The sequence below is a fragment of the Populus trichocarpa genome, chromosome 13, assembly GCF_000002775.5.
Source record: "Populus trichocarpa isolate Nisqually-1 chromosome 13, P.trichocarpa_v4.1, whole genome shotgun sequence".
Lineage (NCBI taxonomy): Eukaryota > Viridiplantae > Streptophyta > Magnoliopsida > Malpighiales > Salicaceae > Populus > Populus trichocarpa.
The window spans coordinates 7960878-8032966 of NC_037297.2; the positions used below are offsets into that span (position 1 = coordinate 7960878).

Below are 72089 nucleotides of genomic sequence, written 5' to 3' on the forward strand. Positions count from 1 at the left end.
CTTTGAGGAAGGCTATGCAAAAAAAAAATGGAAAGGAAAAGGAATGCTTATCAATTTTAAAAGAGCAAAAAAAAAGGTTTCAATTGAAGAAAGACACAACAAATGCCAAAAAAAAATCAAGCTTCATGTCTTTAGGTGTGTCTATGATAAAGCCTTTAGTGTCTTCAGAAAGATTAGATTGATTATTCATCAAAGAAAAAGTTGGATTTGCATTATAACCTATGTTAAGAGAATTCTGATATTTGAGATTAACAAGGTTATATGTTACTTTCTCTATAATGACAACAAGAGAAAGAGAGTTGATGAATAGTTGATGTTGATCCTATGTCTTTGAAACCCTCAAACACCTTTTGAGATTCCTTTCTTTTATAGCCATGAACCATAGCCTGCATTACGTGCTTTAAAAAGTCCTTTTTAATCAAGTAAGCAATCTAAACCGATCAATGACGATCTCAAAACTTAAAGAGTTGTTCCATAAGGGTCGTGACTTCATGAATCAAGCTACTAATTATTATGCATGCTAATAAAATTGGTGCTAAAAAAAACAATCTTTCTTGATGAATCCTCAAGTTTTGACTTGAGCCTTTTGTTTCTTGAAATTCACTAAAGGTCACCTCATTGCAAACCATCAAAAGATATACTCAAGATCAAAGATTAAAACCGACATAAAGAACCATGAAAAAAGTCATTTTAATCTTACAACGGGTCATTTCTGTTTTTCAAAATACGACAATCAAAGGACTACATTGAATAGCGTGTGTTGGGTCTTTGACCAAAAAAGCTTGAATTTCAAAAATACTTTAAAATTTTTTGACATCTCTCTGATTTCATTTCAATAATTAGACATGAATAGACATGATCTTTGAAATATAAGATTTGATTCCAAAGCAAGAAATGTTGTCAAACAAAAACATCGATTGAATTTGCAAAATCCCTGACAGAAATGACATCAACACTTCTCGAGACTCCTTGAAAAGTTGACCACCTAGGGGCAATGCAGTGGATCCTAAGAAGGAAAACAAGCAGTATTTAGATCAGCTGGGGGCAAAGAAAGAATTAGATGATGAGTCGTCAGAGTCCATCAAAGTTATGTTTAGCATCTAGGAATGACAAAGAAAAAACTCTTTGATTATAGACAGATGAATAAGCAAACTCAAATCATATTGAGGGAATGTTATTTAAAGACAATCCCAGTATTGTCATATCTTCATCAAAGGATATCTTCATATCTTCATCTTGGTTTATCATCTCCAACATGGCTATGACTTTTGAACGATGTTATCGCATAGTTGCATTTGAATGAATGTTGGAAGGATACACCCACCAAGACTGACTATGGGGCCATTTGTTTTGAAGCCTAAAATGCAATTCACCGCATGAGTATGGGTGATAAAAGCAACATCATTGATGATGCCGAGACATTTCTTTTCACAATCTAATTAGAAGAGCTGAGGGGAGTCTATAGAGAGCAACACTGAACATACAACCATGAGCCTTTGTACTGCAAGCTATGAGATGCATGTCTGGATGATTGGATAGTTTCCAAGAAGGATGATGTTAACATACTTGAAGGGTATGTTTCAACTGGAGGCAAGTTCATGACTGATTGACCATTTTGATGGGTGTTGGCATGATGCACACAACCAATCAGAGGATAATTCTCAGAAGAAATCAGGAGAGAAAATCCTTCATGATGAATCAAACAACACCACACTTGGAGGCAAAGTCAAGCTTGAAAAACAATGAGAGCAGTAACCGTCGAAGACAACCTAAGATAGGCACTGCATTTACAACTGAGTGATGGCTAGTACATGAATGAGCCAATGCATCGAAAGAACAAAGAAGGCTTTGGAATGCAAACAAAGGCACCCTATGGCGATGGAACATCAAAGAGGGGGGACCTATATTTCAAATCAGGTAAGGATGCATGCATGTCATCTAACCTCAGAGCATTGCACATTTGTGATTTGTTACAGGAAAATCCTCAATGAAGTCCAGCAAGATTGTGGACAGAAAGAATCATTGAGTCGATAATAATAAAGAATCATCGGTTTAGATCCTGGAATGAGAAAAGAATGAGATGAACCCTGCCAGTAGAAAAATCTCAAAGAAATGAGGAGATCAACCCTATCATCAAGAGGAGTCTTCAAGTCAACCATGCAATCAGGAAGCACCGTTTGTCAGCCTTTTCCTGTCAAGACTTCGCCAGCCAAGTCTTTGTGCCAGGTAAGTCACTTTCCACTCTTTCATTTGGGTAGGTCACCCATAACAATGAGACCACTTCATATTTTGTTCATCTTCTATTTGGGTAGGTCACCCATCATAATGAGACCACCACCTTTCATATGGATAGGTCACCCATAACAATAAGACCAATTTCCACTCTTCATCTGGGTAGGTCACCCATTACAATGAGACCACTTCACATTTTTATCTGGGTAGGTCACCTATCATAATAAGACCATCATCTTTTTTTGGTAGGTCACCCATCATAATGAGACCATCATTCCTTCTGGGTAGGTCACCTATCACAATGAGACCATCTTCCATTAGTTTTTTGGGTAGGTCACCCATCATAATGAGACCATCATCTTCCTTTTGGATAGGTCACCCATCACAATGAGACCATCATTTTTTCCACTTGAGTAGGTCACCCATCACAATGAGACCATCATTTTTTCTAGGTAGGTCACCAATTACAATGAGACCACACACACATCTTTGTATCGGTTCTGGTTAAAGGAGATCGCCAGATGGGATCTCAGGTTTACCCAACCACACACATAGTTTAGCTTTGGTTAAAAGGGAATCGCCAGATGGGATTTCAGGTTGACCGAGCTACACCCCAATTTTGGTTCTGGTTAAAGGAGATCGGCAGATGGGATCTCAGGTTAACCCAATCAAAAGGGCAGGTCACCCGCGAAAATAGACCACAATGAGTATGTTTGGGCAGGTCGCCCCTGAAAATAGGCCACAATGAGTATGTTTGGGCAGGTCACCTTGAAAATAGACCAGTGTGAGTATGTGTGGGCAGGTCGCTCGTGAAAATAGACTAGTGTGAGAATATGTGGGCAGGTCGCCCTTGAAAATAGACCACAATAAGTATGCGTGGGCAGGTCGCCCTTGAAAATATACCACAATAAGTATGCGTGGGCAGGTCGCCTGTGAAAATAGACTAGTGTGAGTATGTGTGGGACCCTGAAAATAGACCAGTATAAGTATGTGGGCAGGTCATCTTTGAACATAGACCACTTTTCTTAAAAAAAAGCAGGTCACCTAAGATAATGAAACCATTTTCTTTTAAAAAGTGAAGTTCTTGGCTGAGTGGATCACTCAGTAAGCCAGGAAGACATTTTGTTTTCTTTACAAGCTTACTATGCAAAACATTGAGGAATTTTTGCTTCGTAAGCATTGTAAAGAGGGGGCATTTGTTGCTACCTAATTTTTTACCCATGTTTTTGATAAATTTTCAGAAAAAACCAAAAATAGCAGAAAAACATTGAAAACCCCAAAAAAATGCATTTTTGATATATTTGCATCATTTTTAGCATTTTCAATGTCATCTCAGAAGAATTTAAATTTTCGAAGGTATTTTGAACACGTTCAACTTTTAACGCGTTAATTTTACAATTATTGATTTTTCTTATTGAGTCGACATTGATATTGCTCGCTTTCAAAAATACAAAAAAATAAGAAAAATCAAAATTTACAAAAAAAGAAAGAAAAGAAAAGGAAAGGAAAAGTTGAGGGACTAGTTTGAAAACCTAGCAACACTTCTCCTATAAATACCATGCTACAGTGAAAAAACGGAGACACAGGGGAGGAATTAAAAAAAATAAAGGAGGGTAAAAAAGAGAAAACCGTAAACCTAAAACCCTTTCTCCTGCAGCTGCCACCTTTTGAAACCAAAACGGCCGCCCCTCCCTTTGAAAAAACCAAAGCTTCCTTCTCCCTTTGCTCGACCAAGACTCCCCTGCTCAACTATTCTCCTTTTTCCAAAGCATCGCCCGACCCTTAACCAAAGCCAATCGGCCAGCTCCCTCTTTTGGTTGAGTCCCCCATCTCCCCGTCATCAGACTCTTGCAACCAGACCAACCTCCCCTGCACGCCGGCCTCCACGATCTCCCTCTCTCGGCTCTCCCAGAACTAAAGGCCAACCGTGGCCCCCTTGCCCTCTGTCAAAAACAAGCCAGCCGGCCACCGCTCCTTTCATCTCTAGACTGAATACAGCGGCAGCCTCCGCTGTCCTTCAGTTGCTCCCGTCTCCGCCTCAACCACGGTCTCCCTCTTCGGGCCAACCACAGCCCCCCAGCCCTCACAGGTCTCCACCAACAGACCCCACCACAGCAGCAGCTGATCTCCTTCAGCGCCAGTCGGCCAGCTCGCCAAGACCGAATCGGAGCCTCCAGTAGCAGCCCGACACTGGGTAAGCTAGCTCTTAGAAGGTGTCTTTGGCAACATTATAGTGTATATAACATGGCAAGGAATTGATTTTGAATAAGGATAAGTTAAATTGGTAATGTGTGAATGTTGCGGAATTTGTCGATGAAACTGGACAGTTTTGACTCTTGGTCTTCCAAAGGGAATTCAAGTATGAAAATAAGGGAATTTGGACTAGGTCTGTTTAAAGACATTGTAGCCTTGGATATTAGCTATCCAAGAAAGTTTACCTCGCTTAATTTGGAGTTTCAAAACTCTTGTTATGGGCTAATAACCGATAAGGGGTTGAGACAAACCCTACTGGACAATTGGTCATCTTCTCGATAACGGGTAATTTTGAGGGATTTAGGAGTAGAATTGGGTTCTTCTCCCTTTAGTGGACTTATAGCCCTGTGTCTTAGTGTTTTGAGGGATTAATCCAAGCCTCAAACTTAACTATATAATGTTAGTATGGATGAAACACAAACCAGTGTTCAAATGAGGAATTAAGCTGATTGTGATGTGGGTTTGCATTCTTATTTAAGAACCTAAGGAAAAGGATTTAATGGGAACATGAGATGTAAATTTAATAAAAATGGATAATAATGAATGAGATGATTAAAGAGAAATTTGTATATATTTTGGATTTAGAAGAAATAAACGCTCATGAGTAATGACGTGGTATGCTTGTTGATGCAGAGAAAATTATAGGACCTAGACAATAGCCCAGGACTACCAATCAAGCTTTTATAGCAGATAATTACCCAACACCTATGCTTTCTATTTTTCTACTATTTTAAATTGTTTGGCATGTTAGTGCTTTGAACTTAGTAGTCTATGTATATGATGTTAATAAGAAAAATAAAAGGTGATCGATACGAATGGTAGGTTGAGATGACATTGATTAGCTATCCGGGTTTGGATAGCTCATGGTATCAATGGGGTTCCATTGGTGCCAACGTTCCTTAAATTTATTAGTCGATCCCGGGTAATTGGGTGACTAATGATGTTAGTAAAGATTACTAACATTGGCATGGTTACTCCCAGTTAAGGGAAAAGATAAGTGGATTAACTATTCCAGGTTGGGAATAGTTAACTATATCAATGGATTGCATGAGTATCGACAACCATTTCTAGTGTGATTAGCTACTCCGGGTAAGGAGGCTAATGATGTCAAGGGTTCTTGACATGGGCAACTTTGATGGTCAACCAGATGTTGATAAGAATTGATTAACTATTACGGGGTAGGAATAGTTAATGATATCAATCGATTGTATTGATATCGGCACTTGAATGGAATTGATTAGTCTAACCCAGTATTGGGAGACTAATGATATTAATGAGATTCATTAGTATCGGCAATTACTTTTTGAAAAATGAAAGAGAAAATATTGATTAGCTATTCTGAAAGAATGGGATAAGCTAAAGATACCAAGAGAAGAATATTTTGGTATCAAGTGATAATTGATTCATAAGAAGATGTTTTCAAAACTATTGAGTTGTATTGAGATTTTCAAGATAAAATTATTCTCGGCAAATGGGCTAGGATATTAGATGGAAAATGTATGTTGTAAAATAGGTATATGCCTAATTTTATGTATCAGAAGAAATGTCATGGAAATTATTACTTGTCGTTGTTATTGTTTGTTACTATCTTTTTATATTTATATGTACATGTTAATTTCTGTTTTCAGGTCCATCAGGGTCACGTCAAGAGTGATTTTAGTTTAGTTACCTTTTACTTTTGGTCATGTAGTTATTTGTAAATTAAGAGATTTATCTCCTAAAACTTGAAATGAAATATTAATTTGTAAATTTGGATATATAACTTTAATATAATGTTAGTAATTCTAAGTATCTATTTAACCATGCATGTTTATAGTTGAAATCGAATCCTTCACTTGAATTATATTATATGATGTTATTATGCAAGATATAGTTTGTGATGATATTATGTAACAATTGAATTATGCATTGTTATTTTGTGAACTTGAATTGTATAAGGTTATTGAATAAGGTATGTTGTGTTGATGAGGATGGGTTGGGTTGAGATCCAGAATGATTAGATCGGCTTGTGAAATGAAATTAAAAGTGTAATATGATTTTGTCAATAACTTGGGACGTCCTGATATAGGGAAAACTCCGCTGAAATTTCAGTAGAAATTCAGGGAACCTGTATAAAAAAAACATTTTATGAAATTTCCATTTACTTGTAGTGTGTTATGATGGTTTAAGAGTTTAATTGTTGTTTGTTGATGGCATTGTATTTTTTACATTGGAAAAGTAAAATTGAAATTTTACTCGAGGACGTGCAAAAGCTAAATGTGGGGGAATTTGATAAGTGCAAAATATATATGTTTTTATTCCTTTTACACTATGTTTTTTTAATGTATTTTAAACTTATTTAAGCTTATTAGAAGTTATTTTTATGAGTTTAGCATGCCTAAAAGACTTTTTGAATTAATTGCTAAAAGATAAGAATTTATACATTTTATGTTTCGGACCTTGCTTCTTATGACAGGTTTTTCACCGAGTTATAATCTCAGAATGTGAACGTGGGCTGATAAATTTTAAAGGCATTATTTGTTATATACCTTATATAGCCTAGCAACCCACCTTTGGATAAATCTTTCCCTTAAGACCCCTTTTAAGCCGATGGACTTTTTATTTGATTATAAACTTGCATTACAAGTTGAAAACCAAACAATGTTTTACCCAGTCGTAGAACTAATGGAGCATCATACATCATTATACAAGCATGGGAATTATGTTCATGCTTATTGAATTGTTTTGAGATGGTATATATGTGCTTTGTAGTTTCTTTCTATCCATAACGGTAGTTAAACTAAACTCTATTTTTTTAAGCTTGAATGAAAATAGTAGATTACGTATCAAAATAAGCAAAATAAGTACTTGAATGTCAAGAAATAAAGTTGAAAATATCTCTTCTCACAATCTAAAACAATAATGGAACAAAACTCCTCTGAACCGAAAGCCAAAGTTTAGTTCATAACGGCTAGAAAATTAACAAAAACAGAGAGAAAAGAACATTATAGAGAAGAAGAAGAAGAAGAAGAAGAAGAAGAAGAAGAAAAGGGTTGTTTCTATAGTGATTTGCTTCCTTTATTCCCTCCTTTAGTTGCTGTCTTTCATTAGAATTCTTCTTCTAATTAGGAGTCCTTAATGTTACATAATTCCTTCTTCTTAATCCATCAGAATTTGTGTTGAAAACTTACTTTTTTGTTGTCACAACTCTACTATAATTTAGACTATATTGTAATATAGACTCTACTGCAACCTAGGCTTTGTTTCTGACTTGATTTCTTGCAATATCCAGACATTCTAGCTGTATTCTTTCATTCATAGAATGTTAGAGGCTTGATTTGCTCGTTTCTTAGATCCTAAGGCCCATTGTTTTTATGTCAGACTCTCAGTTGTAGTGAGATGCTTGACACCGTTAGTTTCCTCATCAAATCAGGAGACCGATCCCGTCCTTCAACTTGCATCTAAATTTTGGCTTTTAAAATGATTTTATCTGACCTGACATCCTTCATTAACATTGTAGTCCTAGATGTGAAGATGATTTTGAGATTTTTAATTGCATGACTTTGATATCTGAGGCTCAAGATATGCCTATTTGAATTTGTATTGTGAAAGCAAAGAATCCGGCTGCAAGAAGGATTTCGACCCGATTTTTAAGGTCTGATTAGAGGTCCAAATAAGCTCAGATTTCTTCATGTAATACCTTCCTAGAAAGCTTGATATGTGTACTTGAACTTTATTTATCCTACGTTCACATTCTAAAATTATAACTCAATGAAAAACCTATTACAAGAAGCAAGGTCCAAAACATAAAATACAGAAACTTTTATCTTTTAGCAATTAATTCACAAAGTCTCTTAGGCATGTCAAACTCATAAAAATAAATTTCAATAAGGAATAACAATATATGTATATTTTGCACTTATCAGTTAGTAAGTCACTCTCACAAACTTTAACTTGTATCTGTTCAAAGATTACGATTAGAGTTCAAGGACTTAATGACCACTTTAATGGCTCGATCAGAATTTGTTACCTTCTTAGAACTGTATAATTATTTCTAAGCCATGAATTATGAAACAATTATGACTTTTGTAGTATCTTCATTAGATCTATATATGTTGATGACATGACTACCCCTTGGCCAACATTGCTAGATAGTCCACTTCTACTACCAAACGTAAGAAATTTAACTCTAATTCCTTCTCTAGTCAAAATGGCCTTTTCAACATGAGGTGTTACATAAATCAAACTTTTCTTATGTAACATGTGTGTGACCTGAACTCTTCTCGCATAACTTTATACTTCCTCAACAACCATTTTTCTTGCCCTCTATGTTGACAAAATGATTGTCAATCATGTTCCAACACCTAGTCACCACGCCTACAAATCAAGCACCATTTAACTGACAAATCAACCATAGTCACACATCAACATCAACATCAACAATTAAACGATCCAAATTACATTATAAACATGTCATTAGAAACAGATTTTATAACACTTTTACATATACACCATAAACAATTCTAAATCACATCACATGCAAAATGTCAAAACAATTTTATGATGTTATACACATTATAAACACCAATCTAAAAATTTAAATCTACGAATTTAAAAATAAAATTGAGTAAGTTGCGGGAATCCCCATATATATTGCGACAAATGCAGAGCAATGATAATAAGAAACAATAAGTAAAAATACCTACGATTAAAAATTTATCTAGACTAAACTGTAAATAAGTAAGAAAAGGGGGCATTTTGTAAATAGAACAAAAACAACCCCTCCCTCTTTTTAAGAACAAGACGACTGAGTATAGAGAGAAAAAGGAAGAAACTTCTTCATTTCCCTTCATCTTTTCTTGTTCTTCCAAATCTAAAAGACTAGGTTGGTTTAGGAAAGGATTTAAAGAAACCAAATGAGTCTAAAGAGAGAGAAAGACATGGGTTGTATAGATAGAGAGAAAAAGGAGCAATTTTCAGAAGAAATAATGCAAGTAACAAGGCAAACTTGGTTAATTGGTGGTGGTAAAGTATTTTTCTCGCTTTAATTTTGTTTATGTTGTAAAGTTTTGATAAGGATTGAAAATCTTTAAATTTTATACTAGTTAGGGTTTATGTTAAAATAGTGTTGCAAGAAAAGATTTGTGTATTAATAGAATTATTTTGGTTTGAATGATATAGTTAAGAAAGTAAATGAAAGAAAATTCCAAATCAAATGTGGTTTTTCTTTCATGCTAGAGGCTGACCATGAGTAAAGAAATGGTGGGGTGGAAATTTTAGCCAAATAATGTTAATACTATTGTTTTAAATTTTGTTGGTAAGAAAGATTGGTTTAGGTTATAGTGTCTTATAAAATTTTAAGAAATTGTTAATAAGAAGTTACAACATTGAGAGAATTTGGTACTAATGTTTTGGATGTAATTTAAGAGAGAATAGTGTGAAAAATATATACATGACAAGTATACATGTATGTGTTTAAATAAACTCATAATACATGGAAAGGTTTAGTGTGAAAAATGTAAATTTGACTACTTTAAACGTTGGTGTTGTTAGGAGGTTCATTTGGAGTGGAGCTAATACTCCCAGGAGCATGTGTCCTAGGAACTCAAGGTAATGACTCGCCCTTACCTCTTAAAATTTTACAATTTCCAAATTTATGAAAAGTTATTATTTAAACATTAATTGTTAGTTTTGAAATGATGAAAATAGACATTGAAAGAATTGATTTGCCTTTGAGGCGGGATAATATGTTCAAGAAATTGATTTTTCTTCGTGGCAGGAGAATGTGTTCAAATAATTGATTTTGCCTTTGGGGCAATATAATGTGTTCCAAGAACTTATTTGCCTTTGAGACAAGATAGTATATTCCAAGAATTGATTTGCCCTTGGGGTGAAATGGTAAATTCCAAGATTTAAATTTAGCTTTAGGAGGGTTATTGAGAATAATTGAGGAATAAATTTGACTGTAGATGTAAATATTACGAGTGATACTTGATGAACTGTATAAATCAGTCGATCGTTTGAGATTACTATGTGATCCGGTGGACCGATTCATAGGTGGAACAATAAAATTGGCTACTATCTAAATTGATCGATCAAATTGGTCGACTGTTAAGGACACTAGCAATATTAGTAGTAGTTGATTGACCGATTGGTTGTGTCATATAAACCGGTCAACCGTTCCATCTAACAATAAACTACTATAATATTTATTATTATTTAAAGTGAAGTATTCTATAAATAAATGCTTATTAGAAGGAAAAAATAAAACTATGAGTATACATAGTTTACTTGATCATAAAAGTGGGGTCGTTACATTTGGTATCAGAACATGGTTATGATTCAATAGATTTGCTAGAATTAGAGAAGTGATTGATAAATTTTGTGCTATCATTGTTATTGTATGGGATGGCTAGAACAAGAACAGGAGCGAGAGCTCAGACTCATCCATTGCCAAATGAGGTGAGGGAGGGCTTAAGATGCAAAGAATGTATATTGCTTCTCACTCTCCAGTAACACCTCCCTTGTCGATGCAAAGGGAGACACCTTCACTCATGGCTCAGAAGACTGTAGGGTTTACAGGAGGACCCCTGATGCAACCATATTATTTAATAGTTTTACCCAAATTTACCTAGTCTTTTGCCTATGTTTTATATATATAATACATTGATATTCTTTGTTTTATATTTTGAATGCACTTTTGGATATAAGATTCAAAAAGAAGTAAATTGGAGATAAATGGCAGATTTGACTTCAAATTGATGTTTTGCGCAGAACGTGAGCTCTAGAGGTCAAAAAAAGATAACATCCATACCTTTCTGTACATATATGGCAAGAAAAATAAAAAGAGAAAGAGCATAGAGATCGCAGCCTTTAAAGACAAATCTCGTATTCTACCAATGTTGACATTTGGCTATTCCGACTTGAATATCTTGAGTTAGAGAAATCAATTTGATGCAAACTCAATTGTTTTGGATTTCTGACTCAAAGACTTATCATTATACCAAATATCAGCAAAAAAACAAGATCATATGAGAGAGAGACATGATTTTTCCAAGATGCCACATGAATTCTTAGCAGACAGGTTTTGTGAAGAAAATAGTCCAAATTACTTCCCAAGGCATCCAAACCGATATCCAAGTCTTTATTTCGGCAATTTAACTCTTATAAGTCCAAAGTCAAAGTTTGAGGATTTTATGCAAGGTTATTTCTCCTTTTTTAGGAAAATAATGATTGAACTACTTAAATGTAAATTATCTACTTAGATAAGGACTATTTTGTAAGAAAGAGATATTAGAGTTTCCTATCAAATAAAAAGAAAGAGAGAAAGGAGGAGGGGGCGGCCAGCCAAGAGAGAAAACGCACCTTCCTCTAAAAACAACCTGAAATCATGCATTCTTCTTTCTTTTTTACTAGTTGTTCAATAGACATGTAAGGCTAAACTTTTTTTCTTGGTTGCAAGGACACGGAAACCTTCGGATTTTAAAAACTGTGAGATTTATTTTACCTTTTCTTTTCAATTTATATGATGAATGAATATATTTATTTTCCTATGCTTATTTCTTAGGATTGTTTATTTTAATTGCTAGAGCGGACTCTAAGTTATTATTGTGAACAATCTTTTATTGCTAAGTTTGCTATCAAAACCGAAGTTGTGATATATGAACTTGTGAAGCAACTAAGTTAAATAATCATAACGGATCTATGTTATTAATATTAAGGAAAACATTCGATCAAATCAAACATGAACTGCAGACAGTTATGTTGTCTAGATTAATCAACTTATCTAGTTCTTAAGGCTGCCATTGAATTTTAATTACTAGTGCGAACACTGTGATTGTTTGATGGTTAGGGTTAGTTATACGGCAAATCTGTTAACTAACCAATGTTAAGAAAAGATAAGGAATGATGTTTTGTTTTAAGTGATAATTTATGTTTTAAATTCCTTCACTTATTTTGTAATATGTTTGTTTGATATTAAGAAAGAATATTTGTATATTGTTGGAACATTGATATGATATCATGATCACACAAATCAATTACCCTAACTTAAACAAATAAGATAGTATAAAGCAAGTAAGGGGTCGATCCCACGAGAAAAATCTAATTTAGATCTTTATGCTAAATTATTCAAAGCTGAGAGGGTTTGAGATTATCTAAGCTATGCTAAGTTAAACGAAGTAAAATAATCAAACTAAATTAAATAAACTGAAACTTATTAAGAAAAAAAAACATTTGTTTTAAGTAAATATCCACTAAAAGAAATCAAAACTGATCATTGAGATGATACGTAAATTTATATTCTGAATATTTATCTTTCCTTAATATTAATCAGTTAATCAATCCGTAGTATAACTAGCCCTAACAATTAAACAACCACAACATCTGCACTAGTAATTTAATTCAATGACAACTTTAAAAACTTGATAGGTTGATAAATCTAAATAACATAATTGTTTACAATCTATGTTTGATTTAATTGAATGATTTTCCTAAGATTAACAATATAGATCGGTCATAATTATTAAACTTAGTCGCTTCACAAGTTAAATATCATAACTCTAGTTTTGATAACAAACTTAGCAATAGATTGGTTAGAATAATAACTTAAAGTCCGCTTTAACAATCAAACTAAACAATTATAGAAAATAAATATAAAAAAACATTCATACTCATCATATAAACTAAAAAGAAAAGATAAAATAGATCTCACAGTTTTTGAAATCTAAAGGCTTCTATATCATTTCAACAAAGAAAAATAAATTAGCCTTGCATGACTATCAAAAAACTAAGAAAGAGAAAATATAAAAACATAATTTCCAGTGTAGGAAAAAAAATGAGAGTTTTTTTTTTATGGCCACCACCCTTTTCTCTCTCTTTCCTTTTTATCTAATAGAAAACCCTCTTCCCCACACTCCTACTAGTCTATTTGTATCCTAAAAAAAAGATAGAAGTCCTTTTCAAAATAAACAATCTATATTTAAATAGTACAATAACTACTTTGCTATAAAGAAAGAAAATTAATCTTGCATAGAATCTTGAAGTTTTGACTTTGAACTTGGTGAAGTTAATTTGCCTAAATAAAAACTTTTTCCATATTGCTAGTAGAATTCATAAGTTGTCTTAGAAAAATCATATTTCTCTCATATCAGCTCTTTTTCTATTGAAATTTAGTAAGTTGATAGGTCTTTGAGTCAGAAATCCAAACAAAATTGAGTTTGCATCAAATAAACTTCTCTAACTCAAGATATTCAAGTCAAAAGGACCGAAGGTCAAAACTTGCAGAACGCGAGACTTGTCTTTGAAGACTGTGATTTCCATGCTCTCTTTTTTTCTTTTTCTTTTCTTGTCATATATGTATAGAAAGATATGAATGTTAGCTTTCTAATACCACAGGAATCACTTCATTTCAACCTTTACAACTCAAGTTTTGCGTAAAACATCGATCGAATGTTAAATTTGTCAATATTCAACACAGGTTAGAACATGATCTGAATTTTATCTTCAAATTACTCATTTTCAAATCTTACTTTAAAAAATACCTTCAAAATATAAAAACAAAAAATATCAAGGTATTTTATATATAAAACATGGGCAAAATATTATGTAAATATGAGTAAAACTAACAAATAATATGGTTGCATCAAACATTAAGAATGGAATTGGGATGAAATGTGATCTAGGATGGTTGGATCAAAAGTAAAATTTGAGATTGAATGTGTGATTAGAGTAAATGTTGATAACATGACATGCTTAAAAACAGGAGAAACTCTGCTAAGTTCTCCGCAGGAACTTGTAAAAAAATATCATTGGTTCATCTAAGAATTGAGAATGTTCATGAGATGTTACAAATGTTGTACTTCTACAATACAAAGTCAAAAGGCAGGTTCAATGATTTACCTTTTTGTGTAACAACAAAACGTGTTTCGGATTTTAAAGTAATAAACCATTTCAAATCTTACATTTATTGGTTTAATGTTTTGTTCTTTGTTTTGGATTTTCTTATTGAGTTTTTTGGTATTTCTAGAATTTTTTCACTTTGTAAAAGTGTTTTTGTTTCTCTGCAGTTTTTGTTTTTTTGTTAGTATCTTCTCCCTCTACATCTATTCCATGTAGTGGACCAACTTATCTTCTCCCTTTATTGGTGTAACTTTACATCTATTCCATGTAGTGGACCAACTTATCTTCTCCCTTTATTGGTGTAACTTTATTAGAGGTATCAGGTTTTCTGGTTTTCAAAGCAAAAAAACTGACCTAGACCAAACTGGACTGATTCGGTTTGAACTGATATTAGATTCAGTCCGAGTTAAATTTTTCAGAAATTACAACTTCCGGTTCGGTTGGGATTTTTGGGTCCAAACCAAACCATGAACACTCCCAAAGCATGACCATACAAAGCTTCAAAAATGAGCTTGTTAGGAAAAGTTGTAGAAACTTCTCTACTAAGAATGCAACACTCAACATTGATGGTCCAAATCTAAACCAATAACCCCAAGCCCCAAGTCTTCATGACATAACCAAGGTGAAGCATAAGAGAATATAGAAGAAAGACCTCAATAGTCCAAGTAATGTTTAGTAAAAACTGCGCATAGATGTCTAAAACACTAAACCCCCTATGGATGATCTTTAAGTAATTTGAGGGTGGAAAGAATAATGGACCAGACGATCAACATAGCATCAAAATGATGCCTTTTAAACCCAAACATTGAAAAAAAAACACTTTTAAACACAGTGCAAATGCGATACCAAACACAGCCGTAATCTAGCACACTAACGCATGCAACTGACTCTTTTAAGAAAGCTCATACGCAACTCCACAATGAGTGATCAGGAACTAAACTAAAAAAAAAGATATAAACTCATGACCCAATGAGCACAGTTTCGGACATGTTACATTTACAAGGTTGAACAATAAAAGGAATAATCTCAATAGCAGAAAGCACTTAAGTTGGAATTGGACTTACCTTTCCACATTTGCAATGAATCAAAACTGGATGATCCCGCACAACTGGAAACAGCAGAGCAGAAGACGTGCATATTTAAGATATATAACTAGGAAAAGAAGGAGAGGTAGATGGAGGAGGCATTCAAAATAAATAGAAGTTTTCTCTTACCAATTTAAGACTTTATGAGCCTCCACCCGTGATAGCATTCGTCTGAATTTCTGAATTGAAATAGAAGTTCTCTTACTATGGATGATGCAAATGATAATTAAGATATCACTATTAAAATTTCTACTCATATACTAGTAGAATAGTAGTATAACAAGGAAAGGATCTTGAAAACAAAAACGATAAGCTTGCCCTCTTGCCTTCGATTCCAAACTGGAAGAGCTTACTACTATGAGCATCAAGAAAGCCAGTATTATCTTAAGGATAAGACTCATGAAATAAGTATCTGCTCAAATGTCAAATAAAAACTACTAATTTTAGGGTTCCAAGTGGAGGGTTGAGGGAACATTGTCAGCAAACAGCTATAACAGAACATTATCTACAAACAGCAATATCATCATCATCATCATCAAATAGTATAGCAAACAAAATATAACCGAAAAGAGCGGCAACAAATTTGAAAAACACCCATTAACATAACCACATGATAATCATATCTCTAGTATAAATTCCACAAACCATCAGAATTTTTGTTTTTTTTTTCCGCAATACCATCATCATCAAAAACATAACAAAATATAACCGAAAAGAGCGGCAACAAATTTGAAAAACACCCATTAACATAACCACTTGATAATCATATCTCTAATATACATTCCACAAACCATCGGAATTTTTGTTTTTTTTTCCGCAATACCATCATCATCAAAAACATAACAGCAACAACATCATCTAAACACCACAAACATACCCAGGAATAAAAATAGAGAACCAGAAAAAGAAAAGGACATGATTAATAATATTATTTCTTGTAATTAACTTCACTTCTTGAGGCTGCCTCTAACACCAGGACGAGATTTGGAAGAATCAGCAGCAGAACTAGCATGACGATTAACAAGCTTGTCTTCCTCAAAAGGGATTTTTGGGTGTCGAGCATCATGATGGATCTGCATACTTTTAAGATCAGGAGCTGTCGTCTTGCAGTGCGGACACTCGTATTTGGCATGACCTCCTTTCTCTTGTCCTGTCCTGTCTGCGACCCCTGCTTTCCCTCCCCCTCTGTTTGTTGTCGCCGCATCTAATTTTGCAGCGAGCTCCTTCGCCGTGTGCTTCTTTGGCTTTGCCTTTCCAGTCATAATTTATTCGCTTTGATTTGCTTTCTTGCAAAAACCCTAGAGGAGGAGGGGCTTCGCTTATTAATTGAGAAGGGGAGGCTGGCTTGTAATCCTTGTATTAGATGCCTGGGTTCCTTCTTTGTTTATATATACAGTCAGTAAGGCTTATCCGCAGCTCTTTAGGGTTGTCAGTGTTACGGTATGTTTAGGTTCGGATGCCTTTGCCTACGTGCTGCGTTTTCACTGGTTGGAGGCTTTGTTGATTTTTAGGGTTTAGGCTGGCTGAGTGTTAGTTTGGCCTGGAGATATGGTAATTTTTTAAAAATATATATTTTTAAAAAAATATAAATAATACACTAAAAACTAAAAATTTATGTTTTTTATTATGATCATGTTTTTAATTTTAATTAGAATTTAATGGAATTAAAACTAAATTATTAATTATGTTATCTGAAAAAAGCAATCACACATTGTTGATAAATAATTTGATTATTATTAAATCAAACTTATCATCTTCTTTTTTCTTAAACCTTGACAAGTGTTAGAGAGGAGATAAAAAATTACAATACCCAATAAATTTGACTGATTAATAGTTTCATCAAAACATGAAATAAGGATACTTGTGCTCAATAATAGCTCATAAATATTCTATTTTATCTATTCTACTTTTCTTTTCAATATTTAAAAAAAATTATTAAAATTTTCAAATTATGAATATTAAATTTATAAATCATTATCGAACTTTTTAAATGATCACATGTGATTTTAAAGAACTAAATATTTTCTAAATTATAAATGTTAAATATTTTAAATAGGAATTGCTTCACAAACCAAGATTTTATCATTTACCCTTAATATATTATTAGATTATTATTTTTAAATTTAATATTTTTCAGTTATTGATTAAAAAAAAATTATCAAACGCATATATTTTATTGAATGATAACTAATTTTTAAATCTTTAACATAATGATTTATTTTAAAATATCACATGTAATTTTAAAAAAGAACCAAATAAACTCCAGAATATACATATTGAGTTGAAAACTACTTAAAAAAAAAAAATTATCATTAAGGAATTATTTTCAAATACAAATCCCAAGAAAGAGATTCCTTGGATAAGTGGATAAATTTCATTTCTTTTAAATGCTTAAATTAATAATTTTATTTCATGTAAACTGAATATAGAATTGATTCCTTCTCATCTCATGAATCCAATACTTATTCTACTCAAATCAATAAATAAAATCTTTCTTTTAAAGCAAACTCGAATATTAACTTCCCACTTAAATAAGTTAATGAATTCCTTCTCTTGAAGGGAAACTAAAAACCATTTTTTAATAAAAATATGAAATAGAAAAATTAATAAAGGAATAATAATGCACCTAAAAAAAACGCCCTCTAAAGATGATTAGCGTAGAATATTATTGTTCTTTTAATTTAGACTCTCTCCCGAGGCATCTTATAGAAAAACTTCACCCCAAATACTACCATGGTGGGTCTCTCCTATTGGAAGGGGCCGGTTAGCATGCTATCATTGAAAAGTAATGCACAAACAATTGTATAACTTGAAGAACAAGAACTTAAAAATAAAATTTGAATAGAGAATATTAAAACTAAATAAAACTTTATTGACTAAGAATTTACAAGATAAGAATAAATAAAATTCTTATTAAAACAAAAGCTAAAAGAGTTCAGTCTTTTATTGTTCATATTCACATTTCACTGCAGATTTGCATATAAAAATAATTATTTTTTCTTTCACAATTTAAATCTTATAGCATGTTTTCAAGAGTGATATGATATTTTTTACAGGCACATTTGCTATTATAAGATTGAATAGGAGTAGAGAAGTCTTTTAATCTTTTATTTGTACAATATAATATCTAAAATATCATCAAAAGTTGAGTTTCCTTAACTGTTACAATAGAGGCGTATTCGGTTTCTTCTTCTTCTTGGCACAATGCAACTAAACTACCCATTGAATTAAAAAAATCTATAGTTAGAATTGAGGGGCTTTTCGGTCTTTTTGTTATGTTTTTTTCCGTTAATATCATGTAAGATCAGGAGCATTTATATATTTGCATAAATTAAATTTTAAAAAAATAAAGAAAAGTTGTTGGTCCGTGCAGCGCACACGCTAACATGTGGGAGGCGCCCCATGCTTTTTGGGCAGCGTATGTGGCATCTCGCAGCTGCCAAAAAAGGTTGACCACCATCTCTTATGAAGGATAACACTGAGGCACATCCACTAGGGTGACACATGTAGGCTATACCACAATTGTTAGGTGGCGGTTGTATTTTTTTTCCTTTTTTTTTTCCTGTCTCTTCCCCTTGGAAAGCATGTTAGTCCAGCCAAAATTATTAGTCCTCCATTTTCTTTTTTATTTTAATTATGGCTCTCATTTTTTTTTTAATTTCTCTTTATTTGTTTTGGGTTTTTTATTTTATTTTATCCATTAGCATTTTGTTCTATTTGGTATTTATATCAAATTCATTCTTTTGATTGTTATTTTAAAAAATATATATGTTTTCAATATCATCCCTAATCATTTGATTTTTTTACCCTTATTCTTTTAATTATTTTTTTCTTGGTTCCTTCATTGAAATTAATTTTTTTTTTAATTTTATCCTTCAACATTTAATTTGTTTATAATTGGGCTTCATTAATTATTTTTTGCAGTAATCTCAGTCTCATGATCGGATTATGAGTATGAAATTTTAACTCGAATCAATATCAATATTTGTTTTTTGTATTTTTATCACCAATTTTATTTTTTGATTTTATCATTCAATAATGAGTTTATTAAAGATTAAACATCTTTTTTTTTGCTTTGATTTTATGACGATATATTGGCCTTGTGGTTCGAGTCATACATTTACATCATTTTATAATTTTTTATTTTTATGTCAAATTTGTTTTTTATTTTTTTAATTATTTTTTTACAAGTTTGTCATACCAACTTAGATTGGGTCGGAACCTTTTTATTTTTCAATTTCTCTTTTGGAATTAAGATCTATAACTTAGCCATGAATTTTTCTTTTACTCTAAAACTTGTTGGCAGAATTTTAACATTATTTTTTAGGTTACGAAAGAAATCGACTATAGTACTTTCTATATTCTCTAGAAAATTACTTGTTTCTTCCTGTATTCTAGACTTTAATTTATAATGTTGAGGACCCTTATAAAATAGAAAATAAAATCAATCAACTAATATAAAATATTGGAAGATCCTTTTGATTATTTTCTCTTAAATTAGAATCTTGGAATCTTGTGGTCAATTTCTTCGGTTTTTTAATTTTGTAAGATCTCTTCCTTTTCTTTTTCACTTAAATGAGATATATAATTGGTGATTATTTAGATATCTTTATTAAATATTTTAATGTAGCTCAAGTCAACTATAATCTTTTCAGTTTCCCTTGAATCTCTACTTTTTATGGAAAATGACCATGTAATCAATAAAAAAATCTAAAAAATCTAAATTAAATATTTATTTAAATTAATATTATGTTATTTATGATATGAAAATATTATTTTTTAATGATTATCACAATACTCGGAACCATCCCTTTGCTAGTTATCGAGCAAAGAGAAACAAAGAAGGAAACATAAGCCCAAAAAACGACTACTTTAATTATTCCTATACATATGCCGCTTTAACAAAATGTCTTTCGGTTACTTTTAGCATGTGATTGACCAAAATTGAAGAGTCATGAGATCACGCATTAATGAATTAGCACAAAATAAAAATACTGAGTCATCTTAATTATAACTCGAAGATATGTAAAAACTCTCATCAAGAAGATGAAAGGCTCAAATCTCATTGGGCTAAATTCTCCTCTAGTTTCTTGTCCATCTTTTTTTTTTTAGATTAATATGGGTGTCCGGGTTAGTTTGCGCATACCTTCACTAATTCCACGGGCCCCGATCATGTAAACTTCCTGTGATTCTACGGTTTGTGGAACTCGAACTGGTAATTTTTAAGAAACAAATTTATGACCTAATCAGTTGAGCTACACCTCTCAGAACTTCTTACTTACTTGTCCATTCTAATATATACACGAGGTGGGTGTGAAAAGAATATGTATATTCCAAGTGCTCAAAATGCAATATTTAAACTTATATGAATCTGAGTAACAAACTCAACTCAGAACTAAGCACTAACTTAACTCAACTTCCAAGAGTAAGAAGCTTAAAATGCCACTTACAATTTAACAATTATTGGTTTTCTGCTTAATGAACTAAAAAGCTCAAGTCTTTAATAGAAACAATTTAACTCTTTTAAAGTGAAGAAATGATGCAATCGGAGCAAAAGGTAAAAGAATGATATATTTACTATAGGTGAGGGCACTAGCTAGTCTTCTTAGGGGGGAAACTAATAGTCTTCTTAGGAGCAAAAGGACATATTAATATTAAAATAATCATTTGTTATCATCAAAATTAGAAACAAGGTTTACACTTGGACAAATAAAAATTTAACAAAGTAATTAAGATTAAGTGTGTATATGCATGCAATATCTGATTTATAAATAAATAAAGATATTTTTTATTCCAGAAAGACAATAAAATTTTAGAAAAATTCTTTTTTCTTTCCAATCTAAATCTAATCATGCTCTCTCCTGCAATGAAACAAAAACTCTTCCATTAATAGAATAAAGTGCAGGTGATAAGTTTTATTTTATAAAAGAGAATAATAAGAGTTTTTTGTTCCAAAAAGACAATAAATCTCAAAATTTTGTTTAATTCATGATGTCTTCATTTCGGATTCTTCAAACTATATAAAATCAAACAAGTATCTCTACCAATAAATTTAAAAAAACACCATTTCAAACGTGTTTTCAAAATATATTTATAACAGATTTCATTTAAATTTGAATTTAAGACATTTGTAAACTTCAGCGTCAAATGACCACGCCATTATGTGTAAACCATAAGGAAAACAGTCAGATAACTTTGAACTTATTCTTTAATATTGTACAGATCCTCGTAAAATCTGTTCATTAGTAGTATGGTACATTGGAGCTTGTCTCCCGCAAATGATTCTATCTTTCACAGTTGCATGTGTAAGAAAATATTGAAAAATTGGAAGAATAAAAAAAGTGCGCAGGAAAACATGGTACAAATAGATGTTTCAAGAAAAATCTGTATAGATGTAATCCGGCATATCCTAAAGCATGCAACTGGTGTTTTTTAAGAAAGCTCATACGCAACTCCACAATGAGTGATCAGGAACCAAAACAAAAAACACAAGGATCCTCTCAGAGCTCTTTTAAATGGACTTAATTTTTGGCTTCTGTATACTCTCTTCCTGGTAAAGTAACCTCCTCTTGTTTGAGCCATATCCTTGATACTGGTATATGATGCTGTATAGACACTGCCTCAGGCACATTACTTCGAAGGTCTCAATAAACCTCAAGTCAGTGGCCCTCCATTTCACCCCAGCAAAACGCTGGTATTCCTCGAAAACTGAAGACAGGCACCAAGTTTGCAGTTTTCTAAAGCAACCCACAAGACAACCTGTCCGATGCTGCATCAAAGGGAATAGATGGTGAGAATCTCTAAGATTAACAACCGCAAGTGAAGGTAAACAACTAGGACGAGCATTTCAAGGACGGTCTTAAAGGCTATAAGACATCTAGGCTACAGGATCTGACCAGAACCCATCATTAGCTTCTTTTTTCACAGCATATTGAGTTCTTATTTTGGAAAGAATAAGGATTTATTGAATAATGAAAAGGAGAAGAAATGGCACTAATGTTGTTGAAAATTGGAAAAAGGTAAACGGACATTATAAGTATATGAAACAGCACATCTGAACTTCATAACGGCTCTTCATTTCACCTAATTAAATGTTCATACTGGGATTTTTTTTATTATTATTTTTAAAAAAAAGAGAAGATTACGCCTTCTTCCGGGAGAATTAACTTAGTTTTCAGAGCCATTGGAGCCAGAAATGTTGCAAGTATGTAAGCAACACAAGTCAAACTAGCATGAAGGTGAAATGGTGTATGCCAATGGAAAGCAGCTTCACAAGGGGAAAAGAGGGAGGCAGACATGTATGAGATGAAGAAAAAAGAAATCAAATCATTTGAATATCAAAGGGAAATTCATATGAAGATGAAAACCTTCAGCGCCCAAAAAATAACAAAGAGAAAAAACAAGGTGTGATTGATTGAAATTGTTCTCTAATATATTTAACTCCATTTGATTGAATAATAATAATAGTAATAAAAGCAGCAGAAGAATGCATATGACGAGACTAGTGGCGGCAAAGGAAGGGAACAAAGATTTGGATAATATGGGGGGGGCTACATTTACATTGTTAAACAATCTCAATTAAAAAAAAAAAAAAAGGTAGGATGGAATTGGACTAACCTTTCCACGTTTGCAATGAATCAGAACTGGATGATTCCTCACGTCTGGAAACAGCAGAGCAGATATGAGGCATTCAGATGTATACAATTGTATAGTTGAAGATTGAAATAAATAAATTTTAAGTACTTACCAATTAACACTTTAAGAGCCCCCGTTATAGTATGGTTGGGAATCGACGTAGAAGACGACTCCTGCAAGTTAGTATCTCAGTATCACCATGACAGTTTATCAAGTTTCTTCTTGGAAACAAATACCATCATCATAAACTCACCGTTTTGCCTTCTATTCCAAACTGGAAGAGCTTAATATCATGAGCATCAACAAAGTCCATATTCTCTTGTGGATAAGCCTCTGGACACAAGTATCTGCTCAAAATCCCATATCGATCATAAATTAATTATTTTCTATGATATTTAAAAAAACAAAAAAACACAATGGAAGGCATAATAATACATGATTGATCGAAGATTTAGGGTTTCAAGGAAACCGAAATTGGAGGGTTGAGGGAGGCCAGATCTGAAAATGCCGTCTTCTACCATGGAGAAATTGGTTGGCGGTACCAAAACGTCGTCGTTCTCCTCAACATCCACTATCATCATGCACATTCCTTCCTCTTTTTGTTTACAAGAGAAAAAAATAAACACAAAATCAAATCAGAGGAAAAGAAAGGAAAGACTGGGTGTCTTGTTTTATTTTATATTCACTCTAAAACAAGAACGCAGGCTTTCTTCAAGCAACGGGCTTCTTTTTCTCTCTTCTCTCTCTCGAGAGACAGATTGAGATAGGAGTTGCTGCTGCTGCCGATGTTAAAGAGGCTACGAGAGAAACGGGGGGTTTTTTTGGATAATAACATTGTACCATATATAAATAAAAAAAAGGGAAAGAGGGAGGAGCCACTGCGAGGCGGCTTTTACCTGGACTTTGAATTAAATTGATAGAGATCCCCTAGCCATCACTTTCCGTCGAGGATTATAATTCATACCCTTTGAATTAGTCTCTCTTTATTATATATTTATTGGGTTATCTAGCCTGCCCTGGTGTCCCTCCTCCTCCTCCTCCTCCTCCTCCTCTCGATACGCTTTTATTACATTACTGTTTTTAATTCCATCTAGTTTCATTTAAAAACAAATCCTATATTTCAATAAATGCTAAAATATGGTTTGTTTGGATTTAAATGACTGATTTTTCATTCAAATAGTAACACTGCTACATGTTCGTCGTCTGGGATTTTCCTATAAGATTTTGTTTGTATTACATTAATTAAATAATGAAATTGAAGCAGGGGACTGGTACAGTTTAAAGAGGTATGAATGTCTTCAACCAATCTTCTTAAAGATAATTAAGGTATTTAAGATAATTAATAAAGATAATTAACAGTTGTATTAAAAGTTGAAGATCAAAATCAATATATTGTAGCTTTTAAAAATTAGCTGTAAAACCATGTGCGGAATGGGTTGTGATGTTGACTTTTAACTGTTACCAAACACTTCAGGATTTTGCTTTTGGATGAAAAGCCACGTAAGCTTAAAAAGAAGCCAAAAGCTGTGATTCCATGAACAGGCACTTCATTTTGATAAACGAGGTATCATTGTGGATTTGCACTGCGATTCATTTTTTGGTCCCTCTATCTTTTTTATCCTTCATTTTTCTTATTTTATCCGTTTATATTAAATTAATTTAAATTTTAACTTTTTATTTGTTTTGGTTGGTTTGATATTACCTACTTGAAGTATAAATAAACAAATTTAATTCTCCATTGATTCAATGCTAGATTTGACAAAATTATATATAAATTTATTGATTTAAAACAATTAAAGTTACGGGATCAAATCTGAACAATAAACAAATATTCAACTCTTTTTTTTTTCTTGTAAGAACTAGGGACTAAATTGCACAAGCAAGGAAAATATTCAGTCCCTTTTTTTCTTTTAGGTCACTCAATTTTTTAATTTTTAATTTGATCCTTTCATATTGAGTTTATTTGGAATTGAAATAACAATTTTTTTGACACACGATTGATGCTCAGTCTTGCAAAGTTAAATTCAATTCTATCAATCTAAAACAATTAAGGATTGAGGGATTAAAATTTGAAAAAAAAAAAGAGTCAAGGACTAGAGTGAACAGGCGGTGAAAAAGTGGCCGGTGCATATAATACACGTGAAGGAAGTTTTTGCGCTCTCTTGGGTCTGCAGACTCGCGCCTGGGATCTGCCTAGGTCTGCTGACCCACGCCTGAGGTCTGCAGACCCTCGCAAGGGTTTTAGACCCACGTTCCGGGGTCTGGCTTTAAGAGGGGGTCAAAGCTCTTAGACCTGCCGTTGCAGTCAGACCCACTTAAATTTGGGTCAGACAAGTTTAATATTTTATTAATATTAAAAAAATTATTATTTGTATTATAAATATTATTATTATTATTATTATTATTATAATTAATATTGTTAATATAATAATTAATAAATTTGAAAAAAATATTATTAATATTGTAAAACAACCATAGATTTGATTTGAAGGGTAAAATTATTATTATTATTATTAAATTTGAAAAAAAATATTATTTCTATCAAAGAAAAACCATAAATTTTATTTGAAGAAACTAAAAAATATAAAAACTTGGGTCAGACAAGTTTAATCTTATAATTAATATTATAAATATTATTAAATTTGAAATAAATATTATTACTATTTAAAAAAACATAGATTGGATTTGAAGGGTAAAGTTAATTATTATTGTTGTTATTGCTGTTGTTTTTGTTGTTGTTATTTTTATTATTAACTTGGGTCCGACATCCCCTTCCTTATCTAAGAAACTTGGAGATGGAAAGGGGCGCCTGACTAAAGTTGCTTGGGTGTGGCAATGGCACAGACCCAGGTCATTTGGGTCTTACAGCCCCACACCCGGGGTTTGCAGACATGCGCCCGAGGTCTGCAGACCCTCGCAGGGGTTGTAGATCCGTGCGCCTAAGTTTGGCTTTAAGAGGGGCCCAAAGCTCTTGAGCCTGTCGTTGCAGTCAAACCCACTTAAACTTGGATTAGAAAAGTTTAATATTATTATTACTATAAAAAAAACATAGATTTGATTTGAATTGTAAAATTAATTATTACTATTAACTTGAGTTTGACATCTCCTTCCAGACCCAAGAAACTTCGGGCTAGAAAGGAGCGCTTTATCTAAGTTGCTTGGGTGTGGCAGTGGCGCAGACCCAAGTTCCTGCGGTCTTACAGCCTCGCTTGACCCAAGACTCTAATATAATATTAATAATATTATATTAATTTATAAATATTAATATAATATTTATAAATTTGAAAAAAATATTATTAATAGTGAAAAACAACCATAGATTTGATTGGAAGGGTAAAATTAAAAATAATAATAATTATTATTATTATCATTAATAAATTTTAAAAAAATATTATTACTATAGAAGAAAAATCATAAATTTTATTTGAAGAGATTAAAAACTATAAAAATTTAGGCCAAATAAGTTAAATATTATTATTAATATTATAAATATTATTCCTGGGCCTGACGCTGCAGCCAGATCTAAGAGCGTTAGGTGTGACTGCAACGTCAAGTTCAAGAGCCACGTCATAGATTTTTTGCATGCAGACTCAATATATTTTAGATATTTTAAATATTTTTTTATGAAAAAACATTATTCAACGGCAAAGCACAGACTAATTATTGACTATTTCACATCAATTATATGGCCGAAAAGATCGACTTCTTTGCCATAACTTGAAAACAAAATTTAGCTTATACTACAAGAGATTTATTGTGCCCATGACACATAGTAGATTTAATTAACGAACTTTTTTTTATGAAGAAAAAATAAGAAACATACTGAAGCCATTTTAGTACTAAACCAAGTAATGGGACCATATGATAGGCAACATCAGCAATTGAAGCTTGAAATTGCAATATGATTAGGTAATGAAGAAAGCTTAACTAGAAGTGCAATAATTTATCTTCCTTTGAATCCTTGTGATTCTGACACGTGCTGATTCTTGCCCCCTTTTCAATTCCTTCTTGTTGTTGTCGTTTCGTTGCACGGAACCCAGAATTGAAAGTTGTTGAAGATGACGTTTTCGATTATCTTTTTGTCTGTCACTATGGGCGGGCATCCAGAATTGAAGAGCAGCTAGTTAAAAAGAGAGGCGTCATGTAATGGAAGGTTCTTTTCATCTTCCTCCGCCGGCCCCAACGAGTCACCACCGTTTTAACTCATCTTAAGATTATTACGTGAGGAGTTTTCTCTTGTTCTTTACTTATCTTATAGAGCTTGTTTGATATTGTGGTAACTGTTGTGATTGTAATTTGAAAAAATTATTTTATAAAAAATACTTTTAGTTGAGGTTGGTTTGAAAAAAATAGGTGTTTGGTTAAAACTGTGATTGAAATTGAGGTTGAACAAAAAATAGTTTAATGTGTTTGGTTAAGAATGCTTTTGAAATTAAGGTTATAATATATATTAATATTGATGGTTTTTAATTTAAATATTATAGATTTAACTATTGCTATTACATCATGAAATAAATAGTACTTTATATAAAATATTTCTTATTGTTCCATTAAACTATCCACAATTCCATCACGTATGAAATATATCCGACAAGAACTACAGTTTTCACAAATTTTTTAAGAGCGCAACAACATCAGGTAAAATATAATCAGGAACAAAATTGAGATTGCGATCAAATTCTGTAAATGCGGCGTCATCAAGCGATCTCCGTCTAATTTATGTAGTCATTGAATAATTTTTAACACTAGTTTTTCGAATAAAACACAATTAAAAATAAAAAATATTTTTTTTATTTTGTTGGGTCGGACCCGGTTCAATGCATTTTTAGCTTTGATAAACCTAGCTGACCTGAGTTTTATATCTAACTGGATGAAAATTAATTTAATTAAAATTAATCAATTAAACAGGTTAATTTATGAATCAATTAAAATTAGAATAAAACTTAATTTAACTTTAAAAAAATTATATCAAAACTTTATATTTTAAATTAATTTGAGTTAATTCATCAAACTTGTAACTTTAATGTAGAATTATTTTTATTTTTTGAATATCATTATTTTATAAAATAATGATATAAGTAATAAATACAAATAAATCTTACTCATAATAATTAAAAAAAATACCAAGTATTTCGGACTTCCATGTGCTGGTTCAAGCCCTCAGCAACAAAAGCATGGTATTGCGTTAATTTTAAACACATGAACAGTGGAGCATGCTCCACTGTTCATCCATTTTTCCATCTCAAGAAGCAGCTCTTTGCTGCTTCTTGTAACTTGCGGCTATGCTATAATTAATGGTGGGATCCATCATTAAAAAATTGTGATAAAAACATTATCAAATATTAAAAATTATAGCTGTGGGTGAGGGGTGATCCTGACCCACCGCCAGAATACCAAACAACCACTTAATATATGCTAGATGGACGATGCAGCAAAACTACGAATCCCAAGACCCGTGATGAAATTAATATTTATATTTATATAATGAAATTAATATTCATTATCCGAATCTTCCTTCCTAAAACACACACCACAACATCCAGGCCAAATATATATTGAAGACAGGTGTACAAATGACATTATTGATGTGTTTTGAGCGCATTTACTGAAGATGTCACAATCTAATGAATGTTAAAACAAAATATATCACTTTCACTCTCATTATCCGAATCAATTATGAGTTCCTGTGTGGTAAAAGATCTATGTGCATGGTTTATCAAGTGATGTCGTTTTTAGATCTTTAGATTATAAATTATAGTGATTTTTCACCCCTCAAACTTTGAAAAAACCTTATAAATCCACATCATAAAACTCCTTACCAACAAGATAAGTGCGTGAATCTCTTGTGTACATTTCAGCAATACTTTCATTCTAAAACAATTTAAACTTATACATCAGATGGTCTCTTTTACTATCTCAGCCTTGATCCATACCTCCTTGGAAGTTTCGCAAGTACTAATCCAGTTGAACTTATTTTCACATAGGGCATATAACTTTGATATTGAATTGTATTGTTTTTAGGTCTCCTTCATCTCACTCATTCACTATTTTGACAATTGTCTTACCTTAAACTAACAGAGAAGTAAGTCCATGCACTATAGTTCTTCAAAGTTAAGAGTCAAATATGCACTAAATAAATTTGTCCATCCTGATTTTCTAATAAATAAAATCTAAGCCAATGAAATAAGGAGATTTGTTGATATGTGATGCAACCATATTATTCGATAGTTTTATCCATATTCACCTTGTATTTTGTCTATGTTTTATATATAAAATGCCTTGATATTCTTTATTTTGTGTTTTAAAGACACTTTTGGATGAAATATTCAAAAAGAAGTAAATTGAAGATAATTGACATATTTGACTTCCAGTCGATGTTTAGTGCAGAGCTTGAGCTCTAGAGGTCGAAATGAAGTGGTTCTAGTGGAATTGGAAAGCTAACATCCATACTTTTCTATACATATATGGCAAGAAAATAAAAAGAGAAAGAACATGGAAATCGCAGCTTTCAAAGACAAATCTCGCATTTTGCCAATATTGATCTCTTCAACCATTCCGACTTGAATATCTTGAGTTAGAGAAGTTCATTTGATACAAAATCAATTTTGCTGGATTCCTGACTCGAAGACCTATCAGCCTACCAAATATCAACATAAACTATTGACGAGTTAGTGCAAAGCCAATTATGCGAGATGCCACTCTGTTACTGGGTTGCTGGCGGAATGAGGGAGAAGCGACTAAGCAGTATCCTGTGAGAGAGAGGTGTCCACGTGAATTAGCCTTGCTGCCTTGTCTCTCATTAATGGAGAGCCAACTATGAGGGACATGGACAATGGCCAGAAGGAAACACCAAACTTTTGTTTTTTTGTTTTTATATTTTTTTTTGGTGGGGTGGTTGCGTACACTGTTGTTCCAGGTTTTTTTTTTTCTTCTGCATAATGTGATTTATTCCACTTTATGTAATGTACTCTCCTGATTTTTTTTTTAATGTCCTCTCTAGGGTTTCTTTGTAATGGCCTTCGAAAAATAAAGTCCCAAACAAACTCATTCTCTACTTTGAAATTTGAATTTGATTAAAAATCAAATTCAAAAAATGATAACTATAATTATCTTAATGATAAGGAGAAAATGATAGAACACGCTGTAGTCTCTAGTTTTTCACAAGTTGACAAATCACACAAAATTAGGTTATAACAGTTGCCCCTCTTTTAAATGCTTACGGTACAAAGGCATTAGAAAATTCATTTTCTTTTGACTTTGTATAGTAAGTTTTGTAAAGAAAAATAAGCGTGAAAACCCTTCCTCTTCTTTTTTTTCTGATTTGTTTTTGTTAAAAAAATGGTCTAATTGTTCCAAGCGACCCACTCGATGGTAAAATGCTAGGAATCTTGCAAGTGGTCTAATTGTTCCAGACAACCTGTCCAATTGGTGAAAAATACAGAGAGAGATTTCTTTATTTCTTTTTTTTTTTTTTGAAAAATACAAAGATTTTTCAAAGATGGTCTCATTGTAAAGGGTGACCTACCCAGGTGGAAAAATATAAAGAAAGGGTCTCATTGTAATGGGTGACCTACTCAGGTGGACAGATACAAATATTTTTCAGAAGGAGTCCCATTATAATGGATGACATATCTAGGTGAAAAAATACAAAGATTTTTCAGAAAGGGTCTCATTGTAATAGGTAACCTATCCAGGTGGAAAAAAAAGAAAAGAGTCTCATTGTAATGAGTGACCTACCCAGATGAATAAATACAAAGATTTTTCAGAAGGGGTCTCATTGTAATGGGTGACCTACCGAGGTGAAAAAAATACAAAGAAAGGGTTTCATTGTAATGAGTGACCTACCTAGGTGGAGAAATACAATGATTTTTCAGAAAGGATCTCATTGTAATGGGTGACCTATCCAGGTGGAAAAAAACAAAGAAAGGGTCTCATTATAATAAGTGACCTATCCAGGTGAAAAAATACAAAGATTTTTCAGAAAAGGGTCTCATTATAATGGTTAACCTACCTAGGTGGAAAAATACGAAGATTTTTCAGATGTGGGCTTATTGTAATGGATGACCTACCCAAGTGAAAAAATATAGAGATTTTTTAGAAGAGGTCTCATTGTAATCGGTGACCTACCCAGGTGGAAAAATATAAAGAAAGGGTCTCATTGTAATGGGTGACCTACTCAAGTGAAAAAATATAAAGATTTTTCAGAAGGGGTCCCATTGTAATGGATGACTTACCCAGGTGGAAAAATTCAAAGAGAGGGTCTCATTGTAATGGATGACCTACGTAGGTGAAAAAGTACAATGATTTTTCAGAAAAGGTCTCGTTATAATGGATGACCTATCTAGGTGGAAAAAAACAAAGAAAGAGTCTCATTGTAATGAGTGACCTATCCAGATGGAAAAATACAAAGATTTTTCAGAAAAGATCTCATTGTAATGGTTGACCTGCCCAGGTGAAAAAATACGAAGATTTTTCAGAAGGGGTCTCATAAAGAAAGGGTCTCATGGTAATGGTTGACCTACCAAGGTGAAAAAATAAGACGATTTTTCAGAAGGGGCCTCATTGTAATTGGTGACCTACTCAGGTGAAAAAATACAAAGATTTTTCAAAAGGGGTCTCATTATAATTGGTGACCTACTCATGTGAAAAAATACAAAGATTTTTCAGAAGAGGTCTCATTATAATGAGTGACCTACCTAGGTGGAAAAAATCAAAGAGAGGGTCTCATTGTAATGGGTGACCTATCCAGGTGGAAAAATACAGAGTTTTTTTTGGGTGACCTAATTCTCATGGGTAGCCTGCCCAGGTCATGAATTTCTCAAAAATGAGAAAATTTTCAAAAGTATTTCCAATTTTTGGCCATTTCCAGGTGGCTTTTCTTTGATGGATCCCATCAGGGATTTCTCTGGTGAATCTTTGCAAAACACATTGTTCAATGTCTCAAAGTTTAGATGATATGCATGCATTTTTACCTGATTTGAAATATAGGCCCCCATTTTTTCTCAATTTTCTTGTTGCTTGATTGGTGAGGACTTGTTATCTCTGATTTGGGTCATCTTTATCGTTTGGCTTCGAGCCCACTTGAGTTAGCTCATGTAAGTATTTTTCAAGATTTGTTACACAACTCAGCCTTCATGGTGCCCATCGTGACCCATTTGCTTGCTAGATATTTTCTATCTCGTTGAATAATTTGAGAGGATAATTCATTATTCTCTTATCTCATTGCTAAAAACACTTGGTGTCATTTGTTGAAATGATCAAGCTACCTTTTGTAAACTACAATGCCCCCTTGTCTCATTTTAAAAAATGTTTCATTTCTTATGTTTATCTAGAAGGGATCAATTTTTCTTCTAAACACAATGTTGCCCCCTTGTACTGGTCATTGCCTCTAAGTGTGCTTTGTAAGCGACTCAAACAAATAATGATTTTGAGTGACCATTATCTCATTTCTCTCCTTTTTAGTTTGGTGAAGGAATATTTGTCTATAATGAATCTTGAAATCTCGATCTTATGTTTTGAAAACAAAAATTGTTTTGAAGTGAGTTTAAAACAATTTACTTTTGAAATCTTGCAACTCCTTAGTTACTTTTTTTCTTGGAAAAGAGATGATTTGCTCTTGTGTTGGCAATATTTCCATTGGTGAAGTTACGTCATGAGGTGACCTTCTGTTTTTATGGGTTTCAAAGTGAAGGGCTCAAGAGAAAGCTCGAGGTTTTGTTTGAGAAAACAATTATCTATTTTTGAACACTCATTTTATCAACATAAATAATAATGAGTAACTTGTTCTCGATGTCATGACTTTTATGAAAAAGTACTCTTTGCATTTTAAGAGCATTATTTATTTTTTCAGGTTACTTGCTTGCTTGAATAGAAATGACTTCTACAGACATATAACATAGGCTGTGGTTATTGTCTATGAAAGAAAAGGATTCATAAGGCTCAAAGAGTGTTTCAAGGTTTCAAAGACTAAGGATCACTATCAGTAGTTCGACTCTTTATGTCTTTCATCTTTTATTTTGCCGCTCTTTTTTGATTTGCCCTTTTTCATTGTTTTGGATGGGGCATACTCACTTTGTTTTGGCTATCACTTTTTCTTGTGATTTGGGTATGCCCCCTAGCATTTGAGTTTCTTGGGCTCTTTTGCCTTTTTGGCTTTCTTACGGCTTTTCCTCTTCTTTTTTTTTCATTAAAATTTTCACTTGCCCCTAGTGTGGGATATGATTCTAGTCGGGGGTTTTGATGAAGGAAAATTTATTTAGGCTAAAAAAAAAGACCACAAGGAATATATTCATTTTAAAATGTGAAAAGAATAACAAAGATTACCTTTTTCTCATTTCAAGCGCAAACAATTAAGATCAATAAACTTTTACCTCGTTCAATGTGATGGTTTGGTGTTTGCAAAGAGATGCATTTCATGAGTTTATGAGCAACGAGTTCACCATATACCATTATTCATACATTTAAAATACTTTGTTCACTAGCTTGTACATGTCTGTATATTCTGGACTGCTGGTTTTCCAGCTTTGTCTCATTTTGATCTATAAAACATACTTACATTTTGATAAAAAAAAAAATACTTGGTTCAAGAGTCATGTTGTAAGGGTGACGATTCATTTTCTATTCGTTGACTTTGGTTTAGAGTTTAGTCACCTCAATGAAGGAGTTGTTTAATTCATATGTCATTCTACAAGTAGAATATCAAAAATATCATTTTAAATAAACATCAAATTATTTTTGAAATCAAAATGCAAGTTTAATTTTTTAAAATTCCACTAGGAAAAAGATTTTGGTAAAAGCAATGAATCACTTCTATGAGATCACGCGAGGCTTCAAAAGTGTATTTGTGAGTTTTTAAATGGAACCAACCCCCTTCAAGATATTTAGCTATAAATAAAAGGAAAAGATACAATTGAAGGACAAACTCATTATTTCTTTGAATTTTTAGAAAAAGGGGCTTAACAACAAAGACCTCATGCTAACATCTTGAGCTATGATTACTAGCAGGGTAACACATAAAAGGGTTGAACACTTAACAATCATTAAATGAAATTTCTAGAATCTTCCAATCGTCCCTCTCCTATGAACTCCTCGACAGGGGCACCTTTCCAATAGTCAGTTGAGGTTACGCATAGACCAGTCTTGGTTTAATGACACTGTGGCTTCATCTTCAGGACGATTGATCTCTAGGTGTCTTTATTTTGGTAGTTATTTCTCTCGTCTTTATAACCACTTTTGATATTATGAACCTCAATTTCTTTTATTTTTCAAATCAAACTTTTCTCCTCAGCCGAGTGAGCAATCCTTCCCAAACGGATGGCTTGTTTAATCCTTTCAGCTATAGCAACCAGGTCAGAAAAACATTGTGCAGAGCTTCCCACCAGGTATTCAAAGTATGGTGCCTTGAAAGTGTTGGCAAACAAATTGATTACCTCCTTTTCTAACAAGGGAGGATTAACCCGTGTAGTTGCCTTACACCACATTTGGGTGTATTCTCTTATGGACTCGTTGTCTTTTTCCATAGCTTGCAAGATTGACCTATCAGGGCCTATATCCACATTGAACTTATATTGCCTAATGAAGGCATCAACTAAGTCCTTCCACTTTTTTACCTTAGTATTGTCCAACCGCATACACTAAGTAAGGGCAACGCCACTCAAACTGTCTTGAAAAAAGTAAATCAATAGTTTCTCATCATAGACCACTTTAGCCATTTTGTTGCAATATGCCTTGAGATGAGTTACAGGGCATTGAGTTCCTGTATATTTGATGAATTCAAGCACTCTATTTTTTGTTGGGATGATCACGTTGGGCACCAAACACATCTCAACAACCTTTATATGATCATGTAGGCTAGTTCCCTCAAATGCCCTCATCCTTCGCTCTAGGGCAACCAATTTATCCAGGTCATCTTTTTTTTACCATCTTGTCCTTTTGAGATTCCTTCATTACAAGGTCAATGGTAGATGACATTCTTATGGGATATCATGGTTTAGAAAATTGGGAATATATAGCCTATTGAGATTCAAATGACACCTCATTTGCCCCCAGATCTTGTGGGCTTACGAGCATAGGTTCAGGCTGAGCTATAAATTTTGCTTTTTTGGATTTAGATTTCAAGGCCTGTTCGAGTAGGCTAGTAAGCCTTGTGACTTCTTCTCTAAAACTTTCCAACTCTTTTTAGTGTTGGGCTTCCAACTGGGCTCTTTCTTCATTTTCTATTTTTCTTTTTCACAGTCGAGTGTTATAGGTGCGTTTCAATGGGGAACCTATATTTTAGCCTAGTAAATGAAAATTATGCAATTATGCACAAGTGATGATGCTATCAACAAGGAAAATGCAGATTTAATATGGACTCACCCTTCATGGGTTCATGGGGTGGCAATGGTTGTTTATTCATGGATATTAAAGACCTGATGTCATCATCATGCCAGCGAGGGGATCCTTGTCCAGTCTTGCTTAAGTTTGAGCTTTTGATAAACCTTTCGGCATTCAATTCAAATCAGTCCCCTTCTGTCAACTGTAATAACTTAGACTCTTGTATTCTATGTGACAACCATTTGTCACCCGTCTTGGAATTCAAGATACCACATGTTAGGCTAGCCATAATGAGATTACATGAGGTACAACCTAGCAGGTCAGTTCTAGTTGTTAAGTGCATCGCGGTGGTATATTACTATATAGTCTCAAAGGGTCTTTCCCATGCTTAGTGATCATCCTCGAAAGGCCGATATGAGACTTACAAGTAGTGTGAAGATAGAGGTCCTGAGTAATATCAAATTGGCATATCAACCACCATCGAGTAAACAATCAAGCGAGAGTTGGATGATTTCATGAGTCTTACCCAGTCTAAAGCCGTTGGGGTTCCATTACTTCCCCACTTATCCTAAATTTAACGTGTGTGCTTTTAAAGTGATGCATGACAATATAAACAGGGATGCATGCTAAAGCAGTAAAGACAAACAAAAAAATCGAACAAACAAACAAACGAGATAGCAATAAAAAGACAAATAACAAAGCTTAGTTCTAAAAGTCTCCAGTGGAGTCGTCATTCTTTAACTCCCGGACATCAGGGCGACCGATTAAAAATTATTCATTGGAAAAACAACAAATATCTAGCATCTTTTTTTGGGGGAAAATATCTTGTTTAAGGAGTTGCTACCTAATATTATGCTCACTAGGAACCCTAACTAGTTAATAGAGATTCTATAGAATGAGACTAGTTACGCAAAATGAAAAATACTATCACCCCTTAAGCGTCCTACCTGAGGGAGACTGCATTGTTGATTTTTTCTAAAATTGCTAAGAATTTGATTTCCTCTTTTTTTGGTCTTCCTACAATGTTCTTGACTCTAACGCTAGTGAACTACTCACGAATATTTCCAACTCTAGCGTTGATAAATATTACACAACCCAAAAGGTATGGTACTCCTGAATCTGGTGCTAGTGAATAAATCCGTAATTTTTTTTTAATTTTAGAAAACTATTTTTTTTAGCTTGATCTAGTCCAGCTGTACGGGATGGGCTAAACCCGGCCAGCCTAGCTGGGTTACTGGTCCGGTTTCTATCACGTTGTGCAAGCATGTGTGAATTATAATTCATGCATGCTTGCACAGTAACTGGTTAATTAAAATGCAAGAAGACAAGGGAAAGAGGCAAACTCACCTGGTGCAGCTGCGGGTGAAGGCGAAGACGATGGTGACGATCAGGTAACTGCTCACGGTTGAAAATCCCACTTGTTGTTCTTGGTGGTGTTGTTGTCCTGGAGTTGCATGTTGCTGTTGCTAGAGGGAAACTTGCAGTGCTGGGCTTGTTGAAGATGCAGCACTGGTGAGAACAAAAACTGCATGGTGAAGGGATGTCACGGTTGAGGATGGTGGCTTCTGGTGTTGCTGCTGGTGGTGGTAGATGGTCTGCTGTCGTTGCTGGACTGTGGGGGGAAAAGAGGAGACGAAGGCATCTTCTGGTCGTATCGATGGAGATGAAAGGACGAAGGTTGACAAGGCAACCTCCTGCTGCTCCTCGCTCACGGTGCAGAGGAGATGACGCCAAACTGCTGTTACATGGGTTGCTGAGAGGGAGAAACTGCTGACGAGTTAGTGCAAAGCCGATTATGCGAGATGCCACTCTGTTACTGGGTTGCTGGCGGAATGAGGGAGAAACGGCTGAGCAGTATCCTATGAGAGAGAGGTGTCCACGTGAATTAGCCTTGCTGCCTTGTCTCTCATTAATGGAGAGCCAGTAATGAGGGACAGGGATGCTGCTTTTGCTGGTTTTGTTAGTTGCGCGGGGACGATGGCCGGAAGGAAACACCAAGCTTTTTTTCTTTTTCTTTTTATATTTTTTTTGTGGGGTGGCTGCGTACGAAGTTTTATTTACAGTGAAAGAGTTTCATTGTTTATAGGAAATAAAGTATCAAATAAATTTATTTTCATTTTTAAAATTTAAGTTTGATTAAAAATTAAATTTTAAAAAAGATAACTATTATTATCTTGATGATAAAAAGAAAATAACAAAACATATTATAGTTCATAATTTTTTTACAAGTCGACAAATCACACTTTTTATTAAAATAAATTCGTAATCTTTTATTTTTAAAATTTATTCTCTGTAAAATTAAATTAAAAGCCACCAAACTAAAATTGAGTTATAACATATTGAATGCCAATATTTCATAAGAGAATTAATGGCATCAGCCAAGCTTTTTCTTATTGGAAAGTATTGAATTATCTGCATCTATAACTGTAGAATCTTTTACAACTAGAATTGTAATTGAAGACACCACTGCAGCTAAAGATATTTGGCTAACCTTGCAAGCTACCATCATTAATCATGCACAAGGAAAGAGAACTTTGAAATCTTATGAATTAATCTTTTTTGTATATCTGAAATCTGTTGCAAATAATTGCAACAAATATTGACCTCATGTAATGCACACACATTGTCGTATTCTTGGAAAGAAATAAAAAAACAAATCTTCATTTAATCATCTTTATTTATTTCTATATGATATTAGAGTCATAGACCAATGCCAATAACATTATTTTTTCTTCTTTATCATGTCAGTCCTAACCTCATCTAATCCCTAGACAAACCATCCCTCCTTTTTCAGTCTTACCTCATCCCTCAAAATCACTAAACTAAACCGTCTCAACTATCCTATTTGGAAAGCTACCACAATTCCATATCTGAAAGGCCAAAAGGTTTTTGACTATGTAGATGGTACTCTGAAACAACCATTAAAATAAATTACTAATGATAATGGAACACAATCTCTTAATCCACTACTTGATATTTGGGAAACTTGGGACAACTTAATTCTTAATTGTCTTAATGCCTCTATTACTGATGAAGTTCTTGCACAAGTTACTAACTACACCACTTCTCATAAGGTGTGAAAGGCTCTTACCACTGCTTTTGAATCTTAATCTAGAGCTTAAGCAATCCATATATGATCTCAACTCTTTACAACCTACAAAACTAATCGGACATAAGTGAATATTTCATGAACATCAAATGACTTGTAAATAATCTTTTCATTGCTGGATAACCTTTAAAGTCTGATGATAACATCACATACATTCTTGCTAGTTCAGGACCCAAATAAGACTATGTTGTAACCACAATCTCTACTTGTGATGATTCATTTATATTGGAAGAGATTTGCTTTATGTTACTTATTAGCTATATATTCATCACCATTCCCAATCTATTCCTATCTCTTAAACATCAGTTCATGTTATGAAAACCACCTGCCTACGGAAATCATTGTCATGGAAATTTCTTTCAAACAAATGGCAAGGGTGTAATTTTAATAGCCAATCTCGTGGTCTTGGTAGAGGTACTTCTTCACCCTTGTAATTTTAAAACCTGGTGCCAATTATGTGACAGGTCTGTACATATTGTGTCTAAATTCTATAAACATTATGATCCTCTTTTCTTGCTACCACCTCTTCACCCCAATACACAAGCTTATCTCTCAACTTATCAACAATAGCAGTCATTTGCCCAAGAGCGACATTTTGATTTAGGAGAAATGCACTATCTGACAAAAAATATTGACACTCATCAAATTCAAGCTGGTGATGGTTCAAGTTTATGTATCATTCATATTGGTATTGCCTCTTTATCAATATTTTTGAAATCCTTTGTTTTTGATAACATTCTTGCAATGCTCCAAATAACAAAAATCTTATCTCAATTCAAAAACTTGCTCATGATAATAATGTTTATTTTAATTTTCATGACACGTACTTTTTCATTAAGGATTACTCGAGGAACATCTCCATAAAAGCTATACCAAAGACGTGTCGTATTATTTTGTGCATCCTCTCCAATAACTTACTCATTATGCATTTGTTGGTGTTCATATTTAAGTTTCTGATTGGCATCCCAAATTGGGACTTGTATCGTTTTGCATTGTCAACCAAACATTGAACTCAAATAAGATTCCTATAGCCTTTAATAAAAGGCACTATGTTTGCCCTAATTTTGAGATGGTCAAAAGACACAATCTTCCCTTTTAAAAATCATTTCAACATGTCACCAAACCCTTAGAACTTATCTTTTCATATGAATGAGGACCTAGTGTAGTTACTTCTAGTTATAATTCAAGATACTACATGTGTTTTTAGATGATTACATCAAATTTATTTGGATTTTCCACAAAAAATAATCTAAAGTTGAAATTATTTTTCTTTAATTTCAAAAGTATGTTGAAAGGCATTTTGATATCAAAATTAAATCGGTTCAAACTGACTAGGGTGATGAATTTCACCATTTGTATAATTATTTCAAATCTTCTAGAATTAAACATCCCATTGCATGCCCTTACACTCATGAACAAACAAGTTCTATTGAAAGACATCATCATCAAATTACTAAAGTAGGTCTTGCTTTATTAGCTCACTTGTATCTTCCACAACAACATTAGAAAAACACATTTTAAATGACAACATATATCATAAATCGATTACTTACAAAATTTTTAAAGAATAAATCACCTTTTGAAAAAATTCTACCAAAAAAACCAAATTATGACTTCATGTATATTTTTTGTTGTGCTTGCTAGCCTAATTTATGATCATGCAATCACCATAAAATTCATTTTTTCTAAAAAGCTTAGTATCTTTGTTGATTATAGTCTCTAACATCATGGTCACATATGTCTTGACTTTTTTATAGAAAAAATTATGTTTCTAGACACATAGTCTTTGATGAATCATTCTTCCCATATACAAAACTTGGCTTCACCTATTGTCCTCCCTAGTCAGATATAATTTCTGTCATATTATCTATAAACCCTCCACACACACGTAATGTATTTTTTTTTATATAGGTATTGAAATCTCTCCACCTATAGTATCATCAACTATATTTGACTAGTTGCCATATGACTCAATCATGATACATCAACATGCAGATGTTATCAATAATATAGAGACTTATGCTCCCTCAAACTTAAGCTTTTATTGCTGACCTATATTGTAATGCTACTAACTTATAAACTACACAACCCTTAATAAATTGACAGAGAAGAATTATAAAGTAATTTTTTTTAATCACTAATATTGTTTCAGCCAAAAATTTGGCAGAGTTTTCCCTTATAACTAATCTATTCCAAGTTATCGACAACTTCATTGCACAACTAAAAAATATTTCATTTACAGTCCAATCATCCAGAACCTCTCAATATATCATCACAACTTCAACTTAACATCCTTAATGAGAACTTATTATATGCCATAAATTAGTGAGAAGATGTTTGTAATTTTTAACTGAATATGTTAGGAGATTTATATTAGAACAAACATGCTTAAAACAAATATGAAAACATCCATCTTTAGTGTTTTAGCTTGCTAGTTAGTATTTCTAACAAATATACAATATAACAAAAACATACATAATGGTAGTATTCATTTAACTTTAATACATAAACATATGATACAAAATGACTTATATAATTATATGTTTATTTACACATATGCTAAACCTAAAAAGTAGCGCTAAACAAACTATATAGTCAACTTAAGTGTGTGAAGGACCTAATAAATTTTAATCATGGAAATTGTTAGGTTACATTTTTAGCATTGGATAATAAAATAAAATGTTTAGTCATTGTTCTTTATGTATATAATTCACACACAAGACTAGTAAAAGTTTTCGGCTTCCATTTCGACTAATGCCACTAGCCTTAGCTAGTCTATAAACAATATCCCAGTTATCTAGGCATAAATGCCACTAGCGTCTGTTGGTCTATTAACCAACCCAACCATCTAAATATAGATGCTACTAGCCCCGAACTAGTCTAAGTAGATTGTCTCAGTCATCTAGTTCTCATATGCCACTAGCATATGCTAATCTAGATAGATTATCCCAATTATCTAGTTTCTAGATGCCAATAGCCCTTCGACTAGTCTAAATAGTTTTCACCACACTTAAAAGTTAAACAATTGTGTCAGAAAGAGATTGTATGCAAAATCTTTAGAATTCTTACATAACTTAGTGAGGTAAACATCACCTATTTAGTACCTGTTCTTTAGCTAAGTGGGTCCTAAAGTCTCTCTTGCATCAGTAAGTGTTTTTAACCATCATCATTCATGTAAGACCAATTTTTAGACATTTAAAAAATGCCACCTTCTCCATTTCTGAATTTTTTCTACAATTTTGTTTTGTTATACATATTTCCCACATTTTAAATTATAAATTTTGAGTGCAACTCTAATAAAAAATTTGATAAAAACTTTCATTCCTTTTCATAACTTTCTTGGCCGAACCCTTTACCAATTCAAATTCAATTTCCCTTTTATCATTTCTTTTACTTGTTCTCGTTTCTCTTTCTCCTATGTTTATCCTGCTAAGTTAAACATCAACATTATATCAATGAATGTTAGAGTTCTTAATTTTTCCCTCTTCATCTATGTTACCCATTTAAACATTATTAACAAAACATAACCGTTATCAACTTTTAGATTCTAAATTTTATGCTTATACCCTATTTGCTTTTAACCCTTATAATCACAGTCTTTCAAATAAGAAATTATACAAAGTCTAACTCCTCCTTCACCCATTAATTTTAACAAAAGTAACTTGTTTAATTGCTTCATATGTTGTCCTTTTCTTTTTATCATTAGCATACTATGTCAATTTGCTCAAGTTTCACACACACACACACACACACACATATATAACCTAACATTATGTCTTACAAATGCTATTTGGGTACTAAGCCAATCTTTTCTTTTTTACCCTATGGTCAAACCTCCATTGGAAAGGGCTGTAGCATTCGTCTTCTCTATTCCTTTTAAATTTAAGCAATTTTCCCTTTAATTCATGTTTTGACCCCTCCTCCCTATAACATAATTCTATATAGATTACATATTAAAATAAAGCATTATAATCAATTTCCTTCCTAGCTAGTGTAACCAAAACCTTCCTTAAGGAAGAAATATGCACCTTTTCCAATCTTTTTTTTTTATTTTACAATTCATAATTTACCCATCTTTTTTTACAACTAACCTAACACTTATTACATTAATTTTACAATTTAATCAAACCAATTTAGCCCTCCCTATTAGTTTGTTTCTTGATCGAAACCCTTCAAGATTGGAAGCTAAATTTTTCTTTTCATTTTATGAAATCAATAACTTATCCATATCCATAAATCTCAATCAATCTCAAATACACATTTCTAACAACAATTTTCCTATAATTTCAAGTCTTAAACATCACTAACATTTTTAACATTTTGGATATTACTCAACTATTCAAATTAACTACCATTAATGATGAAACAAATGAGAATTTCCAAATACTTCAAACCCCTTTTAACCCCCTTTTCCTTTAAATTTTTCTAAGAACCCTAATTTTCAGATTATGAGAACCCTTTTTAACTCACCCAAATTCCTCCTTCCAAGCTCTCATTGATTCTTTTTAATTACATTACTTAGCTGATCTTTAGTTTTCTCTTAAGGAATTTAGAAGAGAAACATGAAGAAACCTAATTAATCTCCCCCATTCAATTGCTGAACGCTTTGACCTTTATAGAAAAAAAAAGTTTTATATAGTTGCCAACTTACTCTTTATATAGATTAGTCCCTCATGTTTTCCTAATTTTTAGTTGGGCCGCTACTACATATATATATTTTTTTTATCAAATTTAACTCTAAACCACCTCCTTTTAATTCAATTTCGCCCTGCTTTTTTTTTTTTTTAAATTTAAAATACTTCCTAATTAAATTATCTTAGTTTGTATACCATCCCTATAATTATTATTATCTCCTTTTCTACTTGAGAAAATCTTATCTGGGGTTTACACACACAATTCTACTTTTAAGTAACATAACAACTTTTACTTCACAAAGAATGACTATAAGGTTCCAAACCAATAGTATCAAACCAAAGATATCATATGTTGGATATATCAAATATCTTCTTCCTCGAGTACTTATTGCTAAAATAACCTCCATTCCTCATGAGCCTACATGTCATACAGAAGCTTTAAAATACCCTCATTGGCATGAAATAATAACTGATGAGTTCAATGCTCTTATTCAAAATGAAACTTGGGACTTAGTTTTACCATAACAAAATCATAATTTTATTGGCAACAAGTGGGCCTTTCAGGTTAAAAGATAAGCTTATAAGAGCATTAAGCTTTTTAAAGAATGTCTTATAACAAAAGGCTTCCATCAACAAGAAGGTGTTAATTATACAAGCATTTTCACTCCAGTGGTTAAACCAAATAGAATCTTCTTAGTTATCTCTCTTCTAGTCTCTATTTATTGGCAATTTTATCATTTAGATATTTAGAATGTCTTCCTTCATGTATTCCTTCAATAATATATCTATATGCAAAAACCATAATAATTCATTCATCCTGATTATCCATATCATGTCTATAAATTAAGAAGAACTCTATATGGTCTTTGGTAAGCCCCAAGGGCATGGTTTTCAAGACTTACAAATCAATTAAGTCAAATGGGTTTTACAAACTCTAAAATAGATGTCTTTTTATACACTCTTTATCAAGACAAAGTTTATATCATCATTCTCATTTTATGTTGATGATATTATTATTACTGGCTTTGACACAAAAGCCATTAATCAACTGATCTACCAAATGTCCATAGTTTTTTTAGTTATAGATTTAAGGCCTCTATGCTTCTTTCTTGGTGTTGAAACTTTGTGTCAAAGTCATGACATATTTCTCACCCAATTAAAATATATTGCAGACCTACTTCAAAAGGTAAACATTGACAAAGTGAAACCTTGTTTAGCACTTATATCTACCACCAGTCACTTCCCTAAATTTTAAGTATATGACTTCAATGATCCTCAACTCTATAAAAGCACTATTGAAGCTCTACAATATCTTGGATTTACAAGTCTAGATATTGCTGTGTAAGCAAGTTCATGCACCAACCAAAGGATACTCATTGGCAGGCAGTGAAAAGAATTCTTTGATATCTCAAACACAATTTCATTTGGTCTATGATTTACTCCATAAATCGATCAATCCCTTCATGGAATTAGTGATACAAATTAGGCAGGTGATAGTGACAATCGAAGAAGTGTTGGTGCATATTATATTTTTCATGGCTACAATCTCATTTCATAGAGTTGTAAACAACAACAAATCATGGCTTGCAGCAGCACTGAATCAGAATACAAAGCTCTTCCAAACACAAAAGTTGAGATATAATGGATTCAGTCCATACTTTATGATCTACATATTACATTACCTAGCTATCCAAAGTTATGGTGTGATGATTTTGGAGCCACATATCTCTCTTCTAATCTAGTATTTCATACGAGAACTAAACACATTAAGATTGATTTTTATTATGTTAGGGACCAACTTTAGATTTACTTTGATGTGTGACAATCTCTAAGTGTAGGAACCGCCCTTTCGATTGCGAGGGGATATTGAATCATATGCATATGTAACTGCAGATTCTTCTACAAGTAGAATTGTAATTGAAGATGCCACTTTTACTAAGGTTTTGAGCCAAAATTGCAAGCTATCATCTCTAAAGTCTAAATCTTGGGATTCAATCTTTATTGCATACTTGAAATCTACTGCGAATAATGACAGTAGATATTTATCTCCTTTACTATATATATAAAACAAATATTCATTCTATTATCTTTATTTGTTTCTATAGAAAGGAGGCATGCAGACTTGTATTTTTATGAGTTCATGGAGGTAATAATATATATAATTTTCTACAAATAGGTTTTGGTGCGGGTCAGTATGGACAAGTGCCCTCCCTCGCTGCCCGCCCCTCCAAGACACGCTTGGAGATCAGTATTGTCTTTACGAACACGTGACTAGTGACTTTTCTCAAGTGCAATATAGAAAAAATAACAAAAAACGTATTTGAATTCCAAACATGAAACTTCGATTATGCGTCAAATGAATTCAATTCGATCAAGGAATTGGTTCATGCTGTTAGTGGTAAAGCTTCACGCAAGCATTCACTTAAAATGGACGAGGTGGAGACGTTTAAATATAAATCCTTCAATCTATTGTATCGACCAACATCACAATTGGTCAAAAATACATCCACTATCATCTATATATGGAGCCATCTTTGGACTAAGCACAGGAAGCCCCAACAAGAGGTGAATTAGCCTGTGCTGCCATGGCAAGCTCAAACTGCCTTGAAATTCCAGATTGAAGGTGAAGCAGCTCAGGAGAAATGAGATTGTCCCAGCCGTGAACGGGGTTGGTAGTTGGTGCTGAGGCATCCCACCCTATGTGTGTTACATGCTTCACATCTGTTGGCAACCCAATTTCCATTTCCATTTCAAATTCTTCGATCTCTTCTTTGTACGCTAGAAAAGTTAAGAGATCGAGTTAATAACTGGAAATTAAACAAGAGGGTGTGTCTACTACATACAAGTATGATGCAAACCCATGAAGATCATTGTAATTGTTAATTATTGGCTTCATTGCATGCTTAATGTGTGTGCGTGTCTCATAATATTTTTGTTCTTTTAAAAAATAAGGAATGAACTGAAAAATCTTTAATGAGTTATAGCTGAACTAGCAATAGTGTTCACCTCTTCTAAAAAGATCTCAAGTTTGAATCTCTCCTTTATAAAAAAAAAAAAAAAAGACAGCTGAAAAATAAACTTAGACTGACCAAATAATTGAGAGAAGTTCTTGAAACCCTTGATTAGCCTATGCAACCCAGTGGATATGTTAGGCTTTGAAAGAGCAAGGAACTTCAACGAGGTCTTCATACTTTCTGCACTTGATGAGCTTTCCTCGTCTTCCTCTTTTGTTCCTTCTCAAGAACAATAGAAACCAAAATATTCAAATAATTAAGTCTACAGAAGCATGAAGGCAATAGAAAAGGTTAAAAAGTGTGTGTGTGTGTGTGTGTGTGTGTGAGAGAGAGAGAGAGAGAGAGAGAGAGAGAGAGAGAGAGAGAGACTTGTTGCGGATAAGTTTGTGTCTGTCTTTGCTCTTCGAGGTTGGTGTACGCCGATGGCCACACTTGACTCAGAGACACAACCAAAGGAGAAAGGAAGGAGAACAAGCCTTTCCATTCTGTCTCTCATTTCTACATCAACAAGCAAAGAAACAATAATATAGGAATTGAGTATGAGGTGGTAGAGTGAGAGAGAGAGAAGGAAAGAAAAAAGGGTGGTTTAGGAAGCTACAAACCCTACAAAATGAAATTGGTCTGTTATAATAAGTAGAGCTGGCTTTGTAACCAAGCTACTATAATTTGACCAACAGGAAGTCAAGCTAGCTACACATATGATGAGTTTAGTTTGGTAGAGGAGAGTACCGAAAAATTAAGATTGATTTTTTTTTTTTTGTAATTATTTACAACTTGCAAGCGATTGCTAATTAATTTAACATATTAAGAGGTTCAGTTGTGAAGTTTTAACCTAATAAAAGATGTATTTATTTTGTATGCGCGATCAGCCAAATTAGGTAGAGCTACTGCTATGTTTATCCCACTCTCACTCAAAACAAAAAGCAAAATATTATCTTTCAGTTTAAGTTCTGCAGTGGGCTCAAACCTACTTGCCATTCTTATGGAATAAGATACCATTTTCGAGAAAGTCTCTCTCTATATCTAGACACGCAGATGCTTCTTTCTTCTTCTTCTTCTTCTTCTTTTTTCTCCTCTTTTCTTTTGTTTCTTAATTTGTACTCTACACCAAACTTGTAGTAGTGCATCTCAAGCGATTGTTCCCGTAAACTTTGAAATCAAATCTTGAGACCAAACTGCACTTTCTATTGATTCTAAAAACAAAAAAAAACATGATTGATTGTTAGAATAAGAGGAAGAAATTTGATGCGAAAATGATGTTCTTGGAGTGGGGATTGCGGTTCTAATTAGAATAGTAAATGTTCTTTTGGAAACTGTCTTTTCACAAAAATAAATAAACTACATGCAATCAGGATATAATGACGTCAAGCCCAAAAACTTTAGTCTGCACTATCTTATGGCATCATGGTTCAAATTATAGCTTAAAGTTTTCTTAAATTCCATTATCCCAGTATAACATCCTAGTGTGCTTTAAATTAGTTAACGTAATGAGGTAACTTAATCTCTCTATAAACAAAAATTAGTACCAAAGTACTATGTGGTCATAAAAAAAAAATATTATTATGGTACTCCCACAAGATTTAAGGGATTGGCCTTTAGTAACATTTGATCTTTTGATCAAACTTCACTTAGATCAATCTTTAGTATCCATTTCTTTTCTCTTCATTTTGGATGGCTCATTTTTCGATTACTTCTTGGGATTGAGGGTGTGTTTAAAAATGTGGTAATGATTTCAATTTAAAGTGTTTTTTTACTTATAAATACATTAAAATAATATTTTTTTTATTTTTTAAAATAATTTTTAACATCAGCATATCAAAACGATTTGAAAACATAAAGTTTTTTAAGCAAAAAAAAAAATTTCAAATTTTTGAGAAATGTGGTTTCAACTGCGTTCCCAAACACACCCTTAGAAGATGACAACTACTTAATTATAGGAGGGGCTTATAAGAACACTATCAAATTTAACAATTTTATTAGCAAAATTTTCTGTTGGTATTTACACTAATAGTCCATCTGTAATTATTTTACTGACGAGATCACAGACAAAAAGTGTCCGTCGAAAAAACACTCATTGATAATTTCTAGTCTATCGATAAGTCAGTTGTTAATAACTTTACCAATGGCTTTATAGACGGAACATGCGTGCCACAAAAAATACCCTCTTCATTCTGTTGATAATTTCCTCGGTTCAATTTAGCATATCACTAGCAGGATAACTGTATGTAATTCAGTTTGTGAGTTGTAGTGGCATTTCCAGTAATTGTTTTCAAACTCTCTGAAATATTCCGACAAATTTATTCTATTAGTGAGTTAACAGTAGTATTGATATTTGCTATAATTCTTTTCCAACTCTTTGGAATATTCCGATAGATTTATTCTATCAGTGAGTTAACAATAGTATTGACATTTGTTGTAATTCTTTTCCAACTCTTTGGAATATACTGATGGAATAAGTTTGTTGGTAACGCCATCAGTAATAATTTAATTTTTTTAAAATCTACTAAACAAAAATAGAAAATAATTAAAAAAATTAAATTAATATAAAATTTAAATTTTTAAAAATCAATTATCTTCATATAAAAATCAAATATTTATTATAAATTTATATATTCAAATATAATGAAACAAAAATAGAGGCGACATTGGAGGAGGAGGAGGAGGCTGATCATTTCCGGGATGGTGAGGCCAATAAAGGGATGCACATATACCACTTATCTATGATCTCATATCTATGACCATTCAGCGGAGTTCTTTATAATCCGCAGAGAGTCACTACGGGTCGTCCATAATTTCTCGGCCATAGTGTTAGAGAATCTTACACTCGATTTCTATCAGGTCCATCAGACGATTTTGCCTCAAACTACAAATTCGGATCGATATCTGGGTGGGTCGAAGGATCGTCCTCGTATCTCTCCTTCAACCGGCTGTTATATGTCTCCTGAAATAAAAAATAAAATCATCAAATTCAAGTAAATAATAATTTAAGAAAAAAATGGTTGAAAATCAACGTGTCACAAAGTGTTGAACTCGGCTATCGACGAACTGCTGCACCCCTTTTTGGCGTGCATTATTCTACATGTGCGTTTTCACAAAATGCTCCATTGGACTTAGCTCACGTTCAAGAGTCGTAGCCTGCAAGATCAAAATGTTATTAGTTAAATATATTTATAAAAAAACAACAAATTTAAAAAATTGATGTAATTAAAAAAAATCTTACCATCCGTTTAGCATGCAAAACGAAATAGAATGGAGTCACCGATATGCATGGTAACAAAACCGTGAATTTGCAGGCTCTGGTTCCCCGCACTGGACTATGACCATTGCATGAAACACTCTGACATCACATGCTGAATATATTCCGCCCTTATAGTCTCCGAGATGTATGGCGACCTAAAATCATTCCAAACCGCCACGTCATTCCAGCTTGGTAGATTGTTTTCTTTCACATATTTTTTGGATTTCTTTTGTGCCTCTTATAAAAAATCACACACCTATATAGTACAAACAAATTATCTATAAGTAAATGACAATTAAATTTTTAATATTTAGAATAAAAAAAACTTATCTTGATTTTGATGTAACCTAATTGCAACGTGATTCTCCCAAACCTTCATCGCAACATTATCATTTGCTCTATCCCACTTAAATTTTTCCTTACAGTAAAAATTTATAAATGAATTAACATAATAATAATAATAAAATTTTAAGTTAATACTAACCTTTAACCTTGAAAACCATGCATCAACCTACGGTTTGTATTCAGGATATTTGGAAACTCAGCTCCATTGAAACAATAAAATATCCATCGATGATTTAAATGCCGATATTATTATTCGAGCAACCTCAATGTTTGTGGACCTGAAATTGGATAAATTTAATGAAATATTATTTGTTAAAAAATTATTAAACATGTCGTTGTGAAAGCAAAATAAATTTACATTGAAAGGTCGTTTTTCCACTACGCCTCATACTTGTAGGTGAATGAATCCTATAGTGAAGGGACCCTTCTTTACATTGTGGCATCACACTCGATGAGGCAGTGTCATGAGTCAATACATGTATCTTAGTTGCCTTTTCTTGGTTATTATTGTTGCTAGAAGAACTAGCAGCAATGTTGTACCCAAGACATGCAATTGATTTTTCCCTAGACATCTACACAAATTTTGATATTTTTAAAAACAATGCGGTAGCACCTCCCATATACGAGAAGCTACCCAAAATTTCTCATCCTGCAAATAGACAACATATATGCCACAAACCAGTTGATTTTATTCAATTTCTACCAATAATTTTGAATAATTTAATTTCGTAGAAAATTCTCATTTTCTACTTGATAATATTTGTAATCCTAAATTTAAAAGAATTTATTTTAAATGGAAAACATACAATATAATAATTAAAATTAATCCTACATATTTAATTAAATATTAACAACAAAATAACTAAAATTCAACAAAATAATGAAAAAATATTTCAATAACAACTACATCTGAACACAATTATTTCTAAGCGCTAATACTTGTGATCCTAAATTCACAAAAAAATGTTCTAAATGGAATAAAATACAAAAGAATAATTAAATTTAATCCTATATATTTAATTGAAATTGAACAACAAATTTGAAAATAATATCTAAAATTCAACAAAATATTGAAAAATACTTTATTCAATAACAACTAAAATTCAATACAACATTACTTCATAAAATTATAAAGAACAAATAATTGAACAAAAACAAAGACAAAATAGAAAAAATAATGCAAAAACAAATAATGAATAAGGAATGAAAAATTCTTACCTTAATGACGTGCTTAATTTCGGACTTGAACTAGGTGTGATACAAAAAAAAACGAAAATAGATTGTTAAAAAACCTAAAAAAAGAAGAAAATACTTCAAAAAATTAACCCACAAATACTTGTCGATTGTGTTGAGAGAAAGGAAGTTTGATTTCTAGCCTTGATGTTTGAGAGACAAAATAAAAAAGCAGACCATAGAGAGTAGAAGAGAAGAACTAAGTTTCTAAGTCGAGAGAAAAAAAATGTAGGTTTGGTGCGCCTATGGAGCTTTTATATTAGGTTTTACGGACGAAATTCTTGACGGATAATTAAATATTATTATTTTTAAATATTCCATTAGTGATTTTGTTTGTAAAGTCAAATTAAAATTTTTGAGTCGCACTAAAAATTTCAAAAACCCTTCCACATTTTTTAATTTTTGTTTGTTATTCCATTAGTAAAATAGTAAACAATCAATATTTAGAAATGTGTACCTCAGTCAGAAATGCACTAATTACCAGCACGTTGGAATTCCCATTCCGTTGGTGATTCCATTAGGAAACCTGTAAAAACATGTACCTCAATTAGTAAGAGCATTAATTGTTAGTGCGTTGGCAATCTCATTCCGTCAGTGATTCCATTAGGAAACTTGTAAGAACATGTACCTCAATTAGTAAGAGCACTAATTGTTAGTGCGTAGGCAATCTTATTCCGTTAGTGATTCTATTGGAAACTTTAAAACCTTTAATTGGCATCACCAACTTGGGAAGGGGAATAATTCCCATCGTCTCTGGAATATACCGACGAACACAGCTCGTCGGTATACCCATGTGTAATGAACACCATGAACAGTGCCAGGGAGAAGGGGAATAGTTCCCATCGCCTTTGGAATATATACCGACAGACACAACTTGTAACATCTCCAAATCCGGGATAAAACACCAAACACATATCCAATGGAAAGCATGGGAATTTTTTTTTTAATATATATATATATATATATATATATACACACACACACACACAGTATTCATGTAAAAGTCTACAGAAATTTCTACCGAAATTTCAGCAGAGTCTTTCCTATACCGGGAGGTCCTAAGTTATCGACATTTAACTTGTTTACCCTTCTAAAATCCCACATCTCATAACTCAATCACGACCCAATCATCATGGATCTCAATCCCATAAACATCATCATCATCGTAACCACAATCTTTATAATATACAATGAACATCAAGTATCATTATAGAGAAATTAATGAAATAAACACGCATGCATGGAATATGATTATATGAATTTCAGAGTTAAGTTCGTTTGTTCAAGTTAAAATATTAGTTATACAAATTCAGTTATATAAATAATTCAATATTATAAAATACAAGTATATACTCCCTAGAACTACATAACAAAAGTGAACAAAAGCTAGAATCTATTATTGTCGTGCATGCAATGATCCTTAAACAAAATACATATTATTAAAACATAAGTATCACAATAAGTATAGTAGCACAAATATCCAATAATTTAAATAGATAGACATGTATTATTATTTTATCCACTTCTCCCTTTTTGTTTCCATTGAAACTCTTTTTCATTCAACTACTAAAATTGTTTCATCATCTAATTTCAACTTTCATTCAAGATTTTATAAAATCAACCACCCCTATTTCCACCTAACACATTGATGATACCAATTTCAACGGTATCATCATCACTCTATAGGCATCGAGGCATAACAATCCCCTTACCCGGGACCCTAACATATACTAAATGTATGCTAGTCGATGCTTGGTGATCCCCTTACTCGGGATCCTAACATATATTAAATGCATATTAGCCAATACATGGTGATCCCTTTACTCGGGATCCTAACATACACTAAATGTATATCAGTCCATACCTCATAGGAATCGATGCATGGTGATCCCTTACCTGGGATCCTAACATACACTAAATGTATGCTAGTTCATGCCTCACAGGCATCGATGCATGGTTATCCCTCTACCCGGGATCCTAACATACACTAAATATATGTTAGTCCATGCCACAAATCGCGCATATCATATTTTCTATGCCAGCGATACTTCCATCGCTTGACAATTTACACGAAAGACCATTCACCTTAAACACATATACATTCGAGATTCTATCTGAAATAACAATATCATTACATAAACTTTCGCTAATTTACATTTCACCTCAATAACTTATTAAATCATAAAATTTAACTAAGAAGCATAAGTGCAGATCACCTAACTGCAGTAGAAGTTCTACTCGTGTTCCCCTATTGTTGCTGCTACACTACGCCTGTGATCCCTCTTGTAATCATAGACATATCTCATAAATTATCCTCATTCAATGATACATTTCATAATAAACATATTAACAACCAATATATGTCTTTCTTTCAATTATTCATTTCTTTATATTTTACATTTTTCTCAATTCACCCATTAATATCGTTATTCTTTGTTCGACCATAGTTATCATTACAACTTGCATTTCAAACATGGCTCGTTTCTCTTGGAAGCTAAGATGTAATATCACATGTTCTCCAAAGGGAAAGGACCTAATTTTTCACCCTTAACACATCTTGATAGTCGCTTTTGCGACTTTCCAAATCTGTCAGTAGAGGTCGTATTCCGACCTCTCCTTAGATTTGTTACTATATCTGGAGTTATGGAACTCCATTTCAAACAAGGTTGGTCTCGTTGGAAAGATAAGACATGGGGCTACAAGTTTTCTAGGGAGGAGAACCTAGGTCTTCCCCCAAGACACTCAAAATTACTCATCAATGAATCATAACTTTTGCCCTATAGGGTCTATCATGACTCAGTCTCGGTTAGTGACTCATAACTGGAGTTCTATAGCTCTGAATTGAGTAATAACAATTTTCTTAGTTTGTCAACATCCAAAACTACAATTTTTATGACCTGATCCTAATTTCCTCATCTTCCTACCCTAATTCTCTCCAAAAGTTAGCAGATGAATCTATCCAGATTCGTCAACCTTCTCATTCACACACAACATCCTTAATTCAACTTTCCCTCTTTAATCTCAACCCCTAGACATATCACATACTATATAAGAGTGCCAAAATTTTCTTTTAAGAGCCAATCTACTCAATTTATTTCAATCTCCCCTCTTAACGTCGAAATATAATATTTTTTTATCGATTCCACTAACTTTTTGAATAATATTATTCTAAACACAATCCTTGCTTCTTCAACATGTATTTTTTCTCATTTCAATACAATTAAACACATGTCATCAAGCTAGATATATCAAATTAAACATCCTCCCAATTTGATGCACAATTGGTCGAAAGCATGACCTTAAGGAACCAAGAGTTCCCTCATTCCTTCCATGCCAATTTCATTCAATTAACACACATATTCACATCACAAACAACCTATTATAATAGATTTAATAAGGAAAAACCACAATCCCCCCTCTTTTCCCCCCTTTTTCTCATCATATGGTCAGCCATCAGTTACTTAATTATCCATATATTTTCTTTGATAAATCTTCATGATTTCATGCATCCAATCACATTCAAGAGATGGATTAACTCAATTTTAACAATTAATACATTTCTTCCAATTCAAGTCTAAGAACCCTAATCTAAAATTCAACATTAAGGCATCAATTTGAAATGACTTATAAGACCATGTTTAAAACTCTTTACCTAGTAAGAATCAAGGTTTGGATCTTCAACCAGTCAAAACTTTTCGACACCCCCTTTTCTCTAATGATAGTCGGCCCTTCCTCCTCTCTCTTTGTTAATCCCTTATCCACAAGTATTTATTCTACCTATAAACCCTTAATCTTGGGTGGGTTCTTGAAATTTTGGTGTTTCTCTCTAGATTTGGCAAGAACAAAAATAAAAAATCCCTCCCTCTCTTTTAAATTACTCCTGCCGGTTTTGGATGGGTAAAGGAGAGGGGTATTTATACCCCATACTTTCTCTTATTTGCACTTAGACCCCATTTCCTTTAAGTGTATTATTTTTATCCCCACAAAATTTATTTTAAAATGAACCTATACCTCTTTACATTTCTTATAATTTCACCCCTCAACCTTTAGTTTAGTTCATTTTCTTTAATTTAGTCCAACCCTCAATATTTCTGGGTTAAATTTATAATATCTCGAAATATTTCGTTCGGAAATTTATATCCAAAAATTTCTAAATTCCCGTTTTATTTAATTCGGTATGTGAATTTCTTCACTTTTATTTTCTATTTATTTAGTTTGAGATTTACGCAACATTTATTTTCTAGGGTTTACACAACCCGTTAGTATACCCGTGTGTAATGAACATCATGAACAGTTCTAGAGAGAACCAGATTGTATTAGTATTTATTATCTATCCATCCTGCAAATACTTAAATTGATAGATGCACGCACAATACAATAACACCAGTTCACATCACAATAATAAAATAAATATTACACTTTTGTGTTTTGGAAATTAGTCAGAATTGTCTTTTTTTTAATTGACTTTTCATCAGCTCCATCACAATCTTCAATGTTGATTTCATCGCTATCATCATGTTTATCAACTTGTGCATGTCTGCTGGAGCTAAAAGCAACATTCAACTCCTTAGTGTCAACATCAACAAAAATATTCTCGGTGACGCGAAAATTTGTATTTTCTTCTAAGTCAATCGATGGAGCAATTTGATATGGATCAACTAACTAACTGACTTGAAAGACATCATTTCTCATATTTGATTCATCGTTCCCATCTTGAAAAAGTGATGACTAAATTATATAGGCAGGGAATGAGAAGTGGGGGCAAGCCACCTATAAAAGAGATCTTGTGACAAATATGGATTCTAAAGAAGTTGAATAGGCTAAATTGATAGTAAAAACATGAATAAGTGATGATGATATATATAAGTCTTAGGATATTAATGTAAAAACAAGATGATAGTAGGAAAAGTGAGACATTGGTTGTCCAATCCATATATTAGGACTGAATAGTTCGGTCACCCAACTTTCAGCTGAGGTTAGGGCACCTTGAATAAAATGGTAAACAATGCTCTTGAATGACAACTAATCTAGAAAGTGTAATGAGGTAGTTGAAGAAAAATAATCGAAAAATAAAATTAAAACATGACTATGAAGTCATGTGAATCAGATTGCAATAGTATGAGAATGCACATTGTGATACAATTATAAGAGGATAATTGATTGTATCTTTTGATTCCCAAACATGAGAGATGCTTGGAGCAAGGTCATCGGTAGTTGAAGGGACTCGGTCGGTCGGAGAAATAGGTAGGTGCATTGCACCTTGTTTTTTTAATTTGTGTAAATTTATTGATAAACTTCAGAATTTATTGTTTTATTATTTCGATAAATATTGGAATGAATATGAATAGCTTACGTACATTGATATGTATCAAACTTGTGATGACATTATTGGAATAAATAAGAGTACCTTGCGTACATTGGTATGGATGGTATGGATCAATTAATTAGGATAATGTTTGAATGAACATGTGTACCTTGCGTACAATGGTATGAATCAAGTTAGTTAGGTTAATATTTAAACGAACATGATTACCTTGCATGCATTGTTATGTATCAAATTAATTATGTTATTATTAAAATGGATACAAGTACCTTTCATACATTGATAGGTATCAAATTAGTCATGATAACTTTGGAATAGATGTGATTATCTTACATACCTCGGTATGGATTGGGTATACATAATGACTTAGAGATTAGAGGAGAAATGATGGATAATTGGTCACCGTAGTGTCGGTGGCTAAAAATAGGTTATGATGATACTTAACACCATGATAAGGGTGGTTGAGGGTATAAATTGATACTTTGGCACCATGACAAGGGTGACCAAGTTTATGGGTTGATACTTGGCACCATAATGAGGGTGGCTAAGGTTATATGAATGATGCTTAGTGACCATAATGTTGGTAACTAAGGTTGTGTGTGAATGATACTCGGCAATCGTGGTTACAATGTATATGATGTTAATAAGAAAAATGAAAGGGGATCGGTACGAATGGAAGGTTGAGATGACATTGATTAGCTATCCGAATTTAGATTGCTAATGGTATCAATGGGGTTCCATTGGTACTGGCATTTTAGATGACATTGACTAGCTATCCGAGTTTGGATAACTAATGGTATTAATGGGGTTTCATTGGTACCATCATTTCAAATGACATTGATTAGTTATTCGGGTTTGGATAGCTAATGGTATTGACGAGGTTCCATTGGTGCCGACATTCCTTAAATTAATTAGTCGATCCTGATAATTGGGTGACTAATGATGTTAGTAAAGATTACTAATGTAAACCCTCGGTTATAATTTTTCTGAGTATTTAAAAGATGATAAATTTAACCAATAGTAAAATGGGTTAAATTAAATTAAAGAAACCTAAATCAAGATAAAAATAGTGAAATTAATGAAAAGAAAAGTGAATATAGTACTAAATTATTGAAAAGAAAAACATTTGACAAAATGAATATGTAAGATCAAGAGAGGTCAATATTCAAATAACAGAAGGTTGGGAGTTTATGTATAAATGATAAAAAGGGGTGGGGATAAATGTGCAATTAACAAAATGTTAGAACTATAAATATCATTCTATTTTCTCTCTTGGAGGGACTGGCAAGAGTAAGAGAGAGTTTAGAGAGAGGCTGGAGAGAAGACATATTGATAGCAAAACATCCTATAGCTATAACTCCACCTTCCACCATTGGATCAAAATGATATTCGAATATGTTGTTCTCATCTATATCGTGTACATTGTCACCGTTGGGATTTTCTATATCAATCCCCGTTTGAGAGATATCTAGGGAGGAAAATATATGGGAAAATACACTTTTGGACAGTCTTCCTTGCTGTCTGTTTTCTCCTTCGGCCACCGTTGGAGTAGGCTATAATTTGGATATGTTGTGCTTCCTAATTCTGTCTAAATTCTAAACGGTGGAGATTTGAAACAAACATTTGGTATAGAAGTTGTGTATCTCGCACAATAGGTCTGCAAGTTTGAGGTCAGTTCGGTTAAACTCATATTTCTAAAAATTTCACCATTTGATGAAGTTAATATTTGGATATGTTATACTCATAATAATGCATTATAACTTGAAAATATGGATTATTTGGAATATTATTTGTTTGTTATTTATGGTTGATTGAAACTGTTGTCAAGGATTGTGTTTAGAAGAATATTGTTCGGAAAGTTTGTAAAATCGATAAGAATGTTTTATTTTGACGTTAAGAGGGAAGATTGAAATAAATAAGTTAAATTAGCTCTTATAAAGATATTTTTTTTGACACTCTTAAATGATATGTGATATGGCCAGGAGTTGAGATAAAAGAGAAAAAGTTAAATTGTGGATGTTGTGTGTAAATGGAAAGGATGATGAATCTGGACAGATTCGTCTCTTGACTTTTGGAGAGAATTCGAGTAGGAGGATGAGAGAATTAGGATCAAGTTTCTTCATAGTAATTACAGTTTTGGATGTTAGCTAAGAAAATTGGTCTTACTCAATATAGAGTTGTAGAACCCCAGCTATAGGTCATCAACCGAGATTGGGTCCTGACAGACCCTGTAGGGTAGTGTTTGTTGATGAGCAATTTTGACTATCTTAGAGGCAGAACTGGGTTCTCCTTCCTTCAGAGAACTTGTAGCCTCGTGTATTAGCTTTCCAACGAGACTAATCTCGCTTAAAACGGAGTTCTATAACTCTATATATAGTTAAAAATCTGATGAGTGTTGAAATAGTGATAGTTAGACAGTAACAGTTCAATGTCTGGACAGTAACAGTTCAATGTCTAGACAGTAATAGTTGGACAATAACAGTTCAAATGTCTAGACAGTAACAGTTCAAAGTTAGACAATAATAGTTGGACAATAACAGTTCAATGTGTAGACAGTAACAGTTCAAATGTCTAGACAATAACAGTTCAAAGTTAGACAGTAACAGTTGGACAGTAACAGTTCAAATGTCTAGACAGTAACAGTTCAAAGTTAGACAGTAACAGTTGGACAATAACAGTTCAATGTGTAGATAGTAACAGTTCAAATGTCTAGACAGTAACAGTTCAAAGTTAGACAGTAACGGTTGGACAGTAACAGTTCAATGTGTAGACAGTAACAGTTCAATAGTCTAGACAGTAACAGTTCAAAGTTGGGCAATAACAGTTGGTCAGTAACATTTCAATGTGTAGACAGTAACAGTTCAATATCTAGACAGTAACAGTTAGATAGTAACAATTGAAAATTGGACAGTAACAGTTCAAAGTTAGACAGTAACAGTAGACTTTCACGTGAATACTATATAAAAGAATTGAGTCATAGGAACACTTGCACATTGAGATACTAACTATGAAAATATACATGATATATGTATGTATGTTATTATGAGGAAATGAACATGCATAGAAAGTAACATATGAGTAATGGATGAATATGGATTCTCTGTAATATCGGCCTAAAGGAATGATAACTATGGTTGGATAAAGGATGACAACATTAATGGGTGTAATGAGAAAAACATAAGATATAAAGAAAGAAATGATTGAAAGAAAGATTATTAGCTATTGATATGATTATTATAAAACATATCCTTGAATGAGGGAAATTTATGAGATGAGTCTGCAACAGCAACAATAGGGGAGCACGAGCAGAGCTTCTACTACAGGTAGGTGACTTTCACCTTCCTTTTAAATAATGTTGAATAATGAAAATACTTTATCATGAATGTTACTTTATTATGTTAATTCAGATACCAGACTGTCAAATGCTTAAATGTTAACAAATGATTAGCTTTGGCTAATGGCATCCGAAGGGATGACCGGGACAAATGAATGATTAGCTTTGGCTATGCATCCGAAGGGATGACCGAGACAAATAATTGATTAGCTTCGGCTAATGGCATCCGAAGGGATGGCTGGGACAAATGAATGATTAGTTTTGGCTAATTGCATTCGAAGGGATGACTGGGACAAACAATTGATTAGTTTTGGCTAATGGCATCCGAATGGATGGCCGGGACAAATGAATGATTAGCTTTGGCCAATTGCATCCGAAGGGATGACTGAGACAAACAATTGATTAGTTTTGGCTAATGGCATCCGAATGGATGACCGGGACAAATGAATGATTAGTTTTGGCTATGGCATCTGAATGGACGACCAGGATAAACAGTTGATTAGCTTTGGCTGATGGCATTCGAAGGGGATGGCCGGGGTGAGTGAACAGTTAACCTCGATAAATGATGTCTTAAAAGAATGGTCGGATTTAAGATTATGGTTGATTGTAAGAATTGGTGCATATATATGTACTGCAAGTTGTGTATACCAATAACATGAAGGAACTACAAATGTCACGCTTCAAACATGAGATAATGTTAATGCTTCATTGAACTGCCAGACCGTTTTCTTATTATTATTATTATTATTATTAAGTAATTGCATTCTTATAAATATTTTGTACTGCAGTAGGGACTTCATACCAACAAGGTGCCTAGGAAACCCAATACACGGGAACCTACTTTTGCAAGGAATCATGTAGTTGCATTCTAAATCATGATGTATTTTATATGAATCAATGTACTGAATGTCTATTATTAGATCCTTTTAGATTAAATTCGTGATGACTATTTATAGGATAGAATACAAACTCATGTCTATGCATGTATATTTTAAATGCGAACTTCTAATCATGAAAACATAATATTATAAGTTTATGTAAGATTCACTTTTAAATGAAATATTGATTATTGTTGATGTATGGATTGTATATTGATGATGTGAAGGGAACATGTTCGCCGATTACCGACACGATGTGTGTCAAGTACAAAAAAAGAAAATTACTGTTGTTTTGGGCTTGAAAAGCCGGGTTGTTACAACTAACATCAGCATGGGTACTTCCGGTTAAGAAAAAAAGATAAGTTAATTAACTATTCCGGGTTGGGAATAGTTAATGATACCAATGGGTCGCATTGATATCGGCAACCATTTCTGGTGTGATTAGCTACTCCGGGTAAGGAGGTTAAAGATGTCAAGGGTTCTTGACATTAGCAACTGTAATGGTTAACCATATGTGGATAAGAATTGATTAACTATTCCGGGATATGAATAGTTAATGATATCAATCGGTTGTGTTGATGTTGGCACTTGAATGGAATTGATTAGTCTAACCCGGTATTGAGAGATTAATGATACTAATGAGATTCATTAGTATTGGCAATTACCTTCTGGAAAATGGGAGAGAAATTATTGATTAGTTATTCCAAAAAAATGGGATAAACAAATGATACCAAGAGAGGAATATTTTGGTATCAAGTGAGAATTAATTCATAATGACATGATGTTCGAAATCATTGAGTTGTGTTGAGATTTCTAAGATGAAATTATTCTTGGAAAATAGGTTAGGATATTAGATGGACATTAGTAATAGATGAAAAACATATGTTGTAAAAAAGGTCTACGCCTAATTTTATGTATAAAAAAAATACCATGAATAATATTATCTATCATTGTTATTGTTTGTTACTACCTTTTATATTCATATATACATGTTAATTTCTGTTTTCAGGTCCATCGGGGTCACTTCAGGAGTGATCTTAGTTTAATTACCTTTTGCTTTTGGTCATGTAATTATTTGTAAATTAAGAGACTTATCTTCTAAAACTTGAAATGTAATATTAACTTGTAAATTTGGTTGTATGATTTTAATATAATGTTTGTAATTCTAAGTACCTATTTAACCATGCATGTTTATAGTTGAACTCGAATTCTTCACCTGAATTACATTACATGATGTTATTATGCAAGATATAATTTATATGATAATATTATGTAACAATTGAATTATGCATTGTTATTTAGTGAACTTGAATTATATGATGTTATTGAATAAGATGTGTTGTGTTGATGATGATGAGTTGGGTTGAGATTCAGGATGATTGGATCGGGTTGTGAAATGAAATTGGAAGTGTAATATGATTTTGTCGATAACTTGGGACCTCCTGGTATAGGGGAGGCTCCGCCAAAATTTTGATAGAAATTTCGGTGGAACTTGTTTAAAAACAATTTACCAAAAATTTCCAATGTATCGCGAAAAGGATGTAGAAAATCAGGGTGTTACATCATCAAAATCAATTCCTTGCCAAGTTATATACATTATAATGTTGCCAAAAACACCTTCTAAGAATTAGTTTGTCCAATTTCATTAAGTTATCAATCAACACTTCTTCACCCTGTCTAACACCTTCATTGTTATTCCTTCATGCATTTCTCATCATTTTAATTCATATAAAAACACATCATCAAATTAAAGATTCAAATAAAACATCCTTCTTCTTTCTACATCAATGGTCGACCACACACTTAGTAAGGAGCTATAAATTTACTTTCAAAATTCTTACAAAATTACTTGTTATTTCAACTGTTTTCAACCCCAAACGTCAACTCAATTCAATTTCTCACTTCCCCAAAATTCATCATGAACCATAATCGTAATTTGAAGGAAAATTCAATGGAAACTTTACAATTATTGTAAGAACATGTTAAATGGATGTTGCGACACCTTAATAAAGAGTAATCTAGGCTCCAATTGCTAACCAACTAATGATTTCCATCTCTTGTTCCTTACTTGTTGTTGCCACCACTTTCTCCTCACTTTATCCATAAATTTCTTCTCTCAAAACACTTTAAATCTAAAGGATTTTATTTCCTAAATCCTTTAGTATCACTAACTCTCTTCTTTTTCCTTGTATGTCTCTAGATTTCTCAAGAATTTTCAAACAAAATGGAGTTTTTTCATTTTTTTTCTTCTCTATTCTTCATGGTTGGCCACAGCAAGTCTTATATAGGCAAAAATTTGTCAAATCCCCACTATATCCCTTCAAATAGTACTTTTTATAGTTATCAAGTATGATTTCCCCCATCCCGATATATTTTTAATATCGATTTTCAATAGGCGATATCAAAATTCATTAATTTATACCCCAATACCTTTCTTTCCTCATAAATCACTTCCGTTTAAATTTAATTGATATTTTGAACTTATTTTATTTTTCAAGCACTTTTCGCACTTCAATTTTAAAAATTTATTTGCTAACCATTTTTTTGAATTTCAAAGGCCATATCCCTTGCCTTATTGCAAGTATCAAATCTCCAATTTTTGGTATTTTATTTTCTTAATTTCCTTATACACTTCCTTTAGAAATTTTATGGAACTCTTGAGTTGTACCAGGTTTACGTTTCTTAACCAACATTACGAGCGATAATTTCAGATCAATTTTTGTATCCTTACCCTTAATATTTATATATGTATGTATGTATATGTTTGTATGTTCGTGTTCTATATTTCAAAATTCATATATCATTCATTTTATTTCCTTTATCCGATTTAAAACATTTCTTTAATTTTACATCGAATTTACACCTGGGGTTTACAATAGCAAACCAAAGCCCAAGCCACCTTTGTCTCTGAAAGGGAAATAGATGAACCCTTTTAGAGGAAGACAACTAATAGGCCCTCAATCTTCCTGATAATAGAACAAGGAAGGATAAACATAGTAGAGCAATATACCTGGATGGAAAAAAGAACGAATTTGATCAGTTGCAAATGGCTAGCATATATAAGAAATGTTGAGGTCCAAAACCTGATCTTAGAGAGAATCCGCTCAACCAAAGCCATGCAATCACTATGTTTCAGTCGAGTAGTAATCAAAGGAACCCCCAAGTATCTGATCGGCAAAGAACCCAACCTAAAACCCAAGAGATCCAAGAGAGATGCTTTCAAATCATCATCCACACCTAATAAGAAAACATGACTTTTATTCGGGTTGATCACCAACCCTAATAACACAGCAAAGTCATCTAGAGCCCTTTTCAAAACTCTTACTGAATCTTTGTCTGCCTGATAGTATATCATAAGGTCATCAACAAAGCATAAATGAGTAATATTCTCTTGCTGACACCTCCAGTGATTGTGGTATCTCAGATCCTGATCAGCCTCTCTAAAAATACCTTTCAAACCCACCATAGCCAGCACAAACAAATAAGAACATATAGGATCACCCTGCCGGATACCCCTGGCCGACTAAATAAACCCATTTAACTCCTCAGTCATAGCCACTAAGAGAGGTACAGTGGACATGCAGACCTCAATCCATCTAATCATGGAGCTAGGGACTCTAATAGTTCTCAAACCCAAGAGGATGAATTCTCAATTGACTGTATCAAAAGCTTTCCTGGTGTCAATTTTCAAAGCACATCTAGATATAGTATTAGGTAAATGATAGTTATGCATAAGCTTCTATGTCAACAAAATGGCATATAATATATGTCTTTTAGACATAAAAGCAGTTTGAGAAGGCCCTATAACATAAGGCAGTATCAACTGCAACTTGCTCATAATGACTTTAGTTATGCACTTATACATCACATTACATCAAGATATAGGCCTAAAGTCATTCATAGTAACAAGATTCTCTACTTTTGGCACCAAAGCTATCCTAGTAGCATTAACACATCTAAGAAAAGTAGAGAATTCAAAGAAATACTTCATTACCAAGGATCCCCCAACTCTTTTTGAAAAACAATAAAGTATAGCCATAAAGGCCTGGTGTTTTGTCATCCCATTAAGCCTTTGTCTAACTCAATCTTCTAGTGAACCTATACATAGGGGTACCCTCTATAGGATTACACCAGACATCCTCAACAATTCCCAAGAAATCATCCCTGTCAGCCCAAAAATTTAAGAACTTAAAGGAATTTCTTACCTTGGGAATTGATGCACCAAACTGCTCCACCACAACACTATGATCTAAATGCTCTCTAGGAAAAAATTCTAAACAAGTAGCCGACCAAGTAGTGATCCAGATAGAGCTACCAAAAACCCAATCTAGCTTCTCTAAAATAGTCATTGTTTACTGTTGATTATTATGCCATGAGAATTTAAGCCTGTATAAGGAACTTTAAACATACGGATACCATGGAACGAGATTCCTACGCACCTTGATTCTGTGACGTCCTTGTTACAGTACAAAAATGAATACAAGAATTATAAACAATCTAAACATGACAATAGATAACTAAAAGACTATTATCGCTACTTTTTGTTATTAGCTTAAGTAAGTATGATGTTGTGATGTCGTGGTCGCACAAATTAATTACCCTAGCTTAAAACACAGCACATAAGATAGTATAGAGCAAGTAAGGGGTCGATCCCACGAGGAAGGTTCAAGTTAGATTTTTATGCTAGATGATATGCAATTTGGGGGGGGGGTTGGACGTTATCTAGGCTAAAGCAAAAGAAAACAGCAAACTATCAAGCAAAATTAAATAAAATTAGAAAAATATCAAGAGAACAAACCTTGGTCACAAGTAAACATCCACCTACAGAAATTAGAACTGATCATGGAAACGAAACATCAATTTATATTCTGAATATTGATCTCTTCTTAACATTGGTTAGTTAACGGATTCACTGTATAACTAACCCTAACCATCAAACAACCACAGTGTCCGCACTAGTAATTTAATTCAATGGAAGCCTTAAGAACTAAATAAGTTGATTAATCAAGAAAACATAATTGTTTGTAGTCTATGTTTGATTTGATTGAATGTTCTCCCTAAGATTAATAACGTAGATCCGCCACAATTATTAAACTCAGTTGATTCACAAGTTCATATACCGCAACTTCGGTTTTGATATCAAACTTAGCAATAGATTGTCTACAATAATAACTTAGAGTCCGCTCTAGTAATTAAAATAAACAATCATAGAAAAAATAAGCATAGGAGAACAAATATATTCATCATATAAACTAGAAAGAAAAGGTAAAATAAATCTCACAGTTCTTGAAATCCGAAGGTTTCCGTGTCATTGCAACCAATAAAAAGAGTTTAGCCTTGCATGTTTGTTGAACAACTAATCAAAAAGGAGGAATGCATGATTTTGGGTTTCTTGGAGGAAGGAGGTGTTTTTCTCTTCTTGGCTGGCTGCCCCCCTTCTCCTCTCTCATTCTTTTTAGATCCTAGGAAACCCTAGTCTCTATTTTACGAAATAGTCCTCCCTTAAGTACTTCAATAACTATTTTCCTAAAAAAGAAGAAATAGCCTTGCATGAAATCTTCAAGCTTTGACTTAGACAAGCTAAATTGCTGAAATAAAAACTTGTATATCGGTTTAGATGCTTCGGAATGTAATTTGGACTCGTTTCTTCACGAAACCTGTTTACTGGCAGAATTCAGTTGTCATCTTTGAAAAATCATATCTCCCTTGTAAGACATCTTTTTTTGGCTGCATTTTGGAGAGTTGATAGGTCTTTGAGTCAGAAATCCAAAACAATTGAGTTTGTATCAACTAGACTTCTATAGCTTCAGATATTCAAGTCGGAATGGTCAAAGGTCAACATTGTAGATTGCGAGATTTGACTTTGAAGGCTGCGATTTCCATGCTCTTCCTTATTTTATTTTCTTGCCTTAGATTTTCAGAAGGTATGGATGTCAGCTTTTTAATGCCACTGGAATCACTTCATTTCGACTTCTAGAGCTCACGCTCTGCACAAAACATCTATTGAAGGTCAAATCTGTCAATTACCTCCAATTTACTCCTTTTTGCATCTTTCATCCAAAAGTGCCTTCAAAACATAAAACAAAGAATATCAAGGCATTTTATATATAAAACATAGGCAAAACAATAGGTAAATATGGGTGAAACTATCAAATAATATGGTTACATCATATAATCCTTTCTTTACTCCTTACATACATAATACAACCCTTATTATTTCATCAACTTTATTATCCTTACTCACACATCCCAACCTCTCTATAAGAGTGGTAGGAACCGGAGTTAATTCATTTGCCGAAGTTTTTTTTACTTTGCTTTATTTCAGTCATCCCTTACGAAACCACTAAATACGTTTATCCATATTGTTCCAACCCAGTCATCCATCTCGGATGTCATTAACCATAGTTAATCACAATATACCCACCGGGTCATTCATCTCGGATGTCATTAGTCGTAGCTAAGCACAATATACACACCCGGTCATCCATCTCGGATGTCATTAGTCGTAGCTAATCACAATATTCAAACGTAGTCAACCATCTTGGACGCCTTTGGTCAAAGCTAATTACGACTTCTAACCCGGACATCCATTTTGGATGCCATTAGCAGAAGCTAATTATAATATACACACCCGGCCATCCTTCTCAGATACCATTAGCCGTGACTAATCATAATATTTAAACTCGATCATCCATCTTAGATGTCATTAGCTTAAGCTAATCACAACTTCCAACCCGGTCATCCATTTTGGATACCATTAGCCGAAGCTAATCATAATGTACACACTCGGTCATTCATCTTAGTTACCGTTAGCCGTAGCTAATCATAATACTCAATCTGGTCATTCATCTTGGTTGTCGTTAACTGTAGTTAATCATCATGTCCAAGTCCGGTCATCTCTTTAGGATGCCATTAGTCAAAACTAATCATCAAAATCCAATCCCATATTCTATAAACAATTCATTATTAACACAAGATAGTGATGGATCTTTTGTAACAGATTCATTTAGAGTGCCTTTGTCTGGTCGAAGGTCTGATCCCGGTCGTATCACCTGACATATCAAATGATCATAATTAGCATACTCGTATCAAGCAACCATATAACCATCATCATACATATCCCAAGAATAGATATGTTGACATTCAAGTGTTCCACACATTATACAATCATACAATGAACATCATCATATCAAGACACTTCTTTTTATTTTAAAAGGCGGCCACTCACGGGGGTCCTAGTGTTTAATTCTTGAGTTTTGTAGTGACTTAGATTAGACCGACGATGGAATCATCCTAAGCATTAAATCATTTATGATATGGAATTCATCAACAAACTAAGCTGCTGCTATCACAGAAAAGTCATCAGCGAAAACTGGGTCGCTGGTAACTAATAAATTGTCAACAAACACTAGATCGCTGGTGACACAGAAATCGTCAGCAAAAACTGCTTCGCTAATGACATATAAATTGTCAGCGAAAACTGGTTCGTTGGTGACATAGAAATCATCAACAAAAACATTCATTGTCAATTCAAAAATTGTCAACTAATTGTTTCCTCGACTGATGCTTGGATTCGTCAGCGTATAGAATCTATTGTTAACTTAGAAATCGTTAATGAAAATTACGTCGCTGCCAACCCAGAAATCGCCAATGCTATTCAGTTCTACCGCTGGCACATAAAATCATCAGCGCACATAATCTACTGTTGACTTAGAAATTATTGATGAAAACTACATCACTGCAGACTCTGAAATCATCAACGCGATTCAGTTCTACTGTTGGCGCATAAAATCACCAGCGCACATAATCTACTGTGACTTAGAAATAGTTGACAGAGATATGTGCTTATGATTGTTGATGATTTTACAAGGTATATATGAGTTTTGTTTTTAAAATCAAAAGAGCAAACTATTTATGAATTTATAAAGTTTTTAAAGAAGGTTGAAAATGAAAAAGTTTTTTCATAATAAACATAATGAGTGATCATGGTGATGAATTTATAAATGATTTGTTTGAATTCTTTTATGAAGAAAAAGGATACCACCAAAACTTTCTAACACTTAGAACTCCCTAATAAAATAAGGTTGTGAAAAGAAAAAACTGGTCTCTCAAAGAAATGGAAAAACAATGTTAAATAAATTTGATACACCTAAATATATTTGGGTGGAAGCTGTAAAAAACATCTTGTTATGTTTTAAATCGTGTTATCTTGAGACCAGAGTTGAAAAAGACTCTTGTGAGCTTTGGAGAGGAAGGAAACCCAACATCTCATATTTCAAAGATTTTTGTTCAAAATGCTTTATTCTCAACACCAAGGATAATCTAGAAAATTTTGATTAAAAATGCGATGTTAGAATTTTTCATAGTTATTCCTCGTCAAACAAAGCATATAAAGTTTACAATAATTGAACATTTTGTCTTGAAGAATCCATGCATGTCATCTTTGAGAAAAACTAAAATGATAAAATTATTGAGATTCTAGATGATATTAATGAAAGTGTTCAACAACTTATTCATAATGATAAGACCACCATAGAGGACAACAATGAAGGAATAAACAAAGACCAACCAAGTAAAAGCAATCAATAAGAAATGGTAAATAACTCAATGATGTCAACAAAAGAGCAAATGTATGTAACCTCTTATCTTCCTGAGTTAATTATTGGCAATCCTTTTAAAGGTATTGAGAATAAAGTATTGATTATAAAGAAACCTTTGTAGCAGTAGCTAGACTAGAATCAATAAGGATGTTTTTAGCCTGTGTTTGTCAAGCCAACTTCACGTTTTTTCACATGGATGTCAAAAGTGCATTTTTAAATGGTTTTTATCATGGAAGAAGTGTATGTTGAGCAACCTCAAGGTTTTGAAAATTCTCATTTTCCCAACCATATTTTTAAACTCATGAAGGTCTTAATGGTTTAAAACAAGCACCTATATTGAAAATAGTTTCAACATTGGCAAAATTGACACCACCCTCTTTACAAAAAAAAAAAAGGGTAAAGATATCTTGATTGTGCGAATTTATGTTGATGATATTATATTTGGTGTCACTAATGAATCTCTTATTAAGGATATTGCAAATTGCATGCAAGATGAATATGAAATAAGCATGATGAGAGAATTTAACTTTTTCATTGGATTGCATATCAAACAAACAAAGGATGACATATTCATTAACCAAAGCAAGTATAACAAGGATCTTTTAAAAGGATTTGGGATGGAACATGTCAAAGAAGCTAACACATTTATAGCGACATCAACAAAGCTTGATATGGATGAAAATGATAAGAATGTAGACATCACCAAATATCGAGGTATGATTCGTTCTCTTATATTTAATTACAAGTAGACCTGATATTATGTTTGTGTATGTTATGTGCATGTTTTCAAGCCTGTCCTAAAGAATCTCATATTAGTGTTGTTAAACACTTTTTCATTATTTGTATGGTACAACTTATTTAGGGTTGTGGTATCCGAAAGGAAATGAGTTGAGCTTGACTAACTATTCAAATGTTGATTTTGTTAGATGCAAAGTTGATAGAAAAAGTATTAGTAGAACATGTCACTTTTAGGATCATTAATACTATCTTGAGCTGGTAAGAAACAAAACTTTTTAGTCATATCAACAACTAAAGAAGAATATATTGCGGCAAGTAGTTGTTGTGCTTAAATATTATGATTGAAATAAACCTTAGAAGACTATTGACATAGATTTTATCATATACCCATTAAGTGTTATAACACTAGTGCAATAAGTATTTCTAAGAATCATATACAACACTCACGTACAAAACACATAGAAGTTAGACATCACTTCCTAAGGGATTACATGACTAAAGGAGATATTGTACTTGAGTTTGTGGGCACAGAACACCTATTAATAGATATTTTCATAAAGCCTTTAAGTAAAGTTCACTTTTGCAAAATAAAAAGGAATTTAGGCTTTATTCATGCTAAAGATGTTTAATGTTTGTTTTTGTGTATACATTATTGAAAGTAAATTGGATATATTTAAGTGATCAAAATTATACCCCCATTAGCATTAAAATCTTAAAATATTTGTTCTGCTGCAAAATGTATTGTTTTCCATGTCTAAGACAAACTAGTCAACTGGTTCGTTATGGTCAGTTCAATTGGCTGATTAGTTAAGCTAGAGAAACATAGCATAGCTACTAGATGAATAACAGCTTTTTGAGAATTGATTTGGAGTCAATTGTTAAGTCTACAAGTTGAGCAAATAGTTATATTTTGACTCATAAAACACTTGTGAAAAAGAAAGTTTAGAAAATCATATTTTTTATGTTAACTGATCGACTGGTTAATACAACTGGATGAACTAGAGGGTTGGTAGTGAGGCTACTGCCTAATTTTTAAAAAAATTTCCCCTTAATTTCTTTATGTTTTGGACAAGATTCTTACATGAAAGGGCTTTATCTTTAATATAAAGAAAGGACCGAAAGAGAATTTTAGAAAATTCTTAGTTCGGATTTCAATCAGCTAACCAATTGAACTTAACCCAAAGCAACCGGTCGATTGCTTGCTCGATAATATATATGTGTGTGTTTGTGTGTGTCATTTTCAAACAGAAATCAAAATACCCCTAATTTAAAACTCTAAGCCTTAACCCAATTCTCTCTCAAATTTTCACCAATTTCCACCAAATCAAACTCTATTTTAGGTTGTTTCTTGAAGATTAAAGAGTAATGTAACGAAGAAAACGCCAAAGAGAAGTCGAATCGCGTAGCAAAAAGGCAAATGATCCAACTTTCTATCAAGGTGATAATATTCAAAGATTTTGTACTTCTTTTTCAAATAGATCAATTGCTATAGAAAGAGGGTTAGGAAATGATCTTTGTGCATTTGGGATAGATGGTATTTTTGAACAAATAGGTTGGAGTACATTGTTTTATATAAAGAAACCCACATATTCTAAATTTATTAAGATGTTTTTTTGCAAACATGAGAATTGTTGCTACCTATTGTATTATAAAATAAAATGAAATATAAGAAAATACACTTGAAGCAAACCTAAAAAAGGAATGCCCGAGACCAATGATGGAAGACTAGAAAGCCAAGTGAAAGTTCGTAAGCTAAAATAGCAATCCAAGGTTTTAATTGACAAAGCCCATTAGTAAAATGTTTTTTTTAAGTGTTTAAATACTCAATTGGGATTTTCAAAGGTTTAATTAATTATTAAAGGTTTAATCGCATGAGAAATCAACTTTTAAAAGTTTTGATGTCAATTGAAAAAATTGAAGTTTAAGGACTCGACTGGAAGCTTAAAAAGTTTAATTAATCAAATCAGGGGCTTAATTACATAAAATTCAAAGTCTGGTGAGAAAATAGGACTTCATTGAACTTTTTATGAACCAATGATCAACTTACGAAACACGCACAACTTCAGTGATTGGAATCAGGAGAAATTAGGGGTCAAATAAAAAAAATTAAAAGTTTAGTGGTCATTTGGGGGTGTAATTGAACAAATCAGAGATCAATGATCTACTTGAAAAAGGCACTCAAAATTAGGAGTGACAAGTGAATTTGGTAAGGACACAATTAACCGAAATTAGAAAGAAAAAGGG

The 72089-nt window shown here is 32.9% G+C and overlaps 3 protein-coding genes across 4 annotated transcripts; all 3 read right to left on the reverse strand.

Annotated features, from left to right (window-relative positions):
- Nucleotides 1–16177: 16177 nt before the first annotated feature.
- Nucleotides 16178–16841, reverse strand: LOC7477691 (protein METHYLENE BLUE SENSITIVITY 1). The gene has a single exon (XM_002319240.4). The coding sequence runs from the start codon at nucleotides 16709–16711 to the stop codon at nucleotides 16397–16399; it is 315 nt and encodes a 104-aa protein (XP_002319276.2). The 5' UTR covers nucleotides 16712–16841; the 3' UTR covers nucleotides 16178–16396.
- Nucleotides 16842–21639: 4798 nt separating this feature from the next.
- LOC18104237 (tyrosine-protein phosphatase DSP3) lies at nucleotides 21640–24166 on the reverse strand. Of its 2 annotated transcripts, XM_006375990.3 has the most exons (6): nucleotides 23981–24166; nucleotides 23520–23679; nucleotides 23338–23431; nucleotides 23197–23257; nucleotides 23067–23110; nucleotides 21640–22218 (listed from the first exon to the last, which is right to left on the reverse strand). In XM_006375990.3, the coding sequence occupies exons 2-6, from the start codon at nucleotides 23669–23671 to the stop codon at nucleotides 21961–21963; spliced, it is 609 nt and encodes a 202-aa protein (XP_006376052.1). In that variant the 5' UTR covers nucleotides 23672–23679; nucleotides 23981–24166; the 3' UTR covers nucleotides 21640–21960. The 2 variants fall into 2 exon arrangements, with proteins under 2 accessions (XP_006376052.1, XP_024439056.1); XM_024583288.2 differs by lacking the exon at nucleotides 23981–24166 and having other exon boundaries at nucleotides 23520–23939.
- Nucleotides 24167–45587: 21421 nt separating this feature from the next.
- LOC18104238 (CRIB domain-containing protein RIC4) lies at nucleotides 45588–46764 on the reverse strand. Its single transcript, XM_006375991.3, has 3 exons — nucleotides 46526–46764; nucleotides 46232–46375; nucleotides 45588–45920 (listed from the first exon to the last, which is right to left on the reverse strand). Exons 1-3 carry the CDS (start codon nucleotides 46650–46652, stop codon nucleotides 45682–45684), a joined length of 510 nt encoding a protein of 169 aa, XP_006376053.1. The 5' UTR covers nucleotides 46653–46764; the 3' UTR covers nucleotides 45588–45681.
- Nucleotides 46765–72089: the final 25325 nt, after the last annotated feature.

Bases quoted from the DNA above. Each gene is read 5' to 3' on its own strand.
- LOC7477691 (XM_002319240.4), bottom strand. From the start codon at position 16,711: ATGACTGGAAAGGCAAAGCCAAAGAAGCACACGGCGAAGGAGCTCGCT.
- LOC18104237 (XM_006375990.3), bottom strand. From the start codon at position 23,671: ATGTGCATGATGATAGTGGATGTTGAGGAGAACGACGACGTTTTGGTA. The intron at 23,111-23,196 runs GTAAGTACTTAA...TGCTGTTTCCAG, and splicing joins GGCTCTTAAAGTGTTAATTG to ACGTGAGGAATCATCCAGTT. The intron at 22,219-23,066 runs GTTAGTCCAATT...CCTTTGATGCAG, and splicing joins TTCATTGCAAACGTGGAAAG to CATCGGACAGGTTGTCTTGT.
- LOC18104238 (XM_006375991.3), bottom strand. From the start codon at position 46,652: ATGAGAGACAGAATGGAAAGGCTTGTTCTCCTTCCTTTCTCCTTTGGT. The intron at 46,376-46,525 runs GTCTCTCTCTCT...GTTCTTGAGAAG, and splicing joins CACAAACTTATCCGCAACAA to GAACAAAAGAGGAAGACGAG. The intron at 45,921-46,231 runs GTCAGTCTAAGT...TAACTTTTCTAG, and splicing joins GAACTTCTCTCAATTATTTG to CGTACAAAGAAGAGATCGAA.